Source organism: Meriones unguiculatus, chromosome 7, assembly GCF_030254825.1.
Source record: "Meriones unguiculatus strain TT.TT164.6M chromosome 7, Bangor_MerUng_6.1, whole genome shotgun sequence".
NCBI lineage: Eukaryota > Metazoa > Chordata > Mammalia > Rodentia > Muridae > Meriones > Meriones unguiculatus.
In genome coordinates, this window is record NC_083355.1 from 111,059,300 (window position 1) to 111,131,388 (window position 72,089).

Genomic DNA, 72,089 nt, shown 5'->3' on the forward strand with positions numbered 1-72,089 from the left:
AAATGAAACAATAAACACAACAGTATTAAATATGCATTTCTAATATTTCTTCACATTTATTTCCATCGCCTTCACTCTCAAGTACCCACCGTGTCTTTTGTTGAGATTTTTTTTTCCCTTCTGCATTTGAGCTTTTATATGCAAGAGACTTTTTGATTTATAGATTTTACTATGCTGGGTTAAAAAAAAACCCCAAATAACAACAAGCCACTTCCAGCTCTGCTCTGAGTCTCCCAAGACATCTCTTTGAATACGAGTTTCTGGTTGGTTTTGCAAGCTCCTTGCTGTGGAATGTACAGGCTTTCCAGAGGAAACAGAGCAGGGACAAAATTTGTGCCATTTGCTACATAGAAAACAAACTTTTGGATTAAAAGAATTATAGTTGTTGCATTAGCAGATGAAATGCAATATTGTAATTTAACACTTATTTCTGTCAGTTCTCTAACATGAAGTGAAGACCATGTCCAATCTTTCACAAGAAAATCTCAGGTGAGAAAGAAATATCATTTGTATTTTAGTACAATCAGGTGGTTCTTGTGGGGATCCATGGAACATTCTTCACCCTTCTTTGCTAGTGAAAGTGCTAAAAGCAGATTTTTAAAAAGAGGCTCAAAGTCCCCCCAAGTTTCCATTCTGCTCCAAACATGTCCCCCACCTAATATAACTTGCTCATGTCATCAAACACAAAAGCAAGCACTTATCATGCCAAATATCAGAGGCATGCTCTCTTTTCTATACTGCACGAGTAAGAGAAATGAGGTGTTCATTTGAAATTCCATTCATGTAGGTTCTAATAAAAGCCATTATAAAATACAACTGTGTGGAGACAAAAGAGAGATAATATCACTATGGCTCAATATAAAATTTAAGTAATTAAGACGTGAAAACTATTACACAATTCACTACAAATGCGACAAGAATAATAAAATATTTAACCCTTTCCATCCTGAGCTTTCCCTTGGTTCCTTTCTCTGGAGTGTTGAACGGATGAACCCAGGTACCCCAAAATTTATGTGGATGAGCTGCTGCGATGCAGGCCTTTGGGGGAGTGTTGGTGACAGTGGAAGACAATGGCTTTCAGCTTCCCTTTGGGGTGTATGGGGCTCTGCTTCTGTGTGTGTGTGTGTGTGTGTGTGTGTGTGTTGGGGGGATGGGGAGTGTGTCCTTGTGTGTACAGGTGTTCCTGTAGGTGCATCTCTCTGCCCACGGCCTTGCACGAAGATCAGCCATGTCTGGGAGTTATCTCTGTCTCTCTCCACTGTATCATCCTGAGGCAGGGTCTCTCACTGAGCCAGGCAATACCTGTGGTTTGGCTGGGCTCAATGGCCAGCACTCCTCCCTCTCCAGCCACTCCCAGCTTTGTGGTTACAGGTGACCATAGCCACACACAGCTTTACATGTGGGATTTGAACTCGGGGCCTCATGTTTGTGCGTCAGGGATTCTCACTAACTGAGCCATCTCCCCAGCACCTGAGAGGCTCTTTCTAGAGGGATATGCTTTCTACTGTATGACAAAAACTGAATTTATCTGGAGAAAATATAGAATGGCCTGTGTAGCCAATCAGGCTCACTCTGAACAAATGAGAGGGCATGATGACAAATGAGAAGGTATTATAAGGCAGAGCCTGGGGTCAAGCAGATCTGAGTTCAAGTCTCACCACCTCCCCAATTCGGGTTTACAGTCTTTCCCTCCATGGAAATAATCCTGTTTCTTCTCTTCTCTGACCTTCCAGGGTCATTTTTTGCAAAATACCTTCAGATGAGCTAAAAACGGCGGGGCATGCTGATTAGCTGATACAGCACAGGTGCCACTGTGCTGCCTGGCCTGTGGGAGGTGCCCAAGAAACACCTGCGGGTATGCAAAGGGATTGATAGCACGTTGGTATTAATAATGTCCGAGTGGCTGAGATAGGTAATTGCTTTCCGTCATGTGCTCACATGCATGCACACACACTAACAACAATAAAACGATGATGAATAAATAAAAAAGTTTGAATAAAAAAAATCCCTAAATGTCGGCGGTTTAAATCCACATGTGCCTTCTCCCCTGGGATTTATGCCTATCACAGAGAGAGGCACTCACTCTGGTAATTGTTACAGGGCACAGCTCCCCAGCTGCAGACTGAGTCCAGGGCTCTGCAGTGCAGCAGGCCGCACGGCGCTGTCCACGGGAAAACTCCATTCCACCTAAGGAGGCCCATCAGCCACCATCCTTGCCCCCTCCCTAGTCTTTTTTGGGGGGCAGAGTGGGGGTCGGGGAGAAGTGAAGCAGTTTCACACTGCAGGACCAGGAAGTGAGCTGTTGTCAAGGCCTATATGGCCACAGCTCTCTGCTGTGCATCCTGGAGTGAGGGCCTTCTCCCTGGATCCTGATTTATTACCTAAAAGGAAATATTAGCAAGTGGAACCTAATTTCCCTCGGTGTTCTTTAGATAGAGACTGTCTGTGTATTTGAGTATCTAATAACAGCAATAATTCCTTCAAACTTACGGGGTGTGTAAACATAGGTACAAAACGTACTCTTTTTTTTTCCTTCTTCCAGAAATTATCTCAACACACCCAGGAGGTGGCATATCAGGAGGGGCTGCACTCAGCTGTCAGTAACCCAAAATAACAGTGGCTTAGGCGATGCAGACGCTGTTTTTCTTCCGTGCCGAGTGAATACAGAGTAGCGTGGGGATGAAGATGGATTCGGTTTCTCAGAACGTGTCCAGATGCCTGCTCTGCAACCCTCGGTCCATTCCTTCTACGGTCAAAGTGGCCTCGCGGCTGTGGGGAGATTGCTGTATCCCTAACCCCCATGTCCACCTCCCGCAGCAGACATACAGAGGGTGAATGCAAACCTTTCAGAGGAGATGACGCCTTTGGACAAGTCTTATCTCCCAGCCCCCCGGAAGTTCAGCACACGACATCACCTAATGTTCTTTCGCTGCGGCTGCCTGCACGAGAGGCTGGGGAAGCTAGGGTTTGACTGGGCGCAGCCTTGCTCTTCGGCAGGTCATTTGGTGAGGATGAAGAGAAGGCTATCCTATATGCCGGATAGGAAAGTAGTCCCAGTGAAGCAGCCCTTCTCAACCAGTAGGTCACTACCCCTTTGGCAAACCTCTGTGTCCAAAAATACATTACAATTTTAACAGGAGCAAAATTACAGCTAGGAAATAGCAATATAATAATCTTATGGCTGGGGGTCACCACAACATGGGGAACTGCACTGAAGGGTCGAGGCGTTCGGAGGCTGGGAACCACTGCAAAAAGAGGCTATTGTTACCCTGGATTTAAGGAGGAAATAATGAATTTAAGCAACATGCCGAGGCAAAGAGCTGGAAATCATGCAAGTGGAAATTCAGAGTCCTGCTGACGGCAGAAGCCAACTCCTGCTTGGTATATTTCAGCCTGTGATGCTGGGGCACCAGAAATCCAGGCTTCCCATGTGGAGGGTGGACTCGGGGTGCTGGCATCAAAGGATGGGAGAGGAGCTGAATGAGCTACTGACCAGGGTATGCTCATGATCCTGACTGACCAGAGTCAGCAGCAGATGTCACGTGGTAGGTGCCCAAGAGTCTCACACGCTGTCCCTTTCACCCTAAGAGACACAGCAGCTGCTGAAGCCTGCTTGTGTGTGTGTGTGTGTGTGTGTTCACATATGGGTGACACGTGTACACATGCATATATTGACTGGAGGTTGAAACTGGGCATTTTCTTCAATTGCTCTCCACCTTTGAGGCAGGTCTCTCAGCAGTTCAGCTAGACTGGCTGCCAGTGATTCCAACGGTGCCTCCATCTCTGGCTCTCCAGGGCTGGGGTGACAGGTGTGTACTGACACACTCAACTTTTTTCTCACGTGGGTTCTGGGGATCAGACTCAGGCCGTCATGCATCTCCGAGAAGCATACCGAAGAGCGGGCAGTCTCCCCAGCTCCTACACCTGCTACGCAGCACCAGCCTTTAGGTGTGACCGTCCGAGAGGTGCAGGGTTCAGATTGCCCTTGGGAGGGCCTGGGCCACAGCTGGTTACAGTTCAGCGCTGAAGGGTCCCTCAAGGCTTGAAGGTAGGTACTCTGCCTGGAGGATGGCGGAGGTAGAAGAGTAGGGGTGTGTGTTTAAAGGTTCTAACCTCCCGGCTTTGGTGGTGCTCTCGGCTTCCTGGTGGACCTCTACTGGACCCCAGCTGCCCAGTGCTCCTGCCACCAGATCCTCCTGATGGGACAGGATGAAACCCTCTGCAGCTGTGAGCCCAAAGCAACTTCACGCTTACATCGTTTGGTCAGGCAAAGAACAAGGCAGCTCGTGTGGTTGAGCCACAGGACAAATGCTTTGCTCCTCCCCTTTAGATATGGAATCATGTGATCCTCCCTTGTGCCTCTAATGAGCAGTCCTGTGTACACGCATACATGTGGGTGCATGGAAATCTGTACTTGTGTGTTTGTGTATGCTTGTTTGCATTTGATGCCTGGGAAAGGTGGCCCAGGGACAGATTCCAAATAGAATTCCACGGCTCCCGAAATTCTCATATTACAACTTGGGTGTGTTTGATGTGTGACAGTGACGAAGGCACAAGCTTATTTTGAGAAACAAAAGTTTTGTGGAGCATTTCTAGAAGAGACAAAGGAACGCAGAGTCACACAGTTCTGAGATGTCCACTGGGCCATGGGGAAAGTAACTCCCGAGATGTTCTTGAACTGCTTTCTGTGTAGATGGGTGTCCTGGCTTAGACTCCACAGCTGTGAGCAGGCAAGGTGGCTCAGGAGAAATGAGGCTTGCCCTGCAAGCTGAGGACTGGATCTCGGGATATAGTGACAGGAGGAGAGAACGCACTCCTCTCCTGAGAACTCCTCTCAGACCTCCACCTGTGTGCCATGGAGGGTGGTGTATACAAATCTCTCTCTCTCATACACACACACACACACACACACACACACACACACACACACACACATAAAAATAAAATCAATCTAAACACAGTGTTAAGAAGACTATGGGAGTATCTTGGTGGTAAGGTATTTATTTACCTAGCATGGTGACACACTGGTTTCAGCCTTAGTCACCTCAGACCAGGGCAGAGTCTAGCCAAGCAGGGACCACTGCACCCCCCCCAGTAGGAAACAGTAGCATCCTTTGCAAAAGCCTGCTCCTACTTGCACTATGCCACTTTTACAGTCGGAGTGGGGTTGTAATCCCAGTATTTGAAGATTCTCTCTTTTCCTGTGTCCACCTGGGCATGACCCTTAGGGGAGTTGCTGCTGTTGATGTCATTTCCAAGTGAGCAACTGAGGCAGAGCAAGAATATTCCCTGCAGTTATTGAGAGGACCTTTGGTCCACTCTGGGGCCAAGCAAGGATGGGGGAAAGTGGAAGAGACACATTGGTCTGTTTGCAAGGAGGGAGGGCTACATAGGAATCTTCTAACTAATGGAATGGCACACAAATTTGAGTTTTAACTGAGTTTGGTTTTGGTCTTTCGAGACAGGGTTTCTGTTAAAAAGCCCAGGCTAGCCTTCCAACTCTCAAGCCCTCACACTGACCTTTACTCTAACCTCTCCCTCAACCTCCAAATACTGGGGTTGCAGGCATTTGTTACCACATCTGTTTTTATTTATTTACTCATTTATTAAGTCTATTTGCAAGCTTCTTTCCTTAAAAAAATTATTTATTCTTATTTTATGTGTGTGAGTTTTGGCCTGCATGCATGTATGTGCACCATGTCCTGGCCTGGGGCCCACAAGGGGCAATAAGAGGGTGTCTACTGGAGTTGTAGGTGATAATAATATCATGGAAGGTGCTGGGAACCAGAACGGGGTTCACTGCCAGACTTGGAAGTGCTCTCTCTCACTTGGACCACCTCTCCAGCACCCAGTTTTTAAGTTTCATATTAGTGGACTTCCAGATATTTAGTGGCTGGGCGTGGGCCACCCGCTGTCCTACCGAATGGGGTACAGTAGTGTTTTAGATGCCCAGAGGTGCCGGACCTTCTGACGTTGTCATGTAACGTTTTCATCTGCTCCCGTGTTGGGTGGTGTTCGTAGCTATCCTGGGATCTATGTGGCCTGGCCCTGGGCTGCAGGTCAGACCACATATTTGGTAATGAGCAGGGGGTGGCTTCAGCTTGGGTGTAGAGCCGAGATGGACAGTGCGAATCAGACCACTTCTACCAGAAGTTTCTCTACCGTGGTTTCTCTTGTGGCTCCCTGGTCCCATGCCTGTGGTTGGCTCATCCTGGGTGGTGGTGGGGGGGTGACGAGGCCATAGAATAGGGTTGGGATGGCCAGGTTAGGCAGCAGGTGAGTCTGATGTCAGGTGTGTTCTCCTAGTGGTGGGCCAGGTTACAAGAGATTGAATACATGTGTGCGTGTATGTGCGTGTGTGTGTGTGTGTGTGTGTGTGTGTGTGTGTGTGTGTGTGCATAGGGCCCAGACAAGCCACAACTTCATTTATGAATCATAAACTCCTCAGCAGTCACCAGTCGTGGAGACCTTGCTGGCAGTCCCACACCACTTTCTCCGCTTGGTTCCTTTGTGGAACCCGCATTGCCCAGCAGGGACATCTCTGCCATTGCTTCTGTGAAAGCCACCGAGACACAACACAGGAGTCCTGCTGCCGGGGAACTTACGGTCTGGACAGAGAGGGGTGGACATGTCCCAGGCAGGTGTGGGCCTGTCATCTTACCCATACAGATAACTACTGACCACCGGCTTCCCGTCCACGACGGTGCCTGCCTGAGGGACCAACTCAGTTTTCCCCTCCAGTGAGGAATGTGGCTTCTAGGGCTTGGTAGCTCTTCACGGCACACAGACCTGCTAACTGCCCCTCTTCACAGAGGTAGGAAGCAAGAAGAGCAAGAGTCCAGGGACTTCCTGGACTCAAAGCTCTCAAGCTCCACTTTGGTTCATAAGGAGGCGCCACAAGGCCCAACATTGCCACAAATAATTTGGTTTCTGAAAGTCAAAAGAAAAAACGAACCAGATGGCTTTCAAAGAAAACAGGACACATATCAGATTCCAATTATATTAAAATGATGACCCAATTTAGGAAAACACAAAGTGTCATAAAAAATGTTTAAATAAACAAAATCTGCATATTTATGAAACGGTAATATTCGCTGGGCTCCTCGCTCTCTGCGTAATGAGTTTCTGAACTAGACTGATCGCATTCCAAGCTTGCTGTGGGATCCGGGCTCGGAGAAGCCTGCAGTGCTGTTTGGAATTGCAGACTATCTGAAGAAAGAAAGAAAGGAAAAAAAAAAAAAAAGATTTCATATGTGTATCTCGAGCCAACTTAAGAGAAGCAAAGGTCAGCTCTGTAGCAATGCAATATATACCCACTCCTAATGCAACCGGATGGGTGCTCACCCGCGCGGCCTGGTTGGCTGAACATTCTGACACCTCTCTCCCGAGGCAGTGGCTGTCACCCGCCAACCTCCTCTGCCACTGCAGACCCAGCGCTGGGCTGGGTTGGCAGGGAGAGCCTCGGATTTATCTATTTATTTTTTCCAGATAAATTAAAAACTCAGGGGGCACTTAAAATAAATTAGCAACTGCTCCTGACAGTGTCTTGCTTGTGGAGTGTCACATTTGCAGTTTTGGCAAGGACTGATTCGCCCGCCTTGCCTTCTTTCCCACCAAGCACAAACTGCTAGGGAACAGCGTGCTCCTGTGAGCGGATATGTTGCTGGAGGAGATATTCACTCCCGGTGTGGTGAGCCAGGAGCAGTCCCCGTTCACCCCAGAGCTTTCAGGGTCATGCCTTCTTGGGGACAGCCAGGTGACACTTCAGGAGCCTGGGGGATGGTCAGTTTGTTCTCAGTTTTACTGAGATTCTGAAACAGCTTTCGAAGGGAACTTCCTGTCACCTACCCCAGGGAGTGCTGCTGTCATTTTATGCACACTGCGGTTCTAGAGGCTTCTTTTCAGATAGGATGTTGGATACGGCACCTGTTTCTCTGCAATGTACATGTTTATTTAACGGCGTGATTATATACTGAGTCTCGTAGGTTCCCAGCGCGTAAGACACAGCCCAGCTGTCAACAAAGACACACAGGGCTGGCCTTCCTGGGTGGTGTTTCTGAGATGCACTTTCACCGTCAGTGTGCTGGCATGTCATTTGTCCCTGCAGGGCATCCAGGGACATGAGACCAACACCCAGGAACCCAAATGGCAGGCGAAAAGGAGACTGTATAGAGCAGTCCTCTGTAGAGTGACAAAGGGGGGGGGGGAGGGCACCCAGTATGCCAATCTGAAGGTCACACAACCAGCTCCTAAGCCTGTCTGCTCCATTAGAGGAGCACCGTGTCCCTGGGAGCAGCGAGACACCCTCCCTCTGTTCTTTCACTCAAATAGCTGCTTCAAGCCTTCAGACAAAAGTGAATGCTCCTTCCTTTCTTCCTCCCTCCCTTCCTCCTTCCTTCCCTTCCTCCTCCCTCCCTTCCTTTCCTTCCTTTCCTCTCTTCTTTCCTCCTTTCCTTTTTTGTCTTTTCTTCCTCCCTCCCTTTCTCCCTGTCTCTCTGCCTCCTCCGAGGGAAGGAGCCCTTGGTTACCGAGTCTGGATAATATTAAGCGAGGCAGGCTTCTTAACCCTTCTCTCATGATGTTTACATTACTCTCCGCCTCCTGGTAACATTTTTCACATTTACTGCACTAGAGCTGAGACTTAGAAGGATAGACATGTAAGAATCTGAAGCTTTTCCCAGCTGTGCTGTGTGGCTAAGCATTCTGTCCTAGGTGAGTGGCTTTCACTGAAAGGGCCTTTTCCCCCCTTCTGTCCTTCATTGTTGGGACCATGTCCCACCTGGCTGTACACAGATAATAAAAAATCAGGGTGTCTTAGTTTGGGGCAATTTTTTTGGAACATCTAATTTTATCACCACGTGGCTCCCCCTAGAAGACTGTTTTTAAAAACGCTTATTCCTCGAAGCGAAGCTTTTCCCCCCCTCTCTTTACTTTTTAAATTCTAGACTGTTTTTTTTTTTTTTTTTTTTTTTTTTTTTGAGTCATGGCAGGGTTAGCGGGAGGTAGAATTGTCTCTTTGCCAGAGTTTAAGTGCAGCGTTTTTTCATTAGAATTTAACAAATGTTCATCTTAAAATAGATGGACAACGGGTCAAACCGCCCCAGCTCCTCCCCGTTAACCCGAATGCATTAGAGCAGAGGCTTTTCATTCTCAGATCAATGTTGCCTTTTATTCTTGGACTTAATTTAGTGTAAGATTAATATGACTGTCTCTCCATTTATTTCTGTCTCTTTCCATGGCTTTAATAAAATTAGAATTAATTTAATATAATACAATCTTGAAATTTCGTGTGTGTGTGTGTGTGTGTGTGTGTGTGTGAAGCATGGAAATGCCAAATTCAACAATGCACTTTGATTTTTTTTTTTTTTTTGCCACTGGTAAACTATTGTGCAAAAAAAAAAAAATTATATAAATACAAGAGAACATCTGGTCTTTTGAACCGTAGTCATTGCTGAATTTAAACATCGCACCCGTTTGACAAAATTAAAGGATTTTATTCTTTGTTTTTCCTGGGCTTTAAATAGTGAGCTACAAATAGGATGTGGAGTTATTATTTCTAGCTTACTTTGAATGTTGTGCAGGGAAGCCATTCTGCATTCCCTACGATTTCACAAACCCAGCCAGAGGTTTAGAAACTGTGGACTTAAGGCGAGAGTCTATCACAAGACTTTATTAAAACAATGACCCAAATCAAACTAAATGCATTCTTCCCATTTTTTTTAAAAGCCCACAACAGTTTCTGAATGCCACTCTGCATTTGGGGGCAATTTTGATATCTTTTAGAGTAAAGTAATTAGAATTATTACTGCCACTTTTATAATAAACTCGCGTGTCTCTCCCCGTCTGTCCGGGCTCTCTTTCATGATGGAGACATCATACAATCCGTAATTGTTCTATGAAGGAAAAGAGAGTTAAGCTTTTTGCATTTGAAGTAAGCCTTTATCATCAGCCCAACAAAGCTCGACAGATCAAAAAAGAACCTGAGAGAGCATTTAAGGAAATTAGTACAAATGTCAGTAAAAGGTAAAAATTAATGCACGTATTATTGAAATATGGTTGAAACCTGCCTTCTTTTCATTTCTTTGATATTTCGAAGGCATAAAACATTCAATTAACTTTCCATTGTGTTTAGGGGAGAAAAGGGAGAGGATTGTCAGGGAAGCGCTTGGGTGTAGGTGGTGCTGGGGGAGTGAGCAGTGCGTGAGCAGGCGAGAGAGCCAGCATGTGTCTCCTGTGCCACCCAGAGTCACCGGTGAGCTTTGGGCTCTTCTGCCCCAGAATTCGGGAACCTGAGAACTTACCAGGCACGGATCTTTAAAGAGGCTTGCCAGGTCCCCCTGGCTCACGCTGAGAGTAGTATGTGTAAAGTTAGCTGGAACAAGAAATGGCTCTCACGGACATTTGGATCAAGACTAAATGTTGGTCTGTTGAACAGTATTTTCTTTTTCACTTTTTGTTCTGTTCATACACGAACTAGTACCATGACTAGTGAGGCAGAAAGGTGATTTAAGGCGAGAAGCAATTTGAGGTGGAGAGGGGAGGTAATGATTAAGGCACATGAGCAACTCAGTTAACAAATGCTGCGTGACCTCAAACGAGTCGCTTAACCTCTCTGTGTTAATATTTCTTTCTTGTGCACACTGGAGATATGGCTACCAGCTTTTTAAGTGGCTAAGAAATACGAAAATGTTTCATCCTGAAGTCTTGTAGCAGACACTCAACAAATATTAATTTTCTCATCTGACACCACCCCTTCATCACTTTTTATGCATAGAAGACAAATCAATTAAATTCTCTGGTGGTGATAAAGGAAAAGACCTGTGTTCCCTGCAAATTCTTTCCTGCTGAGCTCCCATCAACCCTCTGTCAGCGTCGTCTCTTTTCAGGGCCAAGCATTTTATTTTGCTTTGAAAATTTTGCAAGCTTATTGAGTTAAATTGATAAGGCTACTCTCAGAACATCAAAACTCCTTAGCAGAACAATCATTATTTGACAATCGTGATTCAAGAATTTTTTTTAAAATTGTATAATGAAATCAATCTTGCTAAATTGTATGCATGTCAAATTGTGATCAACTTGCTGGGTAAATGTTCGGCACGAGAAGGCCGACTATTTAAAGATGACATACTGGGGCTGCACGCAGCGACTCATTGCTATCATTAACGAGACGTTTGTTTTACTCTGCCCTGAGAAAAGAGATTCTTGTCCACACTGTGAAAACAAACTCTAACAGAGAACCACTGTTGAACGTCGCATCTTAAGTTGTACAGCCCGACCCAGGGCACACTTGGGTATCTGGCAAATATCTTCAACAGAGGCGGTAGGTGTCTGCTCCGCAGTGTGACCCAGAGTCCATGCATGACTGCTGCTTTTCCCTTTGTGCGGACTTGGGCATGGGATCCGGGATTCACACACACTAGGTGATCAGCAGTGCAAGCTGTACCCCAGCTCTTGCCAATTCCTTAAAAAAATAATAACAAAAATTCTTTTAAGGGTTGGTTCCAAACTTTTCTTGGGTTCCTACATGCTACTCCTTTACTGGGAGAAATATTGTGAGTGGAAAAACAGAGTCCTCTGTTGCGGACTCCTTCTGTACCTAAAATTGATGATTTTGTTGAGAGCAGCAATCTGTCCCAGAGAAAAATCCTTTTCGGTGTTTGTGCTGCTGCCTGGCCTGAGCCGGCCCAGCACTTAGGGACCGTAACTCAGTTAATGTCCTTGCTCATCAGTGATGTCACTGTTCTTACCAATATGCATTTGGTGAAAGTCAGAGCCATGAGAACAGAGTCACACCTTGCAAAGGTGCTGAGTGGACACAGAAGCAAAAGCCAGTCTCCCCAAAACTTTAAAGTGACACAATCTACTTACTACTCAGTTTGTTCATTCTGCATTTGACTGATGATGTGTTTTTCCATACCAACATGGTAAGATTACAATCAGGGATATGACACTGCTCACCACTGAAAGTCTCTCTTTTTTGTCTTCTCTTAACTCCAGCTCCTGTAAAAGGAGCCAGGACAGGAGATGAGAGATGCAGTGAGGACTTGGGGAGGCTGGCCAGAGCCCATCCATCAACAGAGTGCGAGGGTGAAGGGATTCCAGGGAGTATCCTCAGGCAAAATGGAGGCCATGCCTTTTGGGTATCTAGAATCTCAAAGATGTTCTGAAAGAACCAAAGAAAGCAAGACAGTGGAGATTCAAGAAAGGCAGGGCAAGTGAAGAACAACTCCCAAGCTGAGGATCTCTTGGATGTTTCAAAAAGAAAAAGGAAATATGAGGGAAAAAAATTGAAGGGTTGGCAATGGCTCAGTGGATACAGTGCTTGAAAAAAAAGAGTAAGGATCAGTTTGGATGAATGCTGGGGAGCATTCATACAAAAAGCCCGGGGAGTCATCTATAATTCCAGGATGACAAGATCCCCAAGGCGAGGTAGCTAGCTAGACTAGTTAGTGATATGGTGAGCTCTAAGTTTAGGAGAGACCCTGCCTCAGCAAGCAAAGTGGAAAGAAATCAAGGGAAGAGAAACGTCAACCTCTGGCCTTCATGTGCACCTGCACATATGTGTACTCACACATGTGTGCATCCCAGACACACATATACATGCAAAAAAACAAGAACAAAATGAAAGGAAAGAAGAGAACCAAGGAATAAAGAATTGAAGATGCAAAGAGGAAGGCATGATCAAGCATCTCCATTTTACTTTGTGTTCCTCACAAGCTCAGGGTATACTCACTTCCCACCTTCATCACCTGCATCCCATCCACTCCCTTCATTAACTACATCCTCTTCCGCTCCCTTCATTGCCTGCATCTCCCTCCAGTCAGGCACTTTGGGTGTGGAGGAGACAGAATAGCTGAGGCTGGAACTACACACCCTGACGCAACAGCTTCTCTAATTGTTTGTCGTTACATCTTAGTGCTTTTAGAAAGATTTCAAAATTCCAGACTTGAAAGATGTAGGAACCAGCCCAGCTGATAGGGAGATGGGCACCTAGCTGCCATGCTGGGACCAAGCATCTCGGTGTGTGCTTTCTGAGACAGCTGTGGCTTTGTGTAGACTGAAACTAGATAAGCCTAAAAGACACTTCCATAGAATCGCCTTTCTCTCTCTCTCTCTCTCTCTCTCTCTCTCTCTCTTTTTAACCCTCTTCTGATTTCTCCTTGCTACAGTTTTTAGAGCAAGGTGTGGACTGCCAATGTGAATCATACTTCGATCATTGTTTTTTTTTTTTTTTTTTTTTTTTTGCATGTATTCTGAGAGGCAGATGCCAAATCCCCAATTTTAAAACAAATTATCAGATATTTCAAGAAGTCAGATTGAAGATTACTCTTTTCAAATCTTAAGAACTTGCCTGCCACAAATGATCCACTTGACAGGAATTATTTTTTAAAATGAGTTTATCTGACTTAAACACATGATATCCCCCACCCCCACCCTGTCATAAAAGCTTCTGTACTGGCTCAGTCTTATGGGAAAATTTTAGGCGCTTATTCAAGCCCTTTTAGCCCTGAGTGTGAAAGTTACAGAAGAGAGTATGTGTGTTACGTTTTGAAAACCAAGTGGCAACATTCTAAGACTATATTTCAAGAGTATCGTTTAGGCTGGAGGTCGGAAAAACATCGTCTGTTTCTGCCTGTGTGTGTGTGGGTTTGTTTGTTGCCCATCCAAGAAGCTATTTTTGGTCTCCTGAATTTATCACAGGTGGCTTTAAACAATAGAAAGCTAGTACCCAACCAAGCCTACCTGGGACGCGCTAGGAGGCTCATGCTAAGCTGTCCTGGGTTCTTGTTGCTGGGGCTGCTCGTAAGTGTGGGGGTGAGCTAGTAATTTTAGTTTCTTTAGTGGCAAAGGGATGCCTTTCCCTCACACTGCACTCACTTTCTCCTCCTTTCTCCTGTTTTAGTCTGTGAAGAATGATTTAACCCACTGAAGGGAAGGTAGAAATTTAGGACATATTATTTCTGGCTTTTTGCTCATTTGAAGCAAGAGTTTATTTTTTTTTCAAGTCCCCTTTCCTTGATAGAATGAATTATCGGGATGATAAATACCATAGCGAATCTGTTATGTAAAAGAAAACGTCTTTCTGAGTTTTTTTTTTTTTCTTTTGTTTTTGTTTGGTTGGAGGTTTGTTGAAACCTCCAACTCCTTTGCCTTGAGTGCGTGTTTATTCTTCAGCTCACACGGTGCCTGTAAACATCATGTAAAGTTTCTGAAGCTTAATCCACAGCAACAGGATAATGTCAGGCCAAGTTTTCTGAAGCACTTCAGCTTGGCTGCAAGGGAGTGAAGAAGCTTCCATTCAAGAAGCTGCCATCTTGCACAGCTTCTCGATAACTGTGGTATGACCTTCACCACAGACCTGCACATCTGACTCTCCCTCCAATTGCCAAGTCCAAGGCACCTTCCACAAAGCCGTGCTGTGACACAGTTAATTTGCCGAGGGGGATGGGGAAGGGAATTTCTCAAAATGGGCCCATTTAATCAAAGGCTCAGAAGAGCAAGCTTTAAATCCCACAACCGATTGAAGGCTGATAGTGGGAAGAACTGAGGGGACCCCACAAACCTGACTGGAGATACAACATGAGCCACAGCACCCCAATTCTGCAGGCCCCCAGCCAGAGTGCTGTGTGCTGTCACCAATTCTTTCTTGATCCCCGTTTCCCCAACTGTAGGACTGGGCTGAGAGTGCGACTCAGAACATTGGGCCTCAACTACAAAAGGCAGCCTTAGCACCCCAAAATCTGGTCAAGGTCTGATTGGACCTGTCACAAGGAGGCTAAGTGCTGGCCTGCCCATTCGGTCTCACAATAATGGAAGGAACATGGGGGCCGGGACAGGCATTTACTCCTGGTTATGCTGTGAGCACAGTCTCAGTGCACACTCCTGTCCGGGTCACACATCCTCTCGTCACTACCAAGATGAATGGATCTGTCACTCTCCACATCTGCTGTAGCTCCGAATGCTGGCATTGGTTGGAAATATTGATTTATAAATCTTTCCATTATTCAGTCAGCTGTGCAGTTTCATTGCACATCCTTAGTTGTGTAAGAAAGTTATATTTTGGGTAACCTGTTTGGCCGGAGCAAAATTTTAATTAAAAACTTAATTTCTTACAGTTTTATAAATCTATCTGTAAACCACATTTTTTTTAAATGACTTCAGGAATCTGGTTCACAATCATTCTGAGCAAAATACTAAAGCAGAGCAAGGCCACAACAGGAAACCCCAACAGAGGACAGAGCATCGCTGTTCTCTGGCTGCTGCCCAGGGGAAGAGGGTGGGCACCTGTTGCTGGGCAAATTCCCTCCTTGACTTTAAAAATAAAACAAAACAAAGCAAAAAAGCAAAAATTCCAAAAACCCAGAGTCTCAGGGGTGGAGGAGGACTTGGGTGGCAGAAAGGACAGGACAGCGACAGGCAGTTGTCAAGTCTCCAGCAGGGCGGGCCCAAGAGTGAACTGCTGAAACGGGCTCCCCTTAAAGACTCCGCTTTGCATCTTTGAAAAGTTTTATTATTATTATTATTATATTGTTAAATTATATTTAAGAAATCTCATTTGGTGGGTGTAAAGAACTTTGCAAAAAAAATTAATAATAATAACAGAACTTTAAATGTCTGAGAAGGAGAGACCCCGGGTCTCGATCCTGCTCTGAGATCCTCACCTTCCCCACAGTGTAAAGGCGCAGTTCTGGCTGCTTTGACCTTCTCCTTGGGCTCAGCCCGGCTGGCAGCGGGACTCTAGGCTTTCAGGGAGTCCTGGTCCCGCGCGCTGGGGTGGGGCTAGTTCTCGCGGTAACCCGTATTTGTACATGCATCTCACAAGCTGGGGTGCACTCACAGGGCACAGGGCTTGAAGCACCAAGGGTTTCCCAGCCCACCCCCTGGAGCCGTCTGCCCCAGCTCCACCTTAGACCAGTCGCGAAATCTGCAGAGTGCGTGCACTTTCCCAAATCGGATTTCTGCAAAGAGCAACACAAACTGACCAGATTGTTTTTGCTCATAGCAGACCCTTTCCGCAGACTCAGGGCGGCTGGGCCACAGGTCTGGGGGACCCGCGATGCTCCAAGGCTCCTGAGCGCCCTTTGGTGTATTTCTTCTGAGCGCTGAGCTGATTTCGGCTTTTTTTTTTTTTTTTTTTTTTTTTTTTTTTTTTTGTATCTTTGCTCTCATTGCGGTTCCTTTCTGAATCCTCCCTTCTGCCTACTGCACCCCTAATCTCTCTTCCTAACCGCACAGGGGAGGGGAACTGGGGGTGGGGACTAAAGCCACCAGCAGAGGTTTCTCAGATCTGCCCAGCCCCTGCCTGTGCGCTCCTGGGTGTCCTGTCTTCCTGCCCTTGTTCCTGGGGTGGGTTTCATTTCAGAGAAAATCGACTTGGGTTTCTCTGGTGCCTTCAGGACCCGGTGTAGGTGAGGGAGAGGGGAAGGGAAACAGAGAGTGAGGTGACACTTGGGTCCCCAGTGTCCTCCTCCACAATATATAAATATCTCTGTCTCTGCCTCTGTGTCTCTGTGTGTCTCTGTCTGTCATCTGTCTGTCTTCATCATCTCAAGTCATGTTAAAAATCCTGAGGGTAGCTCTCTTAAAAGTCTTACTTCTGTTTTCTGCAGAACTACTAAGCCAGAGCCATTGAAGGCCAGGTGAGCCCAACCCTCCCCTAACCCAGTTCCTCAGTGGACAGCGTCTCTAACCCTGAGCTGGTGGCAGTCATAACAAGGGGATATGAGCCCAGAACCTGCCATTCAGAGCACAGGAAGGAAAGTGTGTCTTCCTGGATTTTCTCTTTTGATGGAGTGGCTGTTGTGAGGCCATGATACAGGGGAAACTGAGGCAGACAGTTGTGATAGAGCTTGGCTCTGAAGAGCTGGGGGTGGGGGTGGGGGATCCTGGACCAGGCTAACATCAGGATGCCATTGCACCCAGCTGAGTAGCTCCCAGCTCATGCCCAGGCCCCCAGCCCCCATGACAGGCACCCTTAGCTCTCTTAAGGCAGACTGCTCTTGTTCTAACCCGCTCCCCGCTACTCTCTCTTATTAGTTTAATTTTGTGTTTGGCAGGAAAGCCTATGGAGGCCGTCAAGGGAAGCAGTCTGATTAGAACTGAAGCCTTCCAAGCTCGTGCTTGCTACTTTAAAACTCTTTGGCTGGCAATGAATATGGATGGTGGTTGTTTCCTATGAATATGGAAGAGCGTGTGGGGGGTTGCGGGGCCGATGGATCACTATTTAACATTAACTGCTGGTAACCTTTCCTCTTTTCCAGCTTCTCCGCAATATTATCCTAGGAAGGGTCAGCACCCTTTGCCTTTTTGCAAAATACAATTAGTCACTTCTTGCCACACGCGCTTTGCCCCAGACCTTATTTGCCATCCTATATAATTATTAGAAAAATCTTCTAATTTTATTTGAAATTCTAAGTTGACACGGAGGTCAAAAGTTCACGACACAGCATTGTGTTTAATTTCTCTTCCCTTAGCCTCCCTTGGACTCCTGAAGAATTATTCTCAAAGCAAGCTTCCAGCCTGTTCTGTGTCTTCTTTCTGCTGTGACAGTGGGGGCCGTTCAGGACAGTTTGGAGCACCTGCTCCAGAGAGGGAGGTGTCCCAGCCAGCCAGCTCCTCAGAGAGCTGAGTGTGGATGGCCTCATCCCACCCTGGAATGTCAGACTCGGCTTTCAGACCTCTCCCTCGCACTTACTGTTTCTTCTTCTGGATGATTTCCCCCCTCTTCACCTGAATGGTGGGTGTCTGTTATTTTTAAAAAGACGCTTCTCAAGCCTTCCTCTCTGCACCTCTCAGGAGTCGATCATTTCTTTCCTGTCCCCGCTTTTAGTATCACCTCTGCCGCAACCACGTTTCATTGCTCCCTGCTCTCCTGGCTTCTGCCGTCGCACTGCCTGGGCTCACAACTTGACCCTCGCGTCACTCAACAGCTGTGAGCTCGTTTGCGTAACAGAGGTAGGGATATGGCCTACCTTCTGGATCCTTTGGGTTAGATGAGCTACTTCGGTTCACAGAAGTTGCTGAGCGACAGCTTCCATGTGGTGACGGCATGGTTGCCTCTGTTCCGACCCAGCAGCTGCTTAAGAGCTCGGAAGGCGCTCCACACAGTCCCTTTCTTTGCCACCCCACCTCCTGCCTTCCCCCTGTCTTTCTGTCTTCCCTGCTCTCTGTTTTCTCCTCCCCTTTCTCAAACTTCAAGTAACCCGAGCTGGCCTCGAATTTGTGAACCTATTGCTTCCCTCGAGCATTATTTCCGTCTCCTTGACCCACAGTGGATACTGTTCCCAATGCTTGGCACATCACACATATTAGTGTCTTGGAAACTACAACAGACCGAGTTTGGAACTGGCAATATCAAGGGTCAGAGGTCAGAAAGAACCGGTCAGCCAGCATGCGCTCAGCGATTACTTCACACGAGGCACTGTGCTGGACTCTGCGATGGGTTCAAAGAGGCAAAGGCTTCCATTTGCTCACTACGTAATTGGGGCGATAAACAAGTGTGTTGGCCCCTGGCTGTAAGGCTATTCAACAAAGAGCAGCTCTGCTGCAGGAATTGGAACCCTGGCCCATCTGCCTGTAGCTTCTTGACATCTCTTGTTCCAGTGGAGAATCCCAATGCTGCAGGGCCATGCCTGCGGGCACCCAGCCATTTGTTTATAGGCTGTGTGTTTTAAAATTAATTTTCTCGAAGAGAAGGTGTAAGATATTTTAAGCTTTGGGCCCCTTCACACCTAGATTGACCCCATTTGTGCCACTGGTGGCTTCATGTATGTAATGACTCCTCAGTGACCCGAGCTGTGAGCACCTACCGTGAGCCACAGGAGCCGCCATGCATGTGCTAATTAAAGTACCTCCTCTCAGCCCCACTGCATGTGCAACTGTGTCAGGTCAAGCCTAGACTTTAGTGTAGGAGACAAGCATTTCTTACTCTGACCAGAAACTTACCATGGGCCCATTTCTCATCAGGCTACTTGTTTCTTTAGTCTGGGTATGCTATGGGTGGTTCAGTCTCTGCCCAGGACGCCTCCACCCGCCCCTGACACCTGCTAGTCACAGCCTTTGTGCACGTCTCAAAGGCAGTGCCCCTCCCCCTGGCCTCGGCCATCCTGTGTTCCCTGCACAGTGTTACCCACCGCTTTCACGGCTGTCTTGGAAGTGGGGTTCACCTTTGTTGCTGGTTTCTGACCAGCATCTCTTTAGTGGGCTTTGTGCTTAGTTTCAGGGTCCTCTACTTGAATTCCTACCACTAAACGTCCCCCTGCCCCTCTGGTTAGAAGGAATGCCTCTTTGTTAGAAAGAGGAGAGAGAGAAGCAGAGAGTGAGGCTGGGGTTCTCTCTGTCGAAAGAGAGTTGGAAACAATGTGGCCTCTGCTTACTGGCTTGCTCCTCCTGGCTTGCTCAGCCTGCTTTCTTATAGAACTCAGGTCCACCAGTCCGAAGATGGCACCACCCACCATGGGATGGGCCCTCCCTCATTAATTAAGAAAATGCCCCCCAGGCCTGCCTGCAGCTCAGCTTTATGGAGGCATGTTCTCCTTCAAGGCTTCCTCCTTTCAGATGACTCTAGCTTGTGCCAAGTTGACGGAAAACTACCCACCACACCTTGAAGGAGAAAGAAGTCACAGGTTAGAAATGACAGAACCCAAGAGGAGAGACATTGCTCTCTGTCCACAGTGACTCCTGAATGGGAGGGTTCCTGGGTTCTGTGCTGGCTTTGCCCTAGACAGAGACCCCTCCAGGAGAGCGGAAACGGTTAGTTCACCAGCCACACCTAAGGATTGGCTCTTGTAAAGAATCTACTTCTAGAAACAACCACCCTTTGTTTTTTTCAAAAAAAAAAAAAATCATTATATCGTTCATCTCAAGCAGCATTTTGAAAGATGCTTTCATCATCATGGTGTGCAAAACAAAATTGTTGCCATGGACTGAAAACTGGAAAACAATTCTTTTAGACTCTTTATGAACCCCATACGCCTCAGCCCTTTGAGAAGATGGTGTGTAAGCTAAATTCCCTTTGATTCTGGCATGTGACACTGAAAAAAAAATCAAAGGCATTGCTTTTTGACAAGGTTTGAGGACCTAGAATTGAGAAAAGTACTCGGCATCGAGATGGCTGAATTAATACTATTGAAATTGTGTTTATAAGATTGATAAGGAAGGTTCATTCACTAAAAACCATTATGGCAGATGTAATAATGACAGCATTCAACTTTCTTCAAAGGCATGTATTAATCGCCCACAGGTACTTGGCAGTCTGTGGCGCGCTACACAAAGTCAGACAGACGTGGTCTCTATTCACAGAAGCGCTCACCATTGTGCACCGCCTTTGTTGGGAGCACAACTTTCTGCTTGTCGCTGTCGTCTGAAAGACGCTCCTTGTCATTATTTGTGCTGTCTGGGTTTCTGATTTTTTTTGAGGGGCCTTTTCTTTTTCTTTCCTGTCTTTTAATTACACTGTACAGAGTGGTATTTTATCCTCTGGGGATGCTGCTGGCTGCAAGTGTGTGTGGGGGGGTGCTCTTACAGAGCTGGGGGTGTTTCTTTGCAGAAGGTCCTCTTTACCCTTTCTGGAAGCATTGCTTCCAGGGTGCTCTGTCTGCCCCTCTGTGGTCACTTTAATCTCTTATGCTCTATCCTTACCAACCCTAGCGCTCATTGCCCAGCTGTGACCTTATCAGAGGTGGACAGTCGACTGACTGATCAATAAAAGATCCTCTGGTGACACAGAAGGCCAAAAGCTCCTGTCAAATGGAATGGACACTATTCTAGCCCGGTCCTAGTTATGTTTACATTGCTGTGATAATACACCATAACTGAAAGCAACTTGGTGAGGAAGGGTCTATTCCACGTCATCTCCCAGGTGACTGTCCATCCCTGAGGAAGCCAGGGCAGGAGCTCGGGTGGGGCAGGAACCTGAGGCAGAAACTGATACAGAGGCCATGGCTTGCTCAGCCTGCTTTCTTATAGCATTCAGACCACCTTCTAGAAAGTGGCACTGTACTCAGTGATCTGGGCCCTTCCACATCAACCACTAATTAAAAAAGAAAAAAAAAGAAAGAAAGAAAGAAAGAAAGAAAGAAAGAAAGAAAGAAAGAAAGAGTACTGCAGATTTGCCCACAGGTCAGTCTAGTGGGAACATTTTCTCAATTGAGGTTTCCTCTTCCCAAATGACTCCAGCTTGTGTCAAATTGACATAAAACTAGTCAGTCCAACCATGAACACAGTGATGCCCACTAACCTGCAGCTTTTATGAAGCACAGCAAACCAAAAAGTTAAATTGGTCTGGGCTTGGCTGGCCTAGAAGCCTCAGTGAGGGGACTATCAGTTGGGGGTATTCTTTGGAGAAAGGGTCCACTTGCTACTGGGATTCTAGATAACAGTGGATCCCATTCCAGGATCTTTTTCCTATTTGGAAAAACAACAACAACAGCAACAACAACAAAAACAAAACCATTAAATTTTCTCTTAACTGGTAGAGAGAAACATAAAAAACACACATACCAGTAGGTTGCTAAGAGGTATTTTGACACATGTGTGCTTTGTATGATATTTAGGCGAGTTAACAAATATGAGGTCAGGTAGTGTGTTAACAAAAAGAATGTAGGTCAGAGTGAGGAATAGAGAATGCCGAGATCTGGCATAAAAGAGGGCCAGAAAGGAACAGAGTGACAGTGAGCTCTCCAGAAAGGGCAGACATTATGGACACAGGAGCCAAGCCATGAAAGGCTGTGGCCAGGAAACTAGGGAATATTTCAGTAAAGGAACATTCTAGAATGAACACTGAGAACAAGGACTTCGAGTTAGGGATGTGCCTTGGGCATCTGAAGAACAGAAAAGAGGCTGCTTTAGTGGGGCCTGGAATTTGGCCTTTCTGAGAATGTGGAAGGAGAATTTCTTTTCATGGTGGGCAGTCTCTTGGGTTTTTGTTGTTGTTTGCTTTTTGTATTTGTGTGTGTGTGTGTGTGTGTGTGTGCACAAGTGCCCATGTGTGAGTGTTTGTGTGTTTATGTGTATGTATGTTTACAGAGGCCAGAGGTTGCCACTGGCTGTTTCTTATCAGAAAGTCTCTTCTTGGTTTCTCTCTTTTTCTTTTCTTTTTTTTTTTCAGTTTGGTTTTCTGAGACAGGGTTTCTCTGTGTAGACCTGGCTGTCCTGGAACTTGCTTTATAGACCAGGCTGGCCTCAAACTTACAGAGATCCACCTGCCTCTGCCTCCTGAGTGCTGGGATTAAAGGCATGAGTCATCATGGCCTCTCTCTTTCTCTCCTCTCACCATGTTGAAATTTAATCCTTTTACTTAGGTTAATGGGATGCACCAAGAAAAGGCTAAACATTAGGTTTGACAAGAACAACACATACTTACTGTTTTGTTTTGGAGACAGGGTTTCTCACTGGTTTTTTGGCCTTCATTGATATTGCTAGACTGAGTGGTCAGTGAGCCACAGAGATTCTTCTGTCTCCATTTTCTCAACTCTGGGGTTACAGAAGAACTCTTCCTTAGCTATAATAGAATATTCCATGGGTGCTGGTGTTGAGCTCAGGTCCTTCTGCTTTCCTAGCAAGTACTTTCCTGGCTGAGCCATCTCCCCATCCCATCTATCAGTTCCCAGGGGCAGTCCATCTTAGCCTACTGAGGCTGCAGGAACAAAATACCTTAGTGCCATTTTTAAGTTACAGAGATTTGTTGCTCACAGAGCTTTTGGGATGGAGAGCCAAAGTCAAGATGGCGTCAGACTCCATGTCTGCCTAGGGCTTAGTCTCTGCTTCAGAGATGGCATGGTCTCCTAGCCACCCCTTCTTGGGGGTCAGGGCAAGGCACTCCCAGATTCCCCCAGGCCTCTGGCATTAGGACACCAATTCCATTCATGAAAACTGAGCCCTCATGACCTTATCCGTTCCCAGAGACTACACTTCTTAATGCTAACGATGTCATGGGGAGACTTGGTTTCAATGTACGAATTCTGGGGAGATACATATATCCCAAGCCGGCACGGTACAAAAGCAGATGCTCCACTTTCAACTTGAATGGTTCTATTTTTTGGAAGAGGGCAGCCCACCAAGGTCCTGGTCGTATGTGTTCCGAGGGAGCTGTTCCCGTTTGCAGATAAATTCCAAAAAGCAGCTCCTTCCAGATGCTGTGTCTCCACGGCGCATGGCGAATGCCTGACATTTAAAATCCCGGAACCCAAGCCTCCAGTGTGTTGTATCTCTTCGGAAATGATGAATTTCAAATGAACTCGAGTTAATGTAGTGCTTGTGAAGGGCGCCAGACAAACCGTGTTCAAACTGTAGACGCTCGACAAAACAGGTCCAGCAGGGCCACGCTCGGCAGATGTCCCCGCCCTCCCTGACTCGTGCCAGGGCCAGACGTTGCCTCTGAGCATGAGAAGGTGAATTCTGCTTATTTCCCCTTCCTGTCTCGACTGTGGGGGACCATGTTACTCTCAGAAAAGTTGTCGTAGCTCATGAGAGTTAATAATGGAATAAAATTAATCAAATTTCTATCTCGGTAGGATGGTGAGTGTCAGGGAGATACAGTCTGGGGCACATAGAGGAGATCAGAGCTGGCACCATGCTAGGGACATCCTGAGTTTTATCTGGCCCCTTGAAGAGATGTTGGTTAGGACTCTGGCATCTTTTTGGTTTTTTTGACCCTGACATCTTCACTTGAGCATTACAGGTGGTCAGGGCTTGGGGCACTTTCTCGTGCTTTATGGAGCACGTATCTATATCTCTGTATCCTGGACGCCACCCACACTTCTCCTAACATGATGGCAAAATGTCTCCAGCCCTCTCCAGATGTTTCCCAAGGTGACAAAATCATTGTTACCATGGCATTCTCTGGGTGACATCGATGAGCCATGTTTTAACCAAGTGGTGTCGCAGCTAGTGTGCTTTGATGGCACCAACGAGATGGCCAGGGTTTATGTTAGACAGAAGTGTGGGTGCCACAGACGCCATCTTCCTGGCCACAAAGCAATGGGTTTCTTTCAGAGAACTTGGTCAAAGTGAAATGGCAATGTCAGGCTCAAATGCATCTTGTTCTTCCCCCTGACATCAACAAACTATGAGTGTATCTATTCCTCCCTGTGTGCCCGTGTGCTGTGTGCACCTCTGCACAGATAGGTTGTGTGTTTGGTGTCTGCAAGTATGTATGCATGTGTGTGTACTGTAGGCAGATTTGTGCATGTGTGTATGTGTCAGGTGTACAGATGTGTGCATGTGTGTGTATGCATACAGATGTATTAAATGGATGTGTGTGGATTTGCATATGTGTATGGGATAGGTACTTGCATATATATAATATTATCTATCTATCTATCTATCTATCTATCTATCTATCTATCTATCTATCCACACACATATGGAAGGCAGAGAAAGACACTGGATATCTTCTGTCACTCTCTACTCTGGTCCTACGTGACAGTGTCTCTCATTCACTAAACTGGAAACGTGTCATTTTGGCCAGGCTGGCCTTTCAGTGAGCTCCCAACCTCAACCTCTTTCTGACCCCAGAATGCTAAGATTTCAGGCACATGTAATCATATATAATTTTTTTTTTAATGTGGGCACTTGGGATTCAAACCTAAGTCCTCTTGTTTGCCGTGCAAGCGCTTTGACCACCGAGCCATCTTCACAGCCCCCGTCTAGCTGGTTTTTTGAGATAAGGTTTCTTCTTGGCTGTCTCTACCTTCTTAGGAGTATGTGCCACAATGGCCAGCTTTTTTACTTGGGTATTTGGGGGTGGCACTTAGGTACTCATAAACCAAGTACATTATAGACCTGTTTTTTTTTCTTTTTCTTTTTGCATTCACATGTGTGTAACTAGATATACTTTTGTTATGAAAACAAAGCCATGCTTTTGTACTGTGTCCTAGTTTGTGCCGTCTCTATGAAAGCCCTCAATATCTCAAATGCTGTTAAGCATTCTCTCCATGGCTGTGGTGGCTGTGTGGGGCTCCATCATGGAGACGGGCTGTTGAGTTGCTTACCAGTCCACAGTGACGGACATCCCTCCTGCTTCCAGTTTCTCTCTATGAGCAGTTGTGCCCACATTTGCATGTTCCATGATGGATGAGTAGAGAGAATGCTGCGTTTGGGCTGGGGATAAACAATAGGTAGAGGGACAAGATGGTGAGGGTGGTGACGCTGCGGGTGCAAGCTTTCGTCCAGTGAGAGGATGGAGAGGACGTGCTAACTGGCGATGGAGGCAGGAGCAGATTGCGCTGGCGCTCACGGCAGTGAGCTGCTGGAAATGGAGCCATGTCTAGAGGTCAAGTGAGAGAAAGCTCAGGTTCAGGCCCAAGGTACTGTCTGAGATTATCTTCAAGTTATCATGCAGGCCACATGGGTCCTACTAAATGGATTTTGATAACAGTTTATGTAATATGCCAAGTATCCACACTGTTGTCAGTGCATGGGCCTAGCCACATTTCAAGCTCTTGATCAGCCAGAGCTGGCTTGTGGCTATCTTATCAGAAATGAAAGTTTTCGGTGAACACATGATGGCATTCTCACCTTACGTACCTGCAACAGGACCTGGGATGTTTGATTGTCACACCTGAAAAAGATGTCATTGCTGTGTAGTTGGTGAAGACCCCAGGGACGCAGGGGTGTGACCCTGGACGAGAGCGATCCAGCCCAACTTGTCCACAGTGCTGATGTTGGGCTGTAGTCATCCACAGCCAATGATTACACAAGAGTACTGGCTTCACAGAGTAAGTTCAAAGCCAGTCTGGACAACTTAGGGCTATTTTGTTTCAAAATAAAGGGCCGAGAGTGATAAATCAGTACTGGCACATCTGTCTGCCATGTGTGGGGCCCTGACTCCTATCCCAGCACAGAAAAATAAAAACAAAGGGAAAAAGAGCCCGGCCAGTCACTGTGTCAGGTCAGCAAAGACTGTCATGCTGAATCCCACAAGCAGCATGTGACATAAGCAGAGGTCGGTGACAAGGGAGTGGCCCTATGAAAGCACTCACATTCACTCTGAGAGCACAGAGACACCGAAATCCAGTTTGTAGCCCAGCCTTCATTGCTGCATAAATGTGACACAACCTTTTACTTTTCCTCTCCCTCTTGTTTTGTTTTGTTTTTGAGATGGGATTTCTCTATATAGTCCTGGCTACTGTGGAACTTCCTACATAGATGGCTAGGCTGGCCCTGAACTCACAGAGATCTGCCTGCCTCTGCCTCGAAAGTGCTGGGGTTAAAGGTGTAGGTTATGATGCTCTACCTGCAACTAACTTCCTTCCTTGATAATTTTGAGATTTAAAAAGAATTGGAAGAAGAAAAAGAAGAATTAGAAGACGAGGAGGAGGAGGAGAAAAAGAAAAGAAAAGCCCAGGAGGCAATGTGATGGCTCCTGTGACAGCACTTTCATTCATACTCAGCTTTCATTGTGTGTCCCCAGTTACCGGTCCCCTTCCTCCCTCCAGGAGCCCCCATCCTGTATCCCTGCTGTATGCATTCTATCACCTCTTCTCCTTCCTGCTAACTCCCTTAGGATCCCCCTGCTCCACCCACAGCCCCTTTCTGTTTTCCTGACCTATATCCTCCCCCATACATACACAGAGAAGTTAAAGTCTAGGGAAATTAAAATCTAGGATTTGCACAGGACAGAAAATATGGCATTCGTCTTTCTGAGTCTGGGGTCCTTTGCTGACTCTAATAATTCCCAGTTCTAGCCATTTCCCTGCAGACTGATTTCTCTTCTTTGCCCAGGCAGCATGGGCAGTCAGCTAAGTGATCCAAACCCCAGGCACCCTCACCTACAAGGCAGATGACTTATGATGTCAGCTCACACGGCAAGTGTGGGCAAACGCTTGGTGGTGTAGCATGGCATTTGAGGGCCCTCGACACGTGCTCGCCAGCTGCCTGATAAATCTAGGCCCATTGGTGTCCACTTCAGCATCAGTCTGCAAGAGTCCGGCCTCTAATTTTGGAGGGCCAGGGTAATGTGTATACACCTCATCTTCTTGAAGTTTATAGGCGTGGAGAGGAAGAGCTACATAATAGAATCACATTTCCCCCGGAATGCAAATGAGAAAACATTGCCAGAACTCTGCTCCCTGCCCGTACCTTCAAATATTTGGGGAAGCAGTAAGATTTCTAAGGCAGTGTGAGGAGGCATCCAAAATAGCACATTCAAGGGAGGGGAAAAAAATCCCCACTGAGAGCAAGGGCATTTGCAGCGTGGAAGTGGAGTGTTAATTGAAATCGGACACTGCCAACAGGAGCTTTGGAAGGCGCCCAATCAGGATTCGACTAATTAAGACATCTTTAAAACTGAGCAGGTTGGACCGTCTTAAGGAAGAATTGAACCACAGGAAAACTGTGTGCTAAAGAATGTGACTCTAGAGGGTTACAGAAGCAAAACGGACACACAGCAGAAAGAGTCCTGACAAATTCCAAGGGCAAAGGAGGTGCCAGGTTCATGGTCTTGAGCAGTCACGTCACACCATAAGCGGGGTGGGTAGGCTGGTCCTGAGCCAGACAGTCCACTCAGGACACCTTGGAAATGAACCTGCTGGAATTTGCTTGTGAGAGATTTTGATCTTTTTTCTTTTTATGTTCTAGGGGTTGAAATTGAACTAGCTTCTCACATAAACCCAGAAGCACTTTATTGCTGGGCTGCATGCTTAGTCATTTATTGTCTGTCTGTCTGTCTGTCTTAATTTTGAGACAGACTCCCATTAAATTGCTCAGGACAGCCTTGAACTCACTTTGTAGCCGAGGCAAGCTTGAGCTTGCCATCCTCCTGCCTCAGCCTCCTGATTAGGTGGATAAAAAGCCTGCACTGTCAGGCCCTGCTTATCTTAGATATTTTTAGGGGACCCTTTCCTTCTTCTTGAACCATGACTCCACAGGCCAAAACATTTCAACAGTAACCTGCATTGTGGGAATTATTTTTCTTTTAAATGTCTTCCTGTGGCCTCACTTTCTCTGTTTCCCACTAAGGCTCTATTTTAGCGTGTTACTAAATAAAGTAGTGATTCTAGAGAGAACACAGATAAGACGCCTAATTTTTAAGGTTCTGCGAAGCACTCCGCTCACCTGACAGCCTGTATTTAGTCTAATGATTTATTTGCTCTTCCAGAAAGCTAACAATTTATGTTAAAATTTCGGATACAAAAGGTAAGGTTACCACGGCACCGTTTAATCAATAGTGTGACTCCGTACACAGGAAGACTCCAGCCCCACCAGAAAATATTTTGACAAGACTTAAAACAGTTAGAACTTCATCAGATTTGCTCATTATTGGAGACCGTGGTTGTGTGTGCCGACTGAATCGCAATAAATATTTCTGTGATTGAGAAACTTGTTACAGGCTAACGGCAAGCTGACTCGAGCCTTAAATTATTTCTTCATAATCTGTAAATAAGGCTGACACTCCTTTGGCATCACAATAAATATTAAGGCCATTTGGAAGAGAATATGCTGGTTTAGAGGCCTGCTTCGCAAAAAACAAGCTTATTTATATTATTGGCACAGAGGATGGGGACACATCATAGCCTTCTGCGTTTGGCAAAAACGCAGCCTGCCATATTTCACGTTATTGTCACATTTGTCTTGGGGTTCGGAAGTCATATAATTAATATACTAATAAAGTATTTGTGGAGCAGCTTTTGTGGAAGCTCACCCCCAGATTTCGTTTCCTTTCTTTTTCTTCTTTCTTTCCTTCCTTCTTCCCTCCCTCCCTCCTTTCGTTTTTGAAAATAACACTGACAGTGAGTGCTTATGCACAATCAGCACCAGTGGACAACGAGGCAGTTCATCCAGCAGTTTCGCTGTTTTGATTAGCATGCCATACAGCCTCAGAACACGGGGAAGAGTAAGTGGGGAAAGAAAGTGAAGTTTCTAGAGAGGCTGTTGCTGGCAAGTGAGTGGGGATGTGTGGGAAAGATGAGGAGAAGAAGGGAATGTGAGTAAGAAAATGGAGGGAGAAGGGATCCAAAACATCACCTCGGGGGCTCTTCCCTAATACTTTTAGTTTTTTTTTTTTTTTTTTTTTTTTTTTTGTCAGTGCTGTAGATTGAACTCAGGGCTTTGCCTGGGCTTCACAAACACAAGCCCTCAACCCCTGAGCTGCACCTCTTGAGGCTATCGTGCTGTTTGCTTGGATTTGGAGGCATTCTTAACTAAGCAGCCCAGGCAGGCCTTGAACTCCAGAGCCTCCTGTACACCGTTCCAAACGGCTGGGATTGTAGGCCATACCATTGGGACCCAGCTTTCTTTGTTTTTGTTTTTGTGCTGTCGAATCACACCCATTGCCTAATCACTAAATCTGCGCTCCACCTCCCCGTCCCCCCTCCTTTCTCCTTTCTGCTGTTAATATTGAAAGAACTGCTCCCCTTTCCCCGTTGTGCCGAAATGGCATGGTCACATCATTCTTTTGGGGTGGGGTGGTGCTTTCTTACAGTTCTGGTCCCCCGAGTGTTGTTGATACGGTGTTAAATTCTGGCAGTGTCCATCACCTTCACCTTCCAGGCCTGCCTGTGTTTTCTGCCATCCTGGGCCTCATCCCTTCTCCTTTCCTCTGTTTCACTCTGTTCACATGTTCCTGATGCCTCCAGTCTGCGCTGGTCGCACCCCGAGTGGAAAGATGCCCGGCACACCTGTTCTCCCCATCCTACTCTGGGAAAGTTCTTCCTCCCCAGAGGGGTTTGCTCTAGTGCCCTGAGGTGGCCCCCACCCTCTCCTGGGGACTGTCTTCATCTCTACCCTGCCATGTTTTAATTCTCAGGACATGTCACTACCCACGTGTGACCACGTGGACCCTGTGTATCCCCCATCACATTCTTCCTCTGCCCCATGAGCTCTGAGCTCTGGGACCTTGCTCAGGCTATATCCCCTGCACCCCGAGCAGGTGATTCTCAGATGTCACTGAATGCCCCACAGGGCAAACTGGGCAGATCTGGAGAAACTGAGGAACCCCAGGAAGAGGTCACAGACAGCCTTAGCTTCTGTCTCCAACCCAGACGCTCTGCTTAGTTTTCTCTCTGGTTCTTCCTTGGGACTTCATTCTTGCTCAGGGTCACTGGCAGACTGCCCCTCGGCAAGCCCCCTGACACACCCAGGGAGGGCCTCTGAGCTGGCCACAGCTCTCTCTGGTTTTTGATAGACTTTGTTCTGAGTCCCATGGGGAGAGCCTTCACTCGTTTGTTTTTGTAGTGCTGGGGACTGATCATGAGGCTCGAACCTGGGTCTCTGAGGACACTAGGCCACTGATGTACCATGGAGTGACAGCCTGACAGCCTGGGTGTCCTTTATCTTTTTTTTTTTTTTTTTAGCAAATGATTGGTCTTCATTTCTGGACAGTCTTCTTAAAATTTCAGCTCATGGAGTTGTGACATGGCTCAGCTTGATAACTGGAGTCCAGTCCCACACAGTAGAAGGAGAGAGCCAACTCTGGCCAGTTGATCTTTAATAGGTGCATTCACATTGACACACATGCACACACATACACACACACACACTCTCACACACACAATCTAAAAAATGTTAAACAATAGCTACAGGGGCTTTGACATCACCTGTGTTCTTGGAGGTGACCTCTTCACGATCCCCCCAACACGCACGCACACACACACACACACATGCACACACACACAGACCAGTCACACTCAGCAGGATGCCCTCATCCCTCACAGGGCTCTCCACCACAGGGGACTTCAGCAGGGAGGGAAAGGGGACAGCACCAGAGAAAGCGCAAGGTTGAAAAATAGAGAATGACGTCAAGGGAAGCAGGAGGTGAGGAGGCGTTGGGGGGACAGAAGTGACAGGAGCAGAAAGGAGGCTCTGCCAGGGTGTGCTCAGAGGGCAGTTGCCACGGCCGCCATGCTGAACAAGTGGGTTCTGGGGCGATCTTAGAGTCTGGCTGTTCCTCCTGCTCTTGGCTAGTCAGTGCCCTTTTTTTTTTTTTTAATAATATGTATTTTTCCTTAGTGGGCGCTGGAAACATTCATTCCGGAATATCAGGAAAACGAACACTATCACAAACTACTGGGTGTTAATATTGACCGGCTCACATGTGACTTCTATGTGTTTTTATTAGAACCTCTTTTTAAACCTTCTCATAAAAATGTACAAATGAAAGTGTCACACATCAGAATTAACTCAGACTCAGTCTATATGCTGCAGTAAACTTCTACACGGTTCAAATAGCCATTCTGAAATGGTGGCGCTTCCCACTGGATTCCACTATGGAATGTATTTCCATGTACTTATCCACCACCCAAACTGGGAAAAAAAAATCCATGCAAATTAGAACCGGGTATTTTTTTTTTTCTGTATTGACATATACTTTTTACAAGCATCTTTTCGGGTTTTTAAACTTAGTCTTCCTTAAGTCTTGAGTGCTCAGTCATTGGAGTCTAATTTTAATGGCATTGGGATGGCGCTGGGTGAGATGTGTCATTTTTTTAATATGTCACCCCTCTATATTTAGACAGCTCCCTGTTTGTCACGGTTATAAAAAAGGTGGAGTTAAACTCGGAGTTAAATGCTCTCGTTTTATCCATGACTCAGAGGGTCTCGAGGGCATGAGTTCACCAAAGCAGAAGTCCTGAAAGTACAGAGGCTTCACAGTCTTAGTGTCATGGTCAAAGGACTTGGAACCTGCTTTTCTCTCTGTTTGCCTATCTGTCCTGAAAACAGAATGGAATCCTACAAGAAGAGCTCGTCCCAGGTCCCAATCACCATGGCAAAAGACAGTATTGGGGCAGAGCTGCATTACCATGACTTTCAGGAGCCTCAGTGTCCCCAGCTGAGAAAAACCCAGAGACCCACCTCCTGGGTTCCTGAAAACTGTGCCCTGCTGGAGGCTGTGACGCAAGACACACTTTTCAAAGATTTTCATCTGTTTTCGAAAATAAAATCTAAACACGTATTCTTGAAACTGCTGTAAATTTTGCTCAGCTACAGTGTTTTCCTTGGGCGTCCAGGACATATGGTTCGTCTTGCGGTGTTACTAGTAGCCAAGTCCTGAAAATATTAACTATTTCATTCTTCCAAGGAGAGTGTAAAATTATCCTTTATTTTATTTCTTGCCTCCCACACTTTGGTTTTAACAAAAAAAAAAAAAAAAAAAACCGAGACATTCCTATTATAAGTAATTACAGCCCTCTGTTACAGTCTTTCAGAGCCATAAAATTAGCTATTGTACTAAATAATTAGCACATGTCATTCAGAATATCCTAAAAATTATCCGCAACATCAAGCAGGAACTATACACTGACACTTGGCCACGCTCTCCAGAAAACTGCTCAATGAAAATTAGGTGCTGGCAACAGGTGCCTTGAAAACAATTTATTAATCATCACCAAAAAAAAAAAAAAAAAAAAAAAAAAAAAGGCTTTGAACGACTGCACGTAAAAGCGTTTCAAAGTTCGGAATTGTCTGAACTCTGACTTCTTAAACACAGTCTTGCCTGCTGGCATGTTAATTGTATCCTTGAGGAGAATTCCAGCACTGACTTCCAGCAGCTGATTTAAAACTCATGCACAAACAGCAGAGCCTCCTGAGGGTGCAATGAGCTGGACAAATGAGGACTGGGTCCCCTGAAGGGCCAGGACCCCCATGCAGAGAGGCATCACCAGCAGAGAACCCCCTCTGTGTGCTGCGTTCCTTTAATCAGTGAGGTTTTGTTTATATTATTTAAAAAAATGCTATGGAAACGTAGCTGTTCTGAAAGGTCTCGAAGCTCTGTGGTTGGGAAAGGGCCTTAATGCGGTTGCAGAGACCCGAGATGAGGAGTCAGTCGTATTGTTCCATAAAGTTCTGAGGAGTCCCAGCTGCCCCTGCTACAGAGACACAGCCGATGGAGACCACGTGCTTCGGGGGGCTTGTACTGAAGATCACATCAGAATTTCAGCTGGAGTGCCTTAGTCCAAATTAGGTAAGAGTCTGCCTTCTAGAGTATTCTTTCAAAAGTAGATTAGTTTTAGTGTCTATGCAGGAACTGATACTCAACTGACAATCAGACTCCGTAGAAGTTTGATAAGAATTAAACAGTTGCGTGCTTAAAATTGACACGAGCACACAGAGGGTAAGACAAAAAGACTGTTAACCTCCAAAGACAGCTCCTGTGCTCTGCTCAACTCAGACAAAATAGAGCTGCTGAAGCTAAAAAGGAGTTTTTTGTTTTGCTTTTTTTTTTTTTTTAAAGATTTTACTTACTTATTTTATGTATGAGTGTTCACGTGTGCCTGCACACCAGTAGAGGGCTTCAGATTCCAGTATAGATGGTTGTGAGCCACCATGTGGTTGCTGGGAATTGAACGCAGGACCTATGGAGGAGTAGACAGTGCTCTTATCCTCTCCAGTCCCCCAAAGGGGGTTATTTTATACACAGCTACCCCAGGTCTAGAAGCCAAGGGTAGCTACGACAAAGGCTGCAAACAAATACACAAGCTCCCAGCAGCACAGAGAAGAAGGCTGTGAAACTTCAGGCCCCTCCTTTCACCAGTTACTGACTAGAGGCAGAATATGCGATCAGCTGACCGGCAGGATCTGATGCGTGCATTTGCACCCAAACTGCATGTTGCTCTGAAGCATGTCTGCGGCTGTCTGGAGGCTCTCAACGGTTGACCTTCCATTATACGTTAAATTGGTAAGGCACCTGTCAGGGAGGTGCAGGCGATTTTGCAGTAAGAGGGTGTGTCCTGGGCACCAGGAATCTGTAATGTCCACTAGGGTGTGGGGAGCAGACAAGGAGCCTCCAACCCAGCTGACATAAACCTGGGCTGGTTTCAGAGGGCCTGTGTGTGTGACAGGGGTCACCACTGCTTGAGAGCACTGACACAGATACAACCAGGAAAAGGCAGGTGCTTGGCATTTTATGATTTTTCTTCTAAACAGTTTCTGGAATGAAAATAAATAAAGGAAACAAATTTTATAGGACTAATTGTTGTTGTTGGTGATGGTGTGTGTATATTTACAGTATGGAGAATGAGACTGAAGATACACATAGGATCAATGTCCCTTAGGGGCTAGGGAGATGGCGGAGTGGGTAAAATGCTTGCTGCATTGCCTAAGGACGTTGAATTTGGGTCTCCAGCCTCAAGCAAAAGCTGAGCATAGATGTGTCTGTGTATAACCTCAGTGCTGGAGGCTTCAGGACTGGCAGATCCCGGAGGCTCAATGACCATCAGCCTAGTGAGAACAGGTTTAGTGAGAGGTCTTGTCTCAAAGACTAAGGAGGGTAAGGAGGGACAGGACAGACTCCGCCTGCATACATGAGAGAGAGAGAGAGAGAGAGAGAGAGAGAGAGAGAGACTTTAATTAGGAAATAGAAGGGCAACTTTAATGAGAAATTAATTTATGACGACAGAAAAAGAGTAGCAGATTAAATCCAAGGACACAGAGAGAAGGAAAGCAATGAAAAAGCATTAACAAAATAGAAAACACCAGCAACAAAATACTATACACGCAGAGAGCAAATTAGCAAAACAATGCCCACTAGAACATGAACAAAACAGATAAAACTCAATACTAAGGAAAAGAGAGAAAGAAGATACAAACATGGCTTTAGAAATAAAAGATTGGTAGAGTTTAAACTGATGAGGATGAATAAGGCAGGCATGAGGATAAGTTTGAAGTCTTTGGTGAACTTGTTCAAATACAAGAAAAAAATTTCATCACAACCAATTTAAGAGGAAACAGATCTAAAGTCATAAAAATAAACTGTTTCCTTGCTTAAAAAAATTCAGAAAGAAAACAGTAGAGCTAAATTCAGTTTAGAGGGAATTTCACCCAATAGTCCCTTTTGTACTTAAATCTTAAAAATTTTCCTTTAGAGGGGCAGGGAGATGGCTCAGTGACTAAGAGCACTGGCTGCTCTTTCAGAGGACCCGGGTTCAATTCTCTGAACCCACACGGCAGCTCACAACTGTCTGTAACTCCAGATGTAGGGGATCTGACACCCTCACACAGACATGCATGTATGCAAAATACCAATGCAAATGAAATAAAAATAAATAAATTAAAACATTATTTTTGTGTGTGTATATATATATGTATATATATATGTGTGGGTGCAGTGCACACAGAAGCCAGCAGAGGGCACCAGGAGGTTGTGAGCTTCTGTATGGATGCTGAGAAGGGCACTTACCCTGTGCAAGAACAGCAAGTGTTCTGAACTGCTGATTCATCTCTCCAGTCCTAGCACACATTCAGGAAAGAATTTCCAACTCATTTTTATGAAGTTGTTCTCACTTTAACACCAAAAACAGAGCAGGAAAGAAAAAAAAAAACCACAAACAGAAAGATGACAGTTTTATGTATTTGTCACTTTCCCACTCGTGGACACAGGTACAGAAACATTATCTAAAATATGAGCAAAATCGACTCAAATAGCATTTATATAATTTAATGTCATGACAAGAGGGCTTCCTAAGGAAGGGGGAAGGTCACTCTTCCCTGGCAAAATCAATGGTTTTATTGCATTTATCAAATATAAAGGAAAAACCCTATCATCATCCTGAGAGAATAAAAGTTCCCATCCAGGGGCTGAAGAGATGGCTAAACGTTTACAAGCATGAACTGCTCTTGGGGAGATCCAGAGTTCAGTTCCCAGCACCCACTCACATCTGAACCTCAGCTCCAGGGGCACCCATACTCCCATACACACACACACACACACACACACACATAAGATAAACCTTACCATATTTCCACCTGCTCTCCCTCAGAGTTCCCTGAGACCTGTTTGCTTATATAGTATGGTTTCTGGTTTTTATCTTTATGGGTTTTTTTGTGTGTGGGAATGTGTGTGTCTCAGCTTCTGTACATGTTTCTTGTGCTTTTTTCTTTGCCTCTTTGTTTTTCTTTCTGTTTGTTTTGTCCTGTTCTGACTTGTCTTTATTTTACATTATTATTATTATAGATAACTGTTTGTATTCTAATGAGAGAGAGAGAAAGAGGACAGATTTGGGTAGGTGGGGAAGTGGGGAGGTTCAGGGAGGAGCTGGGGGAGGGGGAAACTGTAATTGGAATATATTGTATAAAAAAATCTGTTTTCAAGTTTAAAAAGAATTCTTTAAAAGAATTCTCCATCTATTAGAAAGCCATTCTAACCAAATTTGGATCATATAAAACATTATTAATGTGGAAGATGACAAAACCCATCAGCAGACATCCTTGTTGGTGGTCAGTGCGGAGACCCATCTCTTCAAGGCTGGAACCAGGAGGCAAAGACATGAGCATTATTCTACTGCAGTTCTTATCCATGGGGACAAGAGAAAGTGGCAAATAAAGCTGGTTAATGAAGACACAGCATTGCTGGGACTTGAATCTGGCGTTACCGTATGCAGAGAGCACACTGAAGAAAACACAGTAAAAGCATGAGAGTTCTTCAGAAGTTAGCGCAAGCTGAAGAATTATAAACCCCATGGTGAAAAGCAGTTCCTCACGCCGTATCACAGAGGCTGTTAAGAACTGTTTACCCAAAATCTGTGTATGACATCAGTTGTAAATTTTCAAGAAATCAGTTTTATATAACATGGATACATTTTTATGGGGGAAATTATACAATTTTATTAAAAGAAATAGACATCAGCCAGACATATGTTCTTTGAGACAATTTTTATCTGTTTGAATTAATGATGAGGGAAGGTTGTAGGAGTAAAAGAAATGATTGTGTGTTGGGTAGACATGCATGTGTGTGAGTGCACTCACTCGTGTGTGCAGCGATGGAGGCCAGAGGTCAACTTTAGCTGTCTTCCGCTGTCACACTTCGCTCTATTTTTTGAGGCAGTGTCTCTCACTGAGCCTGGAGCTCACTGATTGGCTAGGCCAGCTGGCCAGCAAGCTCTAGGATTTACCTGTCTTTGCTCTACCCTCTACCCTCTTCCCAGTGCTGGGAGACATAGGCGCACCACCAAGCTGGCCTTCTTCATAGATAGGTTCTGAGAGTACAAACTCACACCCTCAGGCTTGTGCAATAAATATTTACCGCTGAGTCGTCTCCCAAGTCTAGTGCTAGGATTCCTAAGGCCTGCTGGAAGGTCCTTAGGTCAAATGGAGACATGCCATCAGGAAGGACTTTCTTGTCATGAGCTTTCTGCCAGATCACATGACCTCCCCCTTCCTCCCACCAAGTCATCACCAGCATTAAACCAGCATCAGACGCAGAACTCATAAGGCTGCCTGATGTGGAATTTTCAGCCCGTGATTTAAATAGACCTCTTCTCCTTAATCTTGGGCAGCCTCAAGCGTTTTGCTATAGTAATGAAAGCAGGTGAACACACCTGCTGGGGCTAGTATTACGACAAGGACAGTCTTACAAAGAACATGGTGAACGAAACCCCTTCTCTGAAGGGGTGTAGGTTCTCATGACATGGAGAACACATTCAAGATATACAACTGTATGTAGTGTTAGACAGGAGTCCTGCTGTGGAGAGAGGGGGCAAAGGGGGAGGGGCTTCAGGGAAGCATCGGAAACGCTGTGACTATCAGATGTGGACACTCAGAACTGGAGGTTAAGGCAGGGTACTGAAAGCATCACAGGAGTCTGGGGAGGGCCAGACCCCTCCAGACCTTGATGAGTTCTTGGTAGCGTGATGCTGTAGAAAGAGGGAAGAGGGGATGCCCTGCAGCCTTGGAGTGGAGCGGGGGCATCTGAGGTGGAGTGGGAGGTGAGGGGGGAAGGGAGTGGAGTGAAGGCAGCCATTTCCCTGTCACTCAATGCTGAAGTCTGCCTGTGGCAGGCAGGGCTCCCTGCTGTGTAGAGAAGGAAAGGAGACTCTGCAATTCTACCCTGATAACAGCTTCCTTTGGACCACATCCGTCATGAAAGAAAGAAAGAAAGAAAGAAAGAAAGAAAGAAAGAAAGAAAGAAAGAAAGAAAGAAAGAAAGAAAGAAAGAAAGAAAGAAGAAGAAATGAAGAAAGAAAGGAAGAAAGGAAGAAAGAAAGGAAGAAAGAAAAGAGAAAAAAATCCTTCCAAACACACCTGAGTTCAGCTCCCCATCATTGTCTCTAGTTTAGGGACACATGGCAAACTTGCTGGCGCCAGCCTCCTCCCCTTCTTTTCAGGAGCCACATCCATGTGCTGGCTCTCTTCTCCGTAGAGGCACTAAGACATTTCTTTAGGATACGGTGATAAAGGTCACCAGGTCAATTTGAATTCTAATGCAGTGTCTGGCATGTGAGAACTCAGTATGTGTCGGCTCATCTCAGAAGAGGCTTTGAAGTCCACTGAAGATCGCTCCTAAGGGCGGCTAGCGGCCACACACAGCACCAACCTGAACTACTGCGGTGACAAGCTGGACAAGCCCAGCTGGTGGAATGAGCATCAGGCAACTAGCTGAACTTTTGTGATTGTTTGATGTTGGACTTCTTAAAGGCTGAGTCTCTTTACCAACCAGAGCATAGACTAAAAACCTCATCTTTATATGTATGAATATCTGCTTACTGTGTGTATGTGGTGTCCAGAGAGGCCAGAAGATCAAAGCAGATTCCCTGGAACTGGAGTTATAGATGCTTGTGGGCTGCTTTGTGGGCACTGGAATTCAAACTCAGGCCCTCTACATGAACAGTCAGCTCTTAGCCGCCGAGCCTTGTCTCCAGTGCTAGTACTTTTTAATATTAAGAGTTATCTTTATTTGATGTGTCTGTGTGAGCGCCTGCGCATTATGCAAGTGCGTCACGTGTTTCCCCCTGGTGTCTGCCCAGGCCAGAATAGGGTTTCAGACTTCTGGCACCAGGGTTACAGGCTGATATGAGCCACCTTCGTGGGTGCCCGGTAAGTGTTAATGACTGAGCTGGAAAGCAGCCTGTTGCGACTGTGGTCCCAGCAGCTGTTTAAGCTGTTTAAGCTTGAGGTCCCGCCTCCAGTTCGCACTCTATCCGCCTCCGCCTCTGAGGCTGTATGGAGCCCTTTCGTCATCACATGTCTCCTGAAGGTCCTACCCAATCTCAGAGACCTCTTTCCCCCTGCTGGTGTTTTAATCTTCTGAAGGACACAGAGGTAAAAAAAAAAAACAAGAAACATCAAGCTCAGTAGAGAGGCCGACTGTTCATCTTCCCAGCTTCTTGAGTTCAAGACTTTCTGCGTTGGAGTATTGATTTGTGAGGACTTTGCGGGATTCTTTACGGTAAAACCCCTCTCTCCCTCAGCCTCAATTCTACCTGCAGAGAGCCTTCTTATGTGAATGGCTGTGAGATGGACAAGTCTCGCCAGCTAAACTAGGAACCGGAAAGAAATTTAAGTGGGTTCCATTCTCATTCAGGAACCCGGCACTAAGAGGTGAGAAAATGGGCCAGGCTCCTCCTGCTCCCTTCAAACTAGTTGGCCAGTTTTTAAACGGGCTGCCTTTCTCATTGCTGTGACGACATTCCTGACAAAAATAAGCCCTCTTAAAGAAAGGTCTTATTCTGGCCCACAGTTTGAAGATACAGTCCACTGGGGGAGGCATGGTGCAAAAATCGTGGGCCAGCTGTTCCCCCTGCATCTGCAGCCCGGGGGCAGAGCATCTAGCCTTTGTGCTTCTATGGCCTCCTTCTCTTTGCTAAGTCCAGGGTCCCAGCCCACGGGATGACACTACTGATGCTCAGCTGGAGGGCCTGCCCCACAGCTGGAAGGACTTCCTTTGGCTTTAGAATTCTACCTGTTTCCTTCGGGTCAAGGACTGACAGGACTCCAGGTTCCAGCAAAATGTCAGAGGCAAGCAGGACTCCGAGGCAGAACGAATGGCTGTCATTCAAGCCCTGTCAATCAAGCCCTGTCATTCACTCAACACAAGCTCCTCCTTGGGGAAAGGCTGGTGGTAGACTTCCTGCTTGTGGTGAGACACAGAACAGCTCGATTTCCCTTGATGGCTTTCCCAAGGAGCGTTGGGACTAGAAATCCAAATGGTGGTTAAAAGTTCATTTCGAAATAAGCTCTCCCTTCTTGCTGTGGAGCGCCGGCGTAATCTTGTCCCAGCCCCTGACTGTAAGGGTAGACCTGACTAGGTTTCAGAGAGCTTGATCGGGACTTGGAGAAAGGCTTGCCAGGCAAGCCAGACCTGCCAAGGGTGTCAGGGGTGATCATCGGAGCAAAGCCTTGCTCTGTCTTGGGGGTCAAGGCTTCCCAGAGAAGGTGATTCAACAGGCAAACTCTCATACATCTTTGGAACTCTTGAGAATCAGTGGACCTGAGGCAGCACCTTTCGTGACCATGCCAACACAGTGGGCAGCTGAGCAGGGTTGTTTTTGGAACAAGAGTGCTGTCGGGTTTTTTTTGGGGGGGGGTTGCATATTTCAGTCCCACTGAAGTTAATAAGTCAAGCGAAATCATCCACATATGTGGGAACAGAAGATTTTCAAAGCAGCGCCTTCATTATAAAAAATGTGTTAAAATTAGTAACTATTTTATATCTTGCCTATTTTCCCATCCAACCTAGTTTTTTTAAACATCCAAATATAGATTTCGCAATATTAAGGTAGATATACATGAAGCCTCTAAACTGAGAGATGAGAGCAGGATTTGACTCTGAGGGGGACAGGCATCCTGAGTGACTGTGGCAGTTATATCTTAGGGACCACGGTTGCCCTTCAGTGAGAACCCTCTCTGCCCTCTGCAGCCATGGCCTCAGAGAAGACTTTCTCAGTCCTCGCTACACAGTCTGGAGTCTTTCTTGATTTTTTTTTTTATGGTTTCAATGTAAAGTCACTTTAAACATTTTATTTGGGTGCCAGTGCACACATGTACCACACCATACATGCAGAAGTCACAGGACAACTCAACCAAGTCTTTTCCCACTCTGCGGATACGAAGGATCAGGCTCAGGTTACCAGGCTCAGTGGCAAGCACCTTTGCCCTCTGAGACATCTTGGTGGACCCATGGTGGAGTCATTGGAGTATGGCTTCCTGGCACTTTCTGTGAACTCAAGTTTTCATGCTTGAGATGGGGTAGTTCTCTGTGCACATTTGTTGAAGGAATTAATGAATGAACTTTGCAATTGCGTCAAAGTGTAAATGCCCTAAACTCTCTTCTGCTGTGTGGATATTTTATGGACGTCCACATTCTCTGATACCTGGGCTTAAAGCTGCTTGGAGCGGTGCTTGTCAAAGCATTTGTCATCAGTCTGTAGTCACTGACGCCTTGTTGGGACAACCACTGTTCCTTTTGGGGAACAGTCTTTACTGTTCCATAAAAGTTCACTTAGGGGACACGGTTTACCTGACCTCATCTGCAGCAAAAGCCAGCTCAGGATGGACAAACCATCTTTTCCTCATACTGGGCACAGCTGGACACAGCTGGACTAGTACTGAATAGAACGTGTCTGTGTTTGGTGGTCAGGAAGGGGAAGAGACACTAATTTCATTGTGCTTGGAATTCTGTGCAGATGAGGGTGGCAAAGCCGGAGGAGCAGAATGGCCCAGGCCTTTGGGAGCCCAGACGAGTATGAGCGAATCCCAGACATCCTACACTGAGATTTCTGCATGTGTGGGCTTTGGTTCTTTGGTTTTGCTTTGCTTTGATTGTGGCTAGGTCCTGGTTCTTCCTTCTTACAGTTCGTATGTAACATCTTTCTGATTTTATGGGAGCACACGGTTCAGAGCTTTGGGAATTTTAGAGAGACTTTGGAGGTTTAGAAATATTTTGGCTACTTTAAAGAGGCTTTGAACTTTTAAAAGTGTTTGAATTTTTTAAAACTAAGGGACTTTTAAAGGTTGGAATGTTTTATTGATATTAATAGAGATATTGGGATAAAAAAGAAAGGTAAGATTATGGATTAATAAGTGATGTGTTTGCGTGTCAAGTTTTTGTCAATTTGACATAAGCCTAGACCTATCTAGAAAGATGGACTCTTAATTGAGAAAATGCTTCCAGAATATTGGCCTGTAGGCATGTCGTGGGGGATATTTTCTTGATTAATAATCGGTGTGAGAGGGCTCAGGTCACTGTGAACAGTGGGTAGGTAGGCCTGGGTTATGTAAGGAAGCAGGCTGAGAAAGCTGCTGGCAGGAATCCAGTAAACAACTATCCCCCATTGGCCTCTATACCAGCCACTGCTTTGAGTTTTTTCGCTGACTTCTTCTCAAGATGGACTATGACTGTAAGCCGAAATAAACCCTTTATTTCCTTAGTTACTCTGGGTCATTGCATAGATCACAGAAATTCTAAGACGTTGGTATATTGTTGACAGAGGTTCATGCCTTTTCGTGCCAGTATGTGTGATTGTGTTTTTGTGCATTTGTGTGTGTACGCGCCTGTGTATTTGTGTTTGTGTGCAGTACATGCAGGTAAATGTCTCAGGCTGCCAAGCACAAAATTAGAAGAACGGTATGTACATAGCTCAAACCAAGTGGGATCCCAGGTCGCTAAATGAATCCCAGTGCTTATCAGCCTTACAAATGTAAACCTCACAGCCTCTGTGTAAGGGTTTTCAGACCTCACTTTCTGAGGTTTCAATGTCCAGTTATCTTCAATGCATTTGTAACATTTATTTATCTTATTTGGGGGCCGATGCACACATGTACCACACCATATGTGTGGAAGGCGCAGGATAGCTCCACCAAGTCTGTTTCCACCATGTGGACACTAGGGATCAGACTCAGGATTTTCAGACCTCACTTCTGTCTTAGTCTCCTGTCTCACAACTAGGCAGCCATGTTTAAAGGGAAACTGCTTTATTTAAGGGGGTAGTGCCTTGACCCGTTTGAATGGTAGTTTAACACTCTTTGAAGTTTCTCTTTTATTTCAGAAAAGTCACTCCAGAGAAACCATAAAAAACTATTTTAAACCAGCTAATGTCAGCCAGTCCTCTTCTAGAGTGATAAAGCAAATTTTCTCTTATTATATAATGCAAGGGTCTCTGCCCATGGGGTTTTCTCTGCTGGAGTGTGTCAGTGAATGAGGAATAAGGTGGCTGTTCTTTTGGGGACCTAGTCCCTGAAGTCACTAATGCCATGCTCAGTAATCTCCATGCCTTGAAGCACAGAAGCCCAGCCACAGCCAGGAGACAGTGATGCCCCTGCAGAGAGCAGCAATGTCAAGGCAGAGCTTAGTAGGTTGTTTAACTAGACCTAGACTTTCTGGTTCCAAATCCAAGTCCAAGAACAGCAGAGTTTTAGAGTTGGGTTAGTTGGGACAGAAGAGGTTGGGTATGTGACCCAGGGCAAATGATTTTTACCCCTAGAGTCTCAGCTTCATCCTCTTGGAAAACAATGAAGAAAGCCTTCCAACCTTAGTCTGTTATGGTGACAGTTCAATTAAATGAAGGCAGTAAAAATGCTAAATAACATTTAGTACAGGCAAGCTGTGTAATAAATGAAAAGATATTAAGAACTACATTTAAAATGCCCACTTAACAATAATATGGCTATTTTTATTTGTAATTTTTATATTATTATCGCCCATTGTCACTATTATGGCTAGGCATTGCCAGAGGCATAATAAACCAAGACAGTATTCCCTCTTTGCCCTCATACTCTCACTGTGGGCTTCGACTCTGGCTCAATAGCTGTGCCTTTTCTCTGTGTCTCTCTTTAAGGATGAGAACATGGTTTCATCATGTCTGAGCTCTGACTCCTTTATTCCTGTTTGGTGTTCAGTCAGACCATTGCTCTGCTTAAAATATGGAACTTAAAGAGTCTGTCTCAGGGGATTTGGAACTGAGAGAACCTCCTAATGAATTTGGGTTCTTCCCTGGGCAAAAGGGAGGGGACATAAGAAGTTTGCTAAGAATGTGGGTCCCTGACTGGCTTTCTTCTCTCTGTCTCCCTCTTTCTTCTTTTCTCTCACATCCCCCTTTCCCCTTATGCTATACTACTTTTTTGTTGTTGTTGTTGGTGGTGGTGTTTTTTTTTTTTTTCAAGTGTGGAAAGATCATAGCCATCCTCTGAAACTTGTTATTTCAGTGGTAATTCTTTAAGTTAGGGCAGGTGACTCTTGCCCCCACTGCCTTCATGTTCCCATGGATATATCTGGTGCATATTCACTTGTTTCACTCATCTGTAGAAGGGCTTGGGAAGCTGAAACCACAGCCAGATATGAATGAACCATACAATGAGGAGGGACTAATCCTTGTCTATTTTCCCTTTCATTTCTAAAATGTGTGTTTCCAAAGGTAGATACACATTTATATTTATTTATCCATTTGCCTATTTTTAAGGATTTATTTATGTGCATGAGTGCTTTTGCTACCTGTACATCATATGCACGTGGTGCCTGTGGAGGCCAGAAGAGGGTGTTGAATGCCCTAGAACTGGAGTTATAAATTCAAGTTATAAGTTGTGAGCTATTATGTGGATGCTCGAAGCAGACTGTGGGAAGAGCAACCAGTGCTGTTTGCCACTGACCCATCGTTCCACTCCTTCATTTACCTGTGGTTTTGTGAGCATGTTGGCATACACCTATGATCCCAGCACTCAGGATGCTAAGACAGAATGTCCAGCTTATAGCCTGCCTGGGCTGCACAACCTTGTCTGTAATAGAGAAGGCAGTTGCCAGCTTAACGTGTTCCTGGACTGTCCCATTGGCTCTCCTAGAACAACACATTTCTGTTAACCGTATACCACACAGCACCTCCGCAGATGCAAGGATCTGGAGAATAGAGAACGTCCAATAATAAAGACAGTGTCCAGATTTGCTGACTGGGAGGTGGTTAACTCTTTTGCACCTTCCATCCTTCCACTTTGACATCTAAAGTAAAGTCAACCTTAAAAAGTCCCTCTCTCTCCCGAGTTGACGTCCTCCAGTATGTGAGGCCACCTGGGTGTCCTGCATACATTTATAATACAGCACTTGAGCAGCTAATTGCATGGTATTTGCAGCCTATAGAGGTGGCTCCCACTTCAGAAGACGAATCTCCTTGGTAATGTACGGCTAACCACAGGATCCAAGAGGTTATGTGGAGGCTACTGCCGGGAAATGTAAGGCTGGCCTTGCAGGGGACACCATAAATACCCCAAATGGAGCAGAGGGACCACATGAGGCAGACAGGAGAGGCCTCTGAGACAGAGCGGGGATTCTTTTCATTATCCGTGTCTCCAGACTCCCCATGGCTCAGGGTTAAAATTTGTACCACACTCAAGTCCGCGTTGACCCCTTTGAGTGCTATTTTTCTCAAGTCCAAGTGTTTTATATCCCAGGTGCCATGCTGCTCTCTTAGACCCTAGATCACTACTGGGAGCATTCCTCTTCTTCAGGATGGATGATAAAACCGATTCTCTCCCTTCCTCCCTTCCCACTTCTTCACTCATTTCCAAGTTAATGAGGAACCACTGGACAGTCATCATGATAATACATTATTCGTTAGTTTAATAGACACTATTGGGAAACATTTTGGAATGTCTGTGTTCTAAGTAAAGCTAGGCATGGCCTTTCTGCACTCTATAAATAACCCTATAAGTAAGAATAATTAGCTCTTTGAAAGACAACAGAACTGAGAGCCAGAGAGGGTTAGTGATTTACTCAAACCCGCACAGGTACTGGGGGCAGACATTTTCCTTACATACAAATCTTAACTGGCTTTGATATTGCTGCACATACACACCATACTAAGAGAAAATAAAATGGAATCATTAATAGCTATATTCCTCATGGCCAAAGTGGCCAGCAGAATGATGGAAGTATGCAGAGGCCCAAACCAGCTCTCTGGAGATGAAAGAGAAAAGCCACAATCTTGAAGACTAAAACTATGCTCAACGAGATTACTGTGTAGCATTCAGCATCTGTATTAAAAAAGGTAAGAGAACTTGAAGACATATCAATAAAAACTACTCCCAAAGTAACCAAATCAAAACAAACCAAACAACCCCCCCCCACACAAACGCAAAGCAAAAAGAGAATTTAAAAAATTGTCAGAGCATCAGTGAGCTATAGGGCAACTTCTAGCATCTGGAAAATGGAAGTTCTCGAAGAAGAAGGAAACAAGGTGGAAAGTGGTGGAGGTGGAGAACCACTCACAGGGCTGAGCAGCTCAGGAAACCACGAGAACTTTCGTATTTACATAAGCTGAGTATAGGTTGCTTATGATTTAAGTCTCCTTCAAAAGACAATTGAATGCTTAAACAAAAAAAAAAATCATCATACTATTGTGGGGTTGGTGGCATACATAAAAAAATTTCAAATTATTTTGATATTTCACCTGTGTGTTCATTTGACTCTATACACTGCACTCAGACTTGAAACAGCAATATGCTGAACTGGAAATGCAGATGGTGATTAGCACAGAGATGCACACCTGGTCAAGATGCAGGGAATAAGAGACAGCAGAATACGGAGCCATAAGCAGGAATGTGTGTGGCACGCCCCTCACCCCCAGGCTCAGGGACCTTTGTGGAAGAAAGGATGGAGAGACTGTAAGAGCCAGGGATGGGGCTGTTTCTCTGCAAGGAGACCGTTTTCTGGACCCAGCAGGAGCAGGCTTGTGCACGGATAACTTCACAGTGGTTGTGGCTTGGGTGAAGGAGAGGGGAGTTAGGCAGGAAGCTCCACCCCTGGCCTGGAAGTTATTGACTGCTAAGAGCGGCCGTGAGAGGCGGAGTCTACGGCTACTAAAGTGTGACTTCCTGGTAGGTGATGAGTGGAAGGCCCGTGCCCTCGGATCTGGGAGGAGCTGAGGAGAGATCTGAGTGGAATCTAAACACACTTAGAAGTTCTTAATGAACTAATGACGACTGAGGAAAAAAAGACTCAGGAAACTCAAATATTGTAAACTTTAAAACAATCGTGCTGTATTTTAGCCTGATGGGTACATGTATGGGAAAAGCATACCAAACGAAGCAAAAAGCACACACCATAACATTCTAGAAAACAAAAACTAATCGATGGTAACAAAAGGCAGATCTGTGATTGCCTGGGGAGGACAGGGGGAAGTGCTCCCTGTCGAGGGAGCTTGGCTAGCTTGCCAAGCTAGACTTGCCGTGGTACCTATGAGTGTGTGCCCATATAAAAATGTATTGTGGTGAATATTTACACATGTTCTTTATTGTTTGATAACTGAACTTCAGCGAACCATTTAAAACTTCATAAAGGTTTGCTGTTTTTATTGCATGTGAATTTAACCTGCAACAAAGAACCAAAACAAATAAGATGCTTGGTAAAGGACAAGCCTGATGTGATTTTAGGATGGAGAATCCAGTGGCTGCTGCGCAATTTGATTGGTAGAGTAGCAGAAGGGGCAGAGAACTGACAGCTGCGTGGATGGGTGGAATGAATACGACTGCACAGTTGTTTCACAGCAGTTTGTTCCTACCCCATTGTCCCCACCCAGATGTCTGACCGCTGGGACTCGTGTATATCTACAAAGTTTCTGGGTCAGGGGTCTTACAGTGCTACCTTGGGGCCTTCCTCGAAGTTTGAAGTCATGCCAGGCTGTCCTTGTAGTTCCTTTTCATTAATATTTTTGTCTACGGAAATGTCAAATGACTTGTCACCCAATTAAGGTAGACCTATTTGACAGGTTCATTCCTCACTGAGGGAATCCAGTTGCCTGCGCTCTGGATGTGATGGTCTCCAGCAGCACACTGGTAAGACGTCTGGGAATTCACTCGGAGCTGGGTCTGTGACAGCGGCTGGTCCAGTGTTTTGAATCTCGCTGCACTCAGCTTCTGGTTGGATGCTGCAAGTGTGACCGATTGCTCAGGCTTCCGTGACAGAACAATAAAGTCAGGGTATCTGCGGCAGCGGGAGCATCTCAGGCGTTGTCTCTGTGTCCAAGTGTCCACGTGGCATGTGCTGCCCACCCCTTAGTCACTCAGGAACACTTCCGGCTATTCCAGTGATGGCGGGTGCTCCGCAATGCTGTGTTCAAATAATCCTCATTTGACAATCTCGATCGTTAATTTTATTAAATCATTAATAAATCATTAAAAACAGCTGAGCATATCTGTAAGGAAATTTCTAGATTACCTTAACAGAGGTGGGGAGAATCCCCTTGAACACGGGTGATGTCATCCCATGGGGCGGTTTCTGGACGGAAAACAGAACAAACAAACCCCGTGAGTGAGCTGGGTACCAGCACTCATCTCTTTCTGCCCCTTGGCTGTGAATGTGATGTGACCAGGTGCCTCACGTGCCTGCTGCTGTGCCTCCCGCCATCCCCAACATGGATTGTATCCTCAAACATCTTTCTGGTTGAAGATGATTTTAATCAGCTATTTTGCCCAAGAAATGGGTAAAGTAATGAGTACATCTTAAGAGAGAGATCTGTATATGATCACAGTTCTTGAGGCTGAAATCCAAGACACTGCCTTTCAAAGGCTCACCCTCTTGTTTCTTCTTCCACAGTTGTCTCTGGTATCTGTCTGCATGTCTCAGTAATCCCTCATTGTTGGGTCATCTGTCAGATCACGTTAGAAATCCCCGTAAAGGACCTGGTTTTACTTACTTACATCTTTAGAATATATCTTGTTGTCTCTTATCTTTTTTTATTTTCCATTTTTGCTCTATTTAGACTTACTCATGGACAAATGCCATCTAGAAATACTAAATTATGTAAATAAATAATCCAGAACTTTTACATTATACACTGCCCTGAGTAGGTTGGTAAAACCTTACAGTCTTGCCACCTTCCCTCACGGCACACATATTATCTCTGTCCGGGGGGTCTGTGTAGTCTGTGCTACCCACTGGTTAGTTACTCAGTAGCTCACCTGAGGACCCAATGGATGACTGGCACACTGCAATGCAACATTTCAGTAAGCCTCATTTTACTTAATATTGGCTGCACATACAGTAATGATGATGCCGACAACAACTTGCTCTAATGTATTGCTATTGTTGTTCTGTTTTACTATTATTGTTCTCTCTTACTATGTCTAACTTGAAAATTAAATTTCGCAGGGATGTGTTTATAGGTGATAACCTAGCATACAGAGGGCTCTTTGAAAGCTGTTCTGATGGGCATCTATTAGGGGTTCTGTTGTACAGTCATGTTCAGAGATGTTTCAACATACTAATTTAGTGGAGACATGATTGAGCTCACCACAGATGTGAAAGATGAGGCATGTATATCATAGCTGTCTTCTGCCATGTGCTGGGTTATCAACGCAGATGTTATCTATGTCCAGTTGGCCTTTCCTAAAGAGATGCTTCTTCTCAACCCTCTCCATCTCACTTTAGGCTGTTGTATTAGTAGTTCATGTTGCTATGATAACACACCATGACCAAGGCAATTTACAGAAGACACAGTTTATTTTGGCTTATGGTTCCAGAGGGAGAGTCCATGATGATGGGAGAGGCAAGACATCAGACAGCCCAGCAGAAAGCAGGAAGCACACAGAATCACAAGCAGGAAGCAGACAGAATGAACTGGGAATGGGGTGTATTAGTCAGGCTTCTCTAGAGAAACAAAATGTACGAGATGTGTCTACATATCTATAGGGGATTTATTAGAATTGCTTACAGGCTATGGCTCATCTAGTTCAACAATGGCTCTCTACCAATACATGGTCCAAGAATCCAGTAGTTGTTCAGTTCTCGAGCCTGTATATCCTGTCTTGTCTTTAGTATACATTGGAATCCTGAAGAAGTAGACTCTAATGCCAGTGAAGGAATGGACTTGGTAGGAGAGCAAAAGCAAGCAAACAAAGAGAGAGTAAACTTTCTTCTTCTACCTTTTATTTTAAATAAACTGCCAGCAGAAGGGGCAGCCCAGATTAAAGGTGGATCTTTAATCAAAAGATTAAAGACCTCAAAAGATCTAGATTAATGGTGTCTCTTCCCATCTCAAAGGTCTGGATTAGAAGTGAGTTTTACCACCTCAAATGACTTAATTAAGAAAAAATATATCTCACCGGTATGCCCAGACATTTGGGTTTTAGTTCATTCCAGATGTAGTCTAGTTGATAACCAAGAACGGCCACCACAAGTCCACCCCTTATCAACTTGACACACAAACATATTTATGTCATCATTAATTTCCAGATGAAAACAATAACCAAGTCATAATTATGCCTAACATGATACAACTATCCCACGTATAATAGCAAATACATTATATGTTTAGTCAGGTCATAATTATGTCTAACATGATATACCTATCCCCCATAAAATCACATTATAAATTTAGAATAGCTGGCAATATCTCTTGAGGGACATTCTTTCAGTACCTCAAATTTAAATATAATAACCACTGATATTCTCTTAACTGGTGTTACCTTGTGTGATGCTTTGGATGAAAATTGCCCCGAGAGACTCATAGGGAATGGCACTATTATGAAGTGTGGCCTTGTTGTAGGAAGTATGTCACTGGGGATGGGCTTTGAGGGTTCAAAAGCTCAAGCCAGAGCCAGCAGCTTACTCTCTTTCTCTTCCTGCTGCCTGTTGATCCAGATACAGAATTCTCAGCTCCTTCTCCAGTACCATATCTGCCTGGGTGCTGCCATGCTTTTTGCCATGCTGATAATGGTCTGAAACGCTAACCCTGTAAGCCGGTCCTAGTTAAATGTTTTTCTTTATAAGAGTTGCTGTGCTCATGGTGTCTCTTCACAGCAACAGAAACTCTACCTAAGACACAATACATAATAAAGAAACTGAGCAAAGAAAACACAAATAACTGTACAGGTAGATTCTTAAAAAAATATGGCAGAAACACTCATATCCGTTACAGTCCTCATTTCTCTAACTGGTCACGTGGCTTTAGCTGGCATTTAAAACTAACTTCCTCTAATCTATGTTTCTTCCACTCTCAGCAAGCACCTCAGCAGGTCTTGGATCTTTTTCCAGAGGAGTGACCCATGCCTTCATTCCTGATGGGGCTGTGCCCTTTGCCATCCTGCCTGGATTAGTTGGTTGTAGTACCACTGACTTTAATCACAGGACATGATATACTAAGAAACTCCCTAAAGGATCTCCTGTAGTCCATACATAATCTTTCTTACCTCCATTGTAGAGAAGCAATCCAATTTCCCCTTGATAATCTGGAGTAGATACTTACTCTCCTAATGCTGTTATTCCTTTTTTAGCCTGCTGGTTTAGGATCATCAGAAGCTTGAAGCGATGAGGAGAAGATTGAGCTTCTTATTTTCTCTCCTGGCAGGAGCACTCCCCACTCTGGAACCAAAACTTCTAGGCCAGCAGAACTTAAGTTCACAGGAACAGGAAGCAATTTTTTTTTCTCGTGGGTAACTAGGATGATAGTGAGTGGAACTACCCTCTTTTCCACCTGACTACAGGATAACCTGTGCCATATACTAGACACTGATCTAAAGCATATACCACTTTCTGGAGAGCCCACTCCCAGCCTTCCAGGCTACTGCCACCTAATTGCCACTGTAACTATGTCTTCAAAGGGCCATTCCATTTTTCTATCAGGCTAGCTGCTTCAGCATGATGGTTAACATGGTTAAGACCAGTACATTTCATGACCATGTCTCACTTCTCTGACTGTGAAGTGAGCTCCTTGGTCAGAAGCAATACTGTGTGGAATACTGTGACCGTGGATAAGGCATTCTGTAAGCCCACCGTTAACGGTTTTGGCAGAAGCATTAGGTGCAAGAAAGGCAAATCCATAGTGAGAATAGGTATCAACTCTAGTAAAGACAAAGGATTGTCCTTTCCTCAGAGGAAGAAGCGGTTCAAAGTAGTCCACTTGCTTCAGATTGCTGACTGGTCACCCCGGGGAATGGTGCATGTCTGAGTGTCAGTGTTGGTCTGTGCTGCTGGCAGATGTGGCACTCAGCAGTGGATGGTGCCAGGTCAGCCTTGCTGGCTGGCAGTCCATGTTATCAAGCCCACGGATAACCCACATCTCCGCACCATGGCCACGTTGCTCATGGGCCCATTGGCAATGACAAGGATGGCTGGGGAAAGAGGCTGACTGTCCATAGAACAGGTCATCCTATTGACTGGATTGTTGAATTCCTCCTCAGCTGAAATAAGCTTTTGGTGGGTATTTACATAGGACACAGATATCCTCACATTTTCCACTCATTTGGAGAGATTTTTTTTCCACATACTTCTTACCCAGATATTTTTTTTCTCATGAATTTTCTAATCATCCTCTTTTCAAATCCAGCCAACCTATTGGCTACAGTCCATGAATCAGTGAAGAAGCACACATCTGGCCATTTCTCCTCCCAAACAAACTGTAGTACCGTGTGTACTGCCCAAAGCTCTGCCCACTGCGAAGATTTCCCTTGGCTGCTTTCTTTCAGGGCTGTCCCAGGAAGGGGTTGTAATGCTGCAGCTGTCCACTTCTGGGTGGTGCCTGTAGGATGTGCAGAACCATCAGTAAACCGGGCCCTGGTCTTCTCTTCCTCAGTCACCCAATCATGGGGCATACCCATGAGGCTGTTGATGCATGCTTAGCAGCAGTCAGCTTCAAAACGGGAGTAGAAACCATTGGCATTTGGGCAACTTCATGTAACTTGCTTTTGCCTTCAGGACCTTCTCGGGCCCAATCACAGATATATGATTTTCAATTTGATAATGGATCCTCGCTGTGCACATCCTAATCTATGACTTGGCAGGACACTTAATACCCAGCTCATGGTGGGGCAGCTCAGGTCACGTGATAACTTGGTGGCCCATTGTCAAACATCCAATTTCCACTAAGGCCCATTAGGAGGCCAAGAACTGTCTCTCAAAGGGAGAATAGAAGTCAACCATGATGCCCAAGTCTGCAGCAAATTCTTTACTTAGTAGGGTTTTTGTTTATTTGTTTGTTTGTATGAGTTGTTCCCTATTGCCTGACATTAACTGATATATAAAGGCTTTAAAATATTGTTTATAGAACTAGAAACATGATAAAGCAGTTAGGATAAATTCTTTCCCATGACACAGGTCAGGTTGTTGAAAACTTCCTGCAATTCTTGCTGTAAGAAGACAGAAGGGTCTTACCTTTTTGAGTACCAGCATGAACACAAAGACACACTAAAATTAAAACAAACTGTTACACAAACATAAATTTCACTCACAACTGTTATTCCTGTGTAAGTTTTCATTTCTGTAACCCAGATTCTCAGGCTTCTACAGGCTTACTCCAAGAGTTTTATTCACCATGAAGTGGGAGAATAATTGTCTACAGATGATGGTGAAGTCTTGCTCTGATCCCAAAGGTATCTTCTGTGATTCGCCTGTAGGCCTGCCAAAGGCTCCAAACAGCATCTCTATCTGCCACTGTTACCTCGAGTGCCACTGGTTCTGCTACATCATATGGTCCAAGCAGTAGAGCAACCTACACAGCAGACTGGCCTTTTAAAAGAGTCTTCTTCCGTTCCAGGTCCCACTCTAATCTAGCAGCTTTCTGAATCACTTTTATATGGGCTGGACTAACACCCACAAGTGAGGAATGTGATGTCTCTAGGATCCAAATAGACCCACTAAATATTGTGTTTCTTTTCTCGGGGTGGGAGGGACCAGATGCAGCAACTCTTCCTTCACCTCAGACAGAATATCTTTGCACTCCCCATGCCACTGGATTTCTAAAAACATCACCGAGGTAGAAGACCCTTGAATTTTGGTTGGGTTTATTTTCCATCCTCAGATGTGAGTACGTGTTACCAACAAGTCTTAAGTGGTTGCTGCCTCCTGCTTCCTTGGTCCAGTCAGCATAATGTCATCAATATAGTGAATGCATCAATGGGATATTTTACGGAAGAGGCAGGTGATCAAGATCCCTTCTAACTTATGACACAGGGCTGGAGAGTTAACATACCTTTGAGATAAAACTATAAATGCATACTGCTGGCCTTGCCAAATAAAAGGAAATTTCTTCTTGTGGTTTTTATGGACTGGTACTGAGAAAAAAGACATTTGCTGGATCAATGGCTGCAAAATGTGCTCAAGTAAGGACTGCCGAATCTGGCCCAGGAGTCACAAGTTGACTGAGTTTTCAATAGTCAACTGTTATTCTCCACAATCCATCTGTCTTCTGCCCTGACCAGACAGGAGAGCTAAAGAGACATGTGATGGGGACCACCACCCACACATCTTTCAAGTCTTTGATGGTGGCACCAATTTCTGCAGTCCCTGCAGTGATGTGATACTTTGTTTTGATTCACTCTTTTCCCTGGTAGAGGCAATTCTGAAGGCTTCCATGCAGCCTATCCAACCGTAATCGCTCACTCCACAAGTCAAGGAACTAATCTATAAATTTGCCAACTTCTAAATATATCTATCCCAATTATACATTCTGGGACTGGAGGAATAAACTCAAGATAATTTTGGAGACTTATTGGAAGTACTGTGGGTCTAACTTCAGCCACAACTCTGTTAATCATATGACTTCCATAAGCCCCTTCTTTAACTAGAAAGGGTCACCATGTTTCTTGGGGTCCCCAAGAACAGTGTCAATTCGGAACCAAATCCTATAGACCCCAGAAAGTCTGATTGTTTCCTTTCCCCCAGTGTACAGTTACCCTTGTAGAAGGACATAGATCCCTCTGGGGAAGGACTGGAGAAAAGCTAACAGTTAGGTATTCTAGCAAGGCCTTCCTCGGGGAAATCTGTCTATCCTTTTCTTCAAGAGGTTCTTGGCCAGCAAACTCAATTAAGTCTAGAAACTGGTTCGTGGAGTGAGCTTACTTTTGCTGTTAACCAATGGGTCAAGGTGATACACCCTCAAAGCCCATCCCTACCCTACGTGGCCTACTTCCTCCAGGAAGGTTCCACCTCCTAAAACCTTCCACAACCTCCCCAGACAACACCACCAATGGGGACCACGTGTTCTAATATGTGAGTCTATGGGGGACATTCTAGCTGAAGCTACCACAGCTGCTGTCATCTTGAATGGTCCAGTGGCCTCTAGAGGGCTAACTTGCTTCCCCAGGAGGCCCAGCAATCTTTGCAGAACAGAGGGGTGGACACCAAGTCCATGTCATTTTAGCTCTTCAGGAACAACAAGGATCACATTAAAAAAATAACAGCACCATCGTGTCTCTGCCTACCTTCCCAGTGTCAAGCCGAGCATAGCCTGTGCTCTAGGTGGTACTGACCATCTCGGTATTCTAGGCCTCTTCTCTAATCAGGGCCTCCCCAGATGCTGTTTCTCTCACTTACAGCCCTCTGTGTTTTTCCCTGGTACCTGCTGTCTTCAGCAAAGGGCTCACCTCATGGGGGATGGTATTCTCAGATTACCCCAATCCTCAACAAACACCACCCCTGGGTAGAGACAGACACTGCAATGTCTCTCTCTCTCTTTTGAGGGTGCTGTGACTTTTGATGTCATTTGTGTCATCAATGCTGTCCCATTACTCAGACTCCATAAAAGGAGGGGAAATTTTCAGTCTGCTCATCATGCTAGCCCTAGACCTTAGAACATGCTGCATAGTACATTCTCAGTGTTTCTTGAAAGAAGGAAGGAAGGAAGGAAGGAAAGAAGGAAGGAAGGAAGGAAGGAAGGAAGGAAGGAAGGAAGGAAGGAGCTAGTTACTTTGAGTCCACTGACCTTTAGCTCTTTGCCAGTTGGCCAGTCATTCATTCTCTCTACCTTTTAGGCTAGAGGTTCCAGAGGTGGCATGACAGACAGTGAGGAAAGAGACCATTTTCTTTTTCTTTTTAATTTTAATTATGTATTCATTTTACATTTTTGTCATAGCCCCCTCCTTCCTCTTTCCCACGTCCCAACCTCCTTCCCTGTTTCCCCTATCTCCCCTTCCCTGCTCCTCAGAGAAGGGGAGCCCTTGTCACCCATCCCCCACCCCAGCATATCAACTGTGCACATCCTCTTCCTCTGTGGTCTGGTGAGGTAGCCCCACCAGGGAAAAGTGATTGAAAAGCAAGCAACAAAGTCCATGTCAGAGTCAGCCCCCATTCCCCTTACTAGAAGACCCATATGAAGATTGAGATGCTCATCAGCTACATCTGTGTAGGGGGACCTACACAGTTGGTGTATGGTCTTTGGTTGGTACTTCAGTCTCCACAAGCCCTACCTAGGCCCTGGGTAGCTGGTTCTGTCAGTCTTCATGTGGAGCTCCTGTCCTTCTCCCTACTCTCCCACAAGGCTCCCTGTTCTCTATCCAATGATTGGTTGTGGGTCTCTGCATCTGTTTCCCTCAGTTACTAGGTGGAGCAACTCAGAGGACAGCTATGCTAGGCTGTAAGCTTAGCAGAGTAGCCTTAATAATGTCAGGGGTTGGCTGTCTCCCATAGAATAGACAGTGGAAATGGTTGAAGAGAGGGAATAGGGTAAGAGAGGGAGCACGGAGGAAAATGAGGGTCAGTATCAGACCTGGGGAGAGGGTGGGTGGGAAGACAGAGGGCACACAGAGAGAAGAGAAACCTTGGATGAGAACTTTTCTGTGACAAATTTAGAGGCCTATGACAGGGTAGGATTCTGAGAGGATATGAGGATGACTAGCTGAGACTACAAGTAACAGGGGTCATGGAGACTGAAAAGGCCACCCTCTAACTAGACACAGCTCCTAGTGGAGGGGAACACCAATCCACCCCCCAAAAAACTTCAACCCAAAATTTATCCTGCCTATAAGATGTGCAGGGACAAAAATAAAGCAGAGATTGAGGGAATGTCCAGCCAATGACTCTCCCAACCTGATATTCTCCCTATGGGAAAAGAGACCATTTTTCTAAGACTGTTTTTCTAAGCAGCTGGATTAAGGTCAGGGAGGAGGGGAAGAGGTGGCCAGAGAACAGGGTTAAGCATGAATTCATTTGATTGAAACTCCTCTTGGTTACAGCTGCCCCATTCATTAGCATGGGAAGGTGAAGGTTGGATATCATTTTAAACAACAGTTTGAGGCATTTCTATTCTGGTTCAGAAACTGCTTAAATATTTTATGAGCTTTTAAGACTGGGAGAAATTAAAGCAAGTATGTAATCTTGTTCTCTGTGTATATAAATATATACACATATGAAATTTAAATATACTCACACAAAATCTTATTGTAGAGAATCTCATAAATCTAAAAAAGATAGGGAGTCTAAAAAAAACCCTACCCATATGTAAACATAATATGAAAATATATTCAGTGTTAATTTCAGAATTTATTGCAATCTGCAGTGTGTCTTTAACAATCGCACGTACAATCTCCCAAGAGCGAGATAGAATTTTTTTAAATGAAATATTTTGCATAAAATATTTTGATATTTAAAAAAACCAATATAACTTTTAAAAGCCACAAAAGATATGGATATGTCTAGCAAGAGTTTTCGGGGAAGAGGAATTTTTTTTTGGGGGGGGGTCATTTTGCTGTAGTTTCTGTCCTCTGAAAGTAGGACCAATGTGCTAGATAATTATGTACTTTGAAATCATTAAGGGGCTTTCAACAAATAATTTATCTCGTGTTCAAATGGGAATGTAAATAAATGAGTGATTTTTTTTTCTTGTTAATTATAATTCTTGGGAATTACAATGTCTAGGCACCTCTCCAGGACCACAAACCCACCCATGAGTCAGAAAACGAGACCAACAATTTAAGATAGAATCTAATGAAGTTTTTTTTTTTCTTCTGTTGTTGTTGTTTCTTTATCTTCCAGGGATCATTTTCTTCGATTTTCAGATCGTTTTAGAAACAGACACCAACAATGAAGGTAACCTCCATGGTCTGGCATTTCGGACGTGCATGCCTGCATTGGGAAGCTGTCTGTCCGGCAGGAGTGTTGGTTCCCGTTAAGTACGTAGTATGCAGATTTCATCACAACTTGCTGTACCCAAGCATCTTTCACCAGACGAACTGTCGAGTCCCTCTCTGTTTCTGCCAAAACGAAGCACAAAGAGCCCATTTTTCCGTGGGACTCCAGCTAAGGACTCCTCCAAACCACGAACATTAGAACAATTGAGATTTACAGCTGACTTCAGATTTCTGATCAGTTCTGTGCAGCCTCGAGTTGATTACCATAAGACCCGGTTATGTGCATTAGGGAGCGTCTCCTGTAAGTGATCTCCTGACTTCCGCGCTTCCCTCCCTTTAAAAACCAAATGTAATTCATAAAAGAGGCCCAGGATTTGCAATTAAAATTGAAGCGTGTTGCCTCGAACCAGAAAGGCTGCTGCAGCCTGACCTCCTGTTCTCGTAGAGTGTGTGTGTGTGTGTGTGTGTGTGTGTGTGTGTGCGTGTAGTTGGTTTTCCTCATTTTCCTTCAACCAAAGGAAAACAAGTTTAAGGGTAAGCAGGGAAAGTGGGAAGTCTCAGGATTTTTAAGGATGGGAAGGGTTTGTAAATTCCACTTTGGAGAAGGGAACACAGCAAGCCGCAAACCACCACATAAAGAGGCCAGAGGTCAACATCGGGGTCTTCCTCTACAGCTCTCCAGCATCCTTTTTGAGACAGGCTGTCTCACAGGATTCAGGGCTCTGTGTCAGCTGGAGAGGTTGGCCAGCAAAGGTCCTGCCATCCTCCTGTCTCCACCAACTCGGCACAGGGATTAGACATACAGCTGCACCAGCTACTAGTTGGTTTGTATGCTTTTCTGTCATTCCTTTTCTTTCTTTTCTTTTCTTTCCTTTTCTTTCCTTTCTTTTCCTTTCCTTTCCTTTCCTTTCCTTTCCTTTCCTTTGCTTTCCTTTCCTTTCCTTTCCTTTCCTTTCCTTTCCTTTCCTTTCCTTTCCTTTCCTTTCCTTTCCTTTCCTTTCCTCTTCTCTCTCTCTCTCTCTCTCTCTCTCTCTCTCTCTCTCTCTTTAATGTGGTTGCTGGGGTCAAATTTTTCTGCACAGGTTTTACTGGCACGTATTGTTGCACTAACTGGTTTGTTTGCGTTAATTACTATATTTTGGGTGCTGGGGTCAAACTTTAGTGCCCACACTTGTGTAACCAGGATTTTATTGACTGAACCACTCCTGGGAATATCAGTGCAGGAGGAAGTGAAGACAGAGCTAAGCTGGCTCTGTCATACTTCAGTAAAGAAGAGGAGGAATAAGCAGCCTCAAGGATGGAAAGGGTAACACGCACTGTGCACCCCTTCCCTTATCCCCATCATCTCATTTCAGAAGCTTGGTCCGACTGTGGATTTCTCCATTTTAACCTTGGCTGGTTCAAGGTCACATGGCTGGTAAGTGATGGAGTGGAGTTACAGGCCCAGACTGTCCCAGAGGGTCTCTTCCTGATCCCTATTCACGACTTTGATTCTTCCATGATGGGATTAAAGGAGCCCACAGCCAGTGTTATCTTTCCCACACCCTGACAACTGGCTCTACTCTTGTCTGTTCTTTCCTGAATCTGTGGTTCTGCTTCTCTGTTATATTGGGCCTGGGTCTCCTCTGGGTGGGCTGCTATTTGTCACGTCTGACTCCACACCTCACCAGGCAACCTGTGATTTCACCAGGAGTCACCTGATTTGCTCTCAGCTCTCCTTACTCAGAGGTGCCCAGTCTTCTGAAGGACTTAAATTAACCAAACAGCACACATTTCATGTTAGTCAAGGGAAAAGTGTGAAAAGTGAGTTGCTTTCAGCTAACTCAAGATGAAGGTTCTGAAAAGATGTAGAAAGGAGGGTTGCCGTGGGAACTGCTGTCAGATTAGGTATGGATGAGATAATGTAGAAGCTTACTGGGGAGGGAAAAACCCAAAAGATTCTGAGTACTGGCAAGCTCACACCAATCTTCGTGTTCTGGAAGCACAGACATTGTTTATTTCCAGAAATCAGATCATAGCTTGCCCCATAATCCAAACCCAAGGGTTTTGGAGCAAAAGTTTGGTGTATTAAAAACATCCATGGCTTCAGCCCCCAGGGAAGCCCTGATTTAGTGGGCTGTTCTGACCAACTGATACACACAATGGAATCGATAAAAGCCTCTTTCTGCTGGGTGCTTAGCCTGGGAAGGGCACGACCCACACAGGGTCGGGCTGGCACAGAGTACTATGGAGGCTAAGAGGTACTGTTCAGCAATTACATGCCTCGGCTTTCCAGGTCACGTTGCTGTGAGTGCCTCTGTGTTGTAGACAGAGCTTGTCCTCAGGTTTAGACAAGTTCTGATGACCAGAGAGAAGAGAGAATGGTGGACCAGGAGTCAGAGGACGCAAGTTCGAATCACAGTCTCCCCAGTGGGCTATCAGGCAACGGTTATGTTTCCAAGAGAGTATGGACAATAATATTTCCCATAGTAGTGTGGTCATTAGGAGAAAAGGTTCATCTAGAACCTTGCTTCCAGCTGTCTCCCCACTCTATGAATGGGGACACTTGGGTACGAGGCCTTTAGACGGCCTCGTACATTTGCATGAGAAGCAGCCATCTTCCCATTCATGAGTAGAGGCTCCTGGCTGTGGGCTCCTTTACACTGGCTGTGGGCTCCTTTAATCCCATCATGGAAGAATCAAAATCATGAATAGGGATCAGGAAGAGACCCTCTGGGACAGTCTGGGCCTGTAACTCCACTCCATCACTTACCAGCCATGTGACCTTGAACCAGCTAAGGTTAAAATGACAGCTTTGGTGGCAACAACGGCCTTGCAGGCCAGACTAAATGCTTTTTGAAACCAGGAAGACATTTGAATGACTGACCTGGAGCTTCGAGAAGTGGGATTCGTGTCAAGATTTTGTTACAGCTCTAGGGCTGGAGAGATGTCTTCATGGTTAAGAGCACTGGCTGCTCTTCCCAGGATCTGGGTCCTGTTGCTGGCATCCACATTATAGCTCACAACCTTCAATAACTCCAGCTCCAGGGGATCTGATGTCCTTTTTATGATCTGGGCTAGGCAGTTGGGACACATACACACCTGCAGGCAAAACACGCACACACATACACACAATAATTCTGTTCTGTTCATCCACCCATTCCCATCTATCCACCCATCTACCCATATATTCACCCAGAATCTACGCATGCACCCGTCCATCTACATGCTCATCCTGCCACGAGTCTCTAGCCATCTAGTCACCTTCCCACCAATTCCCCATCCCCCCAACCCCTCTCACCCAACCCTCTTTCCCTCGCACTTTGCACAGAAAACGTGGTCTTCTGAAAGTTTGGGAGCCAGCGGCTTCTCTCTCTCTGTGGTGGCCTGTCACAGTACCCTTATGCTACAAGACCTTTCCATTCTGGTACAACTTCTACGTGAGCCCTGCTGCCTTCGGACCTCCTGACAGTCACTTGATACAGCCAGCATGGCCTGTCTGCTGCAGGTGAGGTCCAGGGGAAGACAGCTCACCACTCCTACCAGCACCTGGGGCTTAAGAAGATCTTGAGTCGGATCTTCGTGTTTGGCACGGACCCTGCTTTGTCTCCCACCTGCTTGTCATGCAGCTTCAGGGCTCTCCTGGGCTCGTGGGATGTGTTCCTTCCAGGGCTGAGAGCATGCACCTAAGACTCCCCAGAGGAGCCTCTACTCATGAATGGGAAGATGGCTGCTTCTCATGCAAATGTACGAGGCCGTCTGAAGGCCTCGTACCCAAGTGTCCCCATTCATAGAGTGGGGAGACAGCTGGAAGCAATTGCGAATGCATTATGCATTGTGACTGCATTGGCAGAGGGGTAGGAAATGTTAAAGTTTTGTTACAATAATAATAAGCATCGTGACAATGCGGTTTGTTTTACTGACGCCCCGCTTTCTGGCAACTCCATCGTTATAAACACAGCGTGTGACTGTGTGTTAATGAGACTGTATGGATGTATGCTTGCTTATGGGGATCCAGTTGTCAAGCCCTTCGTCTTGGGCACACCTCTTTCTCTACAGCTCTGGTTATGTCACCTTCAGCTTTGCGGGCTCGTTCCTCATAGGAAGGGCTGGGCCTGGTTCATCGGAGGCGCCTGGAGAACAGAGGTTTTCTGTAGCCTGGCTGTACATCAGAATCCCTGCACGTTTGGTTTAAAGGATGCCCACAGCTGGGGACTGCCCAGGCAAGTTAAGTCAGATACTTTTGGTCTGGGGCCAGGCAGGGGACACGTGGAGAGTCTCCCTGATACTCTAAGTGCAGTCAAGTTTGAGGATCACGACTCCTACTTGAATCCTGGGGCTCTTTCCAGAACTCCAGACCTGGACTCTGTATGTCTGTGGCAGGGTTTGGGGATGAGGAGGGGGAGAGAAGGCTTGAGACAAGAGGTGTCACAGATCCAATAAGATCCAAAGAAGGCTAAAGTAGCGGTCTTCGGGCCACATTTTGGGTAGTTCATGGGCTGGGCTCCACTCCCCATGAGTTCTGCAGATATAATGTCTGATAGCTTGTCACTCAGTAACTGACATATTTGTAAGGAAAAAAGTCATGGCACATACTTGAAGGGGAGAGCTTGGATACATGTACCTGGGGCTTTTTTGTGAGTTATAAATACCTATTAGATCTCTGGCCTGTCTGAGTTCTGGACAAGGGAGCATAAGAAGACAGACAAGTCATCCACACCTGGACTTTAGGAGCCTGGCAAATGTGGTAGGTGCATTGTGGGTACCTGGCCCTAATGAATCAGCTGATGATCATGACTACTTCCAGCTCTGCAGATGGAGCTATGCTCCTGGGCTTATAGTTCTGCTTGCTCTTTTGCTTGAGGAAGGCTGATCTTGCCGTACGCTGATGATCACCTAAGCAAGGGCTGACAGTGGGAAGGAAGGATAGACAGGCCTTTGCCTGGTGACAGACATGACCCCCACCCCACCCCATATGCCTCTAAATGAGTAGAATGTCATGTCTGATTCACACTTGGGGTTGTCAGACTTAGCAAGTGCAAACTAGACACTCAGTTCCACTTGAGTTTCAGGTAAACAGGTTTGGAAACTAGATGTTGTCTCCAGTTTTATGTAGTTTGGGACCCAAACTCAGAGAATGGTGCCACTCACAGTGGGCTGAGTCTTCCCACATTAACCATCAGTGCAATCCCCATAGCTATGCGACAGGCCAATCTAATCTAGGCTGTCCCTCAGCTGAAGCTCTCTTCCCAAGCTATGCTAGGCTGAGACAAGCTGCTATTTAAAACTAACCAGTACCACAAGGAAGAGAGGCTGTCTAGAGGAGCACAGAATAGGTCGAGGCTTTGTTTGGTCATCTGCAGGGGCCATTGTATGGAAGGCAAATGGGTGACTTTGAAGCCTGTGGAGAGCTAGGAGCCCAGTCCACCGGGAGAGTTAGCACACTCTCTGGCACAGAGGGAGGCCTTAAAGACAGACCCTTATCCAAGTTCTCAGCAAAGAAGAGAGCACATAGAAAATACCCCCACCCCAGTGAAGGCAGGCTTGGAAGGTTCCATAATAGGTATTTGAAGCAATTATCTCCCAGGATAAACAGACAGTCAGACTACAGTCCCGTTTGTCAGATAAAGAATTCTCAAATCCTTTGAGCTACCCTCTGGCAGGTAGTTAACAAAATCTGTCTGGCGTAAGTTCCGTAGGGTCCGTCGTAGGCTGTTGACTGTAATGGGAGCCCATTAGACAGGGAAGGCCTGCTGGAGGGCTGGCCTGTAGCCTTCCTTGCTGCAGGACTTGTAAGAGCCTTCAGCATGCTCCTGTGGGTTCAGACCAAGCTCCCCTGGGCTCCATAGTTCTGTTCTCAGTGCATCTCAGACTTCTGGGGGTCCTGGGACCTACTCCTGCAAGCACACTCCGTGTCATTGTGGTAATTACAAGGAGTCGTGGAACACAGGTATTCGTCTTGTGGTGCATTCACTGTGATGAGGAGTAGGAACATTTACCAAATGCAGAGTCCTGGCACTTTGCTGGGAGCTTTTGATGGTAAAGAGAGATAATTGAAATTACTCTAAAGTTCAGAAACCTCATTTGTGTACACGAGTCTAGTGCCAACTTACCTATTAGTGCACTTGAAAAATACAGAATTTTATTCAGTACTAATAAGGTGGGTATAATTATATGGTTTTCACACATGTGGAATTAATGACACAAAATATAAAATAAGTAATCTGGAAAATTAGTCTTTAGGAACTCTGCCTCATAGTCAACACAAAAACATGAATGCGTTTGAATATTTTTTCTCCCAGAAGGAGGACAAGTGATATTTAAAGAACACAGGAATGAAGACAAGAGTGTCCAGGAGAACTTTTTACCTGATAAATTGCTGATGGTGGTATTTGCTAATAACATCAAATAAAAACTTGGGCAATTTAGTGCAGAGATCATAACCAAGTTGCTAAGTGTGATTTTTCTGTGCCACTGAACATCTGAGTAATGTTATGTGAGCACCTTTGACTGGGAGAAGACATCATCACTCTAAACAGTTACTGACACACAGCCCATCGACCTGGCCCCCAGCTCTCCTCGCTTCAGTCCAGGAACCCTGCCAGGCTGCTCCTCCACTGGCTCAGGATGGACATGTGACCTAGACCAATCCCGCCAGAGAGACTCTCACTTTTTTATGATTTATTGTTTTATTTTATGTGCACTGGTGCTTTGCCTGCATGGATGTCTTTATGAGGAGGTGGTGGGGGTGGGGGTGGGGGTGGCTGCATCTCAGAAAGATAATTTCTTTTTTTACTTAAGTGTATTTTATTTTATTACTTTAAGAGAATTGCTTTTTTTAAAAAAAATTTATGTGTGGATATGTGAATGTCCTTGTGGTTGGCCTTAGAGAGCGGGTGGGGGTGTTGGATCCCCGTGAGTTTCAGGAATCTGGGAGCCCCAGCAATATTGGGTTCTCTGCAAGATCGGTAAGTGCTGGTCATCACTGAGACATCTCTTCTGCCCCGCATTTATCTTTTGGATTATTATGCAAAGTAGCTTTGACACTACACTTTCTGTTGTGCCTTCCTCGTTGCTCTTCTCTTACAGTCTCTGTATATCTCGGCTCTGTTTGTACCTCACCACCTCAGAACTCCCTCTCTTACTTTCATGGTACATGAAGGTGGGTTGCTGTCATAAACGGGAGGGTGGAAATGTGGCTCTCTTCTCTGAGAGGCTGAAGGATAAATGTGACTCCAGGCATGGCTGGATGTAGGCACCAGTGCTCTGGGTGAGGCTGCTTTCTCTTGCAGTCTCTGGGCTTTGCTTCTGTTCTTGTTCTAAAGGTAGTAGAACTGCCAAGTTGCTCTTCAGGTAGCCTCCAAATCAAACTTAGGAATCTCTCTGGGGTTGGAGAGATGGCTCAGTGGATTAGAGCACTGTCTGATCTTCCAGAGGACCTGGGCTCAAATCCCAGCACCCACATGGCAGCTCACAACTGTCTGTGACTTTAGATCCTTTACACAGACATACGTGCAGGCAAAGCACCAACACACATAAAATAAAATAATAAATAAATCATAAAATATAAGAAGCTCTCTGGTGGGATTGGTCCAGGTCACTTGTCCCTCCTGAACCAATGGGGGAGAAGCCTAGCAGAGGTCCTGGACCAAAGTGGGGAGAGATGGGGCCAGGCAGGGAAGGTGGTTTTGCTGAGCAGACCATAGAATACTCACACCTCCATGGTGCACTTGGAGGTAGACCCTAATGTAAACGAACCCTGGACAGAGCAGAGGATGCACAAGGAACCGGGGGACTGTGTGTGGTGGGTTAGTGTAAGGACTAAAACTCTCGCTGGCCAGGGCATGACTGGACACAGGAACAACAACCAAACAGCAAGTAGAGTCCTTTGGAGATTTCAGTGTGAGGGGGCTCAGAATCCAAGAGTGATGGGGAAGAGTCAGGGGCAAAGGGGAGATCACAAAAGGTCTTCCAAGCTGCCTAAGGAGGCTTCCTTCATAGGCCCCTGTAAAGTTGTTAATAACCAGGAAGAATTGTGTTTGGTCCCTGACCCACCGGGGGCACTCCTCAGACTCAGCGTCTCACGGTTAGGTATGTTCAGTTCAATCAAAAATTTAAAGTCCTCCTCTAAACTTATTAAAGCGCCATAGTACCTGGTGATGGGACATAAAAGATTCTCATGTGGCTTATTGAGCTTGTCCAGTAGAAGCGCTGGGTCCACAGGTTGGAAGCTGGGTTGGGGATGTGTGTCTGGACTGGGTTGCCCTCTGCCCGCCTCATTCACAGCAACCCTGAGCAGCTCTGAATGGGGTTGCTAGACAAGCTCTTCTGATGGCTTCCTAAAGAAAGAGCAAAACACACAGCCCATAGCCTACATTACAGCCGAGGAACTCTTGGCCAGGTAAACTTGGGAACCCCACCTGGGAAAGCTGTTCTTTGTTTTTGTTTTTTAAGTAGGTACACCAGTCAATAACTGCAAGACTACAGACAGTGCCATGTGTAAAGGGCAGGGCCAGCGGAGGAGCCCGGAAAGAATTGTCATCTCTCTTGGACTTAGAAGTGCGCTCCCACGAAGCCCTGAATGAAGGGAGGAGGTGTTGTCTAGGGCTCTCCAGAGGGGGTGGGAAGACTCAGCCATCCAAGCATGGAGACATAGGACTACAGCTGTGAGAACAGCTGGGCACACAACCCTGAGAATGAGTTTGGGTTTGGTTAACTCCCTTGAGTTTAAAATAGCATAAGCAAGACTGTGCTTTCTATAGCCATCTACTGAGTGTCTCAGCTTTGCCACATGCCACACTGGAGAGTGTCCATCACTCCATCTCATGCTCGCAATGCTGACTGGGAGCTACAAAAAACTGCCACTGATCAGTGCCCGGAGGTGGGAACAGACCCCATGTCAATAGCCCAAGTAAAGATAACACTTCAAAGATTGGCTTCTACTTGACTGAATACCAATTTTCTGCCATCACAAAGCAGAGAGTGGCTGCTGAGATGACTCAGTGGGTAAAGGAGCTTGCTGCAAAGCCTGATGACCTGATGACCTGAGCTCCACCCTGGGACCTACGTAATGGAAAGGAGAGTCAACTGCTGAAAGCTATTCTCTGACTTGTACTTGTGTGCGGTAGCAGACATACCTTTCAATGAGTGTGATAAATGACTGTTAAAACTTGAAAACTGGACCATTGGAAGTTGAAGACTGTCAGGCAGATAGACAGACTGATGATAGATAGATAGATAGATAGATAGATAGATAGATAGATAGATAGATAGATAAACAGATACACACACACAAATGCACACACAGACAGATAGGTGGACCCACTGGTGTGAATTCTAGTTGGACAGGCATGAGATCCAAGGGTTTGCTGGTGGTGCTGCAGTAGTTGGAAGGCTGGAGGAACTGGCCAGGGGTGGGGAGGGGACTTCTCATCCCCTCTACCTCTATTCTGCTCAGATTGTGACCCTGATGAGAGGTATCCACTTGGATTCTCCTTGCTCTGTGCATTTAGCTGTCCCAACCTTGAGATCTACATGGGCTTCCTGTGTCATTCTCATTATTCAGGTGCCTCCAGGGTAGTGCTCGGTCAAGCATCTGAACACCTTGTTGTCCAGTCAAGTTGGCACATAAAATTAACACCTAGGGGACAAAGTGCAGAGGTTTGGAGCCTGCCAGGCAGAGAAGACAACAAGAGGAGACAACAAGTAGGGGCCCTGAGTGGGTACACGATTCTGTGCCAGGACCAAAGAATGAGGTCAGTGGAATTGTGGGATCAAAGGGTAAAGTGATAGAAGATAGGGTTTTGAGGTGATGAGGAGTTAAAAGGCAGGGGAGCCTTCAAAGGAGATTTGACCCCTGGCCTCTCTGTGCCTGCTTGCCTTATACAAACCTTTCTCACTACTTGGCACAACGCCATCCATTTATCTGGATGTCAGCTTCCCCACAAGTTTAAAACCCACACAGAGGAATTACAGGAAGCCAACCGTACCTCAGCACCTCTTAGGAGATGCTGTAAGAACTGATCTTTCTTTTCTTTTTTCTCTTCCATTTATTTACACACACACACACTCTCTCTCTGACTCCCCCTCCTTCCCCTTCTCTCTCTCTGTGTGTACATGCATGACACAGCACATTTACAGAGATCAGAGGACAGTTTGTGGAAATCAGTTCTCTCTTTCCATCCGAGGATCGAATTCAGGTCCTCAGATTTGACACTGAGCCATCTTGCTGGCCTGGGTGCATGAGGCAAGCCTTACTCTTCATGGAAAGTGTAAAATCTGAATGGAAAAAGAGAGAGTACTCTTTTCCTTCCCTGAAAGTTTTGTAATTCAACCCAATCTTTAGCCAACTAAATTCAACAAACGTCTGTTGCTTACCTTCATTATGCGAGGCATTGTGCTGGGTAGGGGGCTTCAGTCATGAACGTAAAAATAGTCATGGTAAACAAACTTTGCTATGCCAGTTGCTTTGCATAGTTGGGGGTGGGGTGGGATGTTCAGTGCTCCCTCTCGGATTTTGCAATTACCATCTCTGAGGCAGATTAACTATCACAGGATGCTTGTATGATGATGGAATGTTGGAAGTCTAGAGGTCAGGGTAGGAGGTGACCCAGTGTCTCCCCAAATGGAGTCCCAGATTCAGATTTGGATGATCTTGCAGTGGGGTGGATGGAGGTGCAGGGGTGGATGGAGGTACAGGATGGAAGGGGACTGTGTGAACTGCTTTTCTCATTGCTGTGACCAAATGCCAGAAGAGAAGCAACTCCGGGGAGGAAGGGTTTGCTTGGGCTCAGTTTGCAGATACGGTCTGTGTCTGTGGGAAGGCAGGGTGATGGGAGCAGCTCTCAGCCAGGGCAGCAAGAGAGTGGGTCAGCAAGGGCGGCTGGGATATTAAGCTCCAAGTTTACCCTCCTCACCAGAGACCCACTTTCTTGTATGGATACAAGTCAAGTGTGATGGGTACCAGCGGGTTCTGGAAGTAGGAGAAGAGTGGAGTGCCATGAACTCCATTTCACACTGTCCCCCACCCCCATGACTGGTCTACCTGTACTCCCCCTACTAAGCCCAATGTCATGGAATAAAATCTCAGGCCTGCCTACATGTTGAAAATGCCTTGACTTTCTTTTGTTCTGTTACTTTCAAACCCTATGAAATTGTGGCCTGGTTGGAACGTGATATTTAAAAAAACGCAAATCTGTGTTCCTGAGACATGGCCCCTCCTACTTGAATCCAGAATGAACAATCTCTCATTGCCTTTGAGTTGATTTGCAGTTTTGACTCCATGTGAACAGAGAAAGTGGTCATGATGCTTGCTGCGCCACCGCAAAGCACACAGCGTCACCCAAACACCTTTCCTAAGTGAATCCGAGGTCACTAGGACCATTCTGTTTTGCAGAAGATTTCCAGGTGCACAGTGGGTGACTGTCACCTGATGACTTCCCAACCCCAAACCCTCTGTCTTCTCTTCACCCAAAACCCTCCCCTGGCTTCCAACAGCCTGAGGGAGTCTCATTCAAACTTCTGGCTAAGCCATCCATTTCCTGTCAGGGCAGATGTGCAGTGGGGGCTGGGGCGGTGGCAGAAGCAGACACTGAATTCGCCTTTCGGGGAGTGGGAGAGACACGAATGTCATGGAAGTAAAATTCTTGCTGGCTTCTGCAATCATCCAGTTCTGCAGATCATCTGGTTGAATTATTTGAGTTAAACACAGCTCCCAGCATGAGGAGGAATCTGTTTTGTAAGACTGTGTCACAAGTGGTAAAACTTATTTTTCTAATTACACTTTACCTCTGATGTATAAGATGTGATTCATATAATCACTGTTTCGATGTTTTATTCCTTACATGGGTGAAAAAGTAATGGGAATAAAATATCAATATCTTCTTGACAATTGACAGTTCGTGCCGACATGTAATTTAAGTGAAGGACAAGATATCAATTAAAAGAGGGCGATATAGCATTTTTCTCTCATTTTGTGTTGAGAAGGAGTATCAGGGTGTTTAAACCTTTTCTTCTCTTTTCAAATTAGAAAAAAATAGTTTAATATGGATTTATGTTAAGATGAGAATAAGGGCAAAGTGGCTCAACTTTAAAAATGCTTTTGTTTACGATACGTTGTCATCTCTCATGTTAAAGATTCATAAGCTGGAGTTAGAGAGATGGTTAGTGGTTAAATGTGAGTTCAGTTCCTAGCACCCACGTTGGGCAACTCTCAATCCCTTGTAACTTCAGCTCCCAGGGATCTGACACCCTCTTCTGGCTTCCATAGGCACCTGCACAACCCTTCCATATACATAATTTAAAAATAAAAATAAATAAAAATATTTTAAAAATGAAAAAGAACATATAACTTGGTGGACTCCAACATACATTCAACTTGTAAATGATAATGTAAACTACGGCATTTTATTACATTGACGATTTTGCATGGAGGGCTCTGGAGGGTTTAGACAACTGATACCCAAGGCCATGAGGATTAGGGGGAAAGAGTTTGGGACTTGGGAATAACATTGCATTTATGGGTCATTTTCTCAAGAAATTTGCTGTGCCAATATTTCTCCCATTTGCTTTAGCTATGGTGTTTAAAATCACGTTAGTCTTAATTTCTTGGATCAAGCAGTGCAAAATGAGAGCTGCAATGTATATCTGGAGCCTACAGGAACTTTTTATGTTGGAATTCATTTTGCTTGAATGTTAATTTTACTTATATATTTTTCCTGGTGTCTAAACTAATTTTGGCTACAGTGGGAATTTAATGTACATTTTACAAACCAATGAAAGAATGGATGAGCAATGAGATGAGTGAAAAAACGGATGGGTGGATGGGTGGATTGGTGGAAGGGTGGACAGATATGTGGCTAGATAAATAGATGGGTGGGTGGATAATTGGGTAGATGTATGGATGGATAGGCTTATGATTGAATGAGTGGATTGATAGATGGCTGGGTGGACAATGGGTGGTAGTGTGTCTGGATAAGGAGATGGATGGGTGGATGGATGGTGGGTGGGTTTGTAAGTGTATAAGGGGATGACTGATGGATGAATAGATGGCTCAGCACAAAGGCCAGCACAAACAGCTTTGCATACGTACTGCCAGAATCCAAGGAACGGTGGTAACATCTGGGTCTGGTTCTGACCAAGCGCTAGGCAGCATGGCCTAAGAAGCATGGCCTTGGAAGGATTCCATTATCCATTTGTGTCTTTGTTGGGATCCTCATGTCATGCACACACAGGTGAGCATTCAGCCACACCGACAGGAACACAATGCTCACCCTGAATGTACTCAGACTCCATACTGTCACTGACTTTAAGAAACGTGGTCGCCTTTGATAAGGGAAGCTTACATACAAGTCAGGAGTGAGGGATCTCCAAGTTACAGGTCATAGCAAAGTCAGTCAGTTTAAAGAGAAGGAAATAGACCAAAAAATTTATCAGTAATCCCAGACAGACAGAGAGGCAGGCAGGCAGACAGGCAGACAGACACAGACACACACATTCTCTCTCTCTCTCTCTCTCTCTCTCTCTCTCTCTCTCTCTTGCTCTCTCTCACTCACATACTTAGACACATACACATGGCGATAATCATTGCAGGACTAGTTATGGGAGCACAGAGTCATGTACCGCCTACATACCCAGCAGCAAGGGACATTTCAAATTAATTGCTGAATATCTATATCATCAAATATCATACTGTCACTAAACATTAAGTTTTTGGAGGATAATAATAGTTTGTAATAATGATGGGAGTTAATGTTCCAACATTTATTGAGCACCTGCTGTGTGCCAGGCACGATCCTAAGTGCCTTGCTCAAAATAACTCCTTCAGTTTAGGATTTTTAAGGATATTTAAGGATATGACAAACTGCTAGCGCTCTATTGCTTAGTGGAGGAAAAAAGGACAACAGGATTGTTTTAACACATTGTGTATGTTTATTGTTATTTCTTTATGCTATGTATTAATGTATAGAAAATAATCCACTGCATTAGACTATGGAGATCATATCCATGTAGTTATATCGCAGGGCATTTTGATTTTTTCTCTCTCATTTTCTTTCACAGTTCACAAATTATCTCTCACAGTATAAAAGCCATTATTTTTATCCTAACTAGAAAGCCAAGAAATGATAGTGGAAGAGTACTTGGTGTGTTCTAAGAGACAACCTGGAAAACACGCCGGAAACTCGGTGCACACAGGCTTCTGAACACAAGTCCAGAGCCGCAGAGTCAAGACCAGCAGATTGCTTTTTACTTGAACAGCACCGAGGGGCCGTTGAATGTGTGTGAGAGAGGCAGTGATGCCATGGAAACTGTGGGTGGGGGCCAGAGATGGCCCGACAAAGTGACAGAAGTCTCAAGCCAGTGAGGGTGGACAGATTAGAGTCCCAGTGTCCAGGTGGCACTGAAGGGTGGACCCGGGGACCTGGCGGTGAGATGGAGGCATGACCTAGACAAGCAGGTAAGATGGTACAGTGGATGGTCTGTTTAGGAAAGCCCAGCGTGGCATGCCCAGGTGCCACCCCGTCCCCCCTCTCCCAGGCTTTCTGGCCTGTTTGTTCATCCTTCACAAAGCATACCGCCAAAGACAGGTGTGCTGGCACAGGCCTTTCATCCTGGCACTCAGGATGTGGAAGCAGGAGAAT

At 45.5% G+C, this 72,089-nt stretch overlaps 1 long non-coding RNA gene across 1 annotated transcript; it reads left to right on the top strand.

The window, feature by feature from the left end:
- The first annotated feature begins 1,733 nt into the window (after positions 1-1,733).
- Positions 1,734-57,874, top strand: LOC132655297 (uncharacterized). The gene is made up of 3 exons (XR_009593077.1): positions 1,734-1,855; positions 2,543-3,545; positions 57,377-57,874. It is a non-coding gene; the product is annotated as an uncharacterized LOC132655297 (long non-coding RNA).
- The last annotated feature ends 14,215 nt before the right edge of the window (positions 57,875-72,089 follow it).